Consider the following 70787-nt stretch of genomic DNA (forward strand, 5'->3'; position numbering starts at 1 on the left):
CTCGGGGAACTCGGGTACTCGGGGGACCACTGTTCATGGCCCCGAGCGCCCTCTCCCAGAACTGTGTCTTCGCGGGTTATTGGGGAACTCGGGTACTCGGGGACCACTGTTCATGGCCCTGAGCACCCTCTCCCGGAACTTGTACTTCTTGGGTCCTCGGGGAACTCGGGTACTCGGGGACCACTGTTCATGGCCCCGAGTGCACTCTCCCTGAACTTGTACTTCTCGGGCCCTCGGGGAACTCGGGTACTCGGGGACCACTGTTCATGGCCCCGAGCGCCCTCTCTCGGAACTTGGTCTTCTCGGACCTCGGGGAGATAGTCTGGCGCCACGTGGCATTCTGCTGTCCTGGCCTTGGGACTCGAGGACCCCTGGTTTCCATGTCACCGACAACAACCCTGGATGCTCGCCAACGATGCCTAACCGCCTAGGAGCTTCAAACTACAAGAGTAACAAACGCGACGACAAACTTCTTGCCGATGACTCAAGTGCTCAAGAATAGAGTTTAGCTCACTTTCACTCAATCTTCTAATCTCTCAATCAAAATCACTTTTCTTCTCAAATCTCACACTAAATCAGAGTAGGAAGGAATTCTTTTGGCTCGAGTGCTCAAGTAGCAGCACCCTCAAAAGGGATGAGGGGTATTTATACCCAACCCCTAAAAACTAGTTTTTACGCCCAAAAGTCAGTACAATCCAGAACTTTCAGATTCACCCGGAACATCCAGTTACACAAGCTAAATCCAACAGAGGACCCCAACCTGGAAGTGAGCACTCTGCCCGAAGCTCATCCGGAGGTTCCGGACAACGCGGAACTTCCGAATTCCACCCGGAACTTCCGAGTTCAAACAAATGTCACGCTGAAAAATGGTGATAACTTTTGATCTAGAAGTCTTATTTTGACAATTTTAGACTCTACGGAAAGCTTACTCGTAGGACTACATATTCTAACTAAATTCATGATCTCAAACATATTGGATCAAACTAGTAACACTCCAAAACCTGATTCGGATACTTCCACACTTTCGGCACCGAACTCATAAAGTGAACTCTCAAAGTTAGCACTACCCGATGTTCATGAGTGTTCACTTTGGGTTGGTTAGATACTCTTAAGCACTGAGACACGAGAAATAGCTCTATGTTGCATCTCTCTTAATAGTACGGTAAACCTATACTCAAATTCAAAAATAAAACTCGTTTGAACCACTTTGAGCCTTTGAATACCTTCAAGTATCGCTTATTTCCTTCATATTTGTAGTGTTGTCAACTTTTATATCATATTTACTCCATCCCTTCTTGATTCTTTATATGATTGATGTGAATCACTCGTAACTTTCCATAACCACGCACGATATTGGCGCAAAGCCTTTACTCACTCTTCACCACCACCTTGTTCCTTCAGCGCCAAATCATTTGCTTGCCCTTCACCACCAGATGATACATCGCAGTTGAGTCTTGCTTGCCCTTCACGTCTTGCCATAGAAAACAACTTTATATTCAACAATTTCAATGAATTCATTTTATCAAATATGGAGTCCAATCTCTGTTCTTCACTCTTGGCATATTGAACTTCAATTCAACTTATATCTTCTTATAGATTCTAACCCACAACTCACTCTCAAGCACAAAACAAATAAGTTAGTCCATAAGATATAATTGATAATTTTATACCTTAAGTTACTTGATCTCCACAAGTAACTTGACATTCATACTTATTGTCATTCTTCATATGGAATCTAACTCCACTCATTTTCAAGTATATAATATATATGTTAGTCCATAAAAGTCTATTGATAATAGCATACCTTAGTTATTTAATTTTCACAAGTAACTTAGCATTCATTCTTCAAGCTTCTTCTTCTTCTTATGAGCATCACTAAGATCTCAATGACTTCGATGCAATTTCTTGAACTTATGACATTTCTCAACAAATTCATACTTCATCATTTATGCATCTCCTATAAAATAACCTAATAACAATTTTCAACATAATTGTTAGTCCATAAGTATTATCATTGACTTACTTGAGCATCACTTAGAGTTCATTCTTCTTGATGCATATCTCTTCTTCATACATCACCTATGAAATAACCTACTAACAATTCTCAATATAATTGTTAGTCTATAAGTATTATTATTAATTACTAAAACTATATATAAGAACTAGATGCACTTTCAGCTTACTCGTGTAGAAATGGATAATTGAGTGTGTATTGTATTCAATCAGTGAGGGCATATAAATAGTCATTAGACCATCTCCAACGATTTCCTTTCAGAGGCCAGAATCCCTTCACGACGGGATTTTTGTTCCTTTCAGTGCTCCAACAGTTTCACTTCCTAGTTCCCGTTACGAAGAGATTCTCAAAGTCATTCCCTTCAGGACAGAGTTCTCTCTTATTTCCCTTTATGATTCCCCTCGAAGATAAGTTGTTAGAGATGAAAGAAAATAAAGAGAATGAGAACAAAAAATAAAATCAGAAAGAAAACGAAATGAAGAAAATATGATAAAAGATGGTCTTACATAAGCTCTCGAAGCGAAAGAAAATGTAAAGAGAATGAGAACGAGAAAAAAAATCAGAAAAGAAACGAAATGAAGAAAATATGATAAAAGATGGTCTCACGTAAGCTCTCGAGGCGCTGATATAAACGGTCAGTAGCTAGTCCTATGGAGAGAGTTGTTGAGTCCAGTCATGATTAAGTATGACGTTGAGTTGTTGGAGCGCCAGATGAATCAGTCAACGGGAGGACTGGGCAGCATGTGCAACCGTAGATGTAGCGTCATCTTAACAGCCCTCCTCAGCCAGAATGGGGATACACGTTCAAGCTGCGTCGAAACCAAATGAAGATCGACGAAGTGCCATCTCGACAGTAAGAGAAGTGGTATCACCTATGGCAACGGGAGGGGAAGTGTTGTCGCCCATGGCAACGGGAAAAAAAGAAGATTAGAGAAGCTCAAGATCAAGAGGCTGCTGATACCATGTAGAAGTGGATAATCTAGTGTGTATTGCATTCAATCAGTGAGGGCATCTAAATAGCCATTACATGACCGCTCGAGGCGCTGATCTAAACTGTCAGTAGCTAGTCCTACAGAGAGAGTTGTTGAGTCCAGTCGTGATCGAGTACGATATTGAGTCATTGGAGCGCCAGATGAATCGATCACCGGGAGGACTGGGCAGCATGTGCAGCTGTAGAAGTAGCATCATCTTAACAACTCAGGACTCCACTGGGACAAGTGATTCGATGTATGGTTGTTCTGTTACTGCTTATTATTATTCTTTTTACTTCTCCTTTTACATGGAAGCTTCTAGTTCAGGAAGCAGACTGCTATATCACGTTCAAGAGGTAGAACTTCAAGCCATCGCCACTATTACTTCAGAGATTATATGGTTTCTTTGGTTGTTCGCTGATTTAGAGTCTCTTATGAAGCATCAACACCTCTTCTATATGATAACACTAGCGTCATATAGATTATTAATGATCCTGCAAAGTATGAACTCACAAAACATATTAGTGTTGATGCTTTCTTTACTCAATCTCATTGTCATCAGAAAATAATTACTCCTACTTAATATTTCTAAGCCTCCTATACCACCTTGAGTTTGAGGAGGTGCTAAGTATACATCTAGGCTCATATTAGCCCAAGAGGACTCTGTATATTGACATCAAGGCTAATGGATGATCTATCTCCCCAAATCCCCAAGGTTAGTAACATTAACAACAAACCCTTTTTTCTCTCTTTTGCATAAGTTTTTGAGTAATCTGATGATCTGTACGCATGATCAGTAGAGTTACACGTGTTTGAAAGGATGAAAAATTATAGGACAAAAACTTAGCCTACTCCCATCCACATTTTATAAATTTCATTTCTAGAACAAACAGTTAGTTGCCTGTTGAAACCACTTCTGATTTCTGACCGTATGGGATATAACATTGAATCATGATATGTTACAAGCACTTAAATTGTCAACTAACTAATCCTCATGAAATTAGTGAGCCTATGGGCTATAGCATTGAATCAAGATATGTTACAAGCATTGTCTACTCATTTCCATTAAAACAATTTTGCGATCCAAAATAATGAGTGGTAGTTGATTTGCTCGCAAGCTATACAACAATGAAAATATGCGATGAGACAAAACCGTACATTTATACACAAAATTCAACATCATGTTTACCTGATGGTGCTGTTGCTCTTTTAGCTTGCCAGAATATTATCATCAAAATCTTTGGCTGTAATCTCACTGCCAACAGAAGCTTGTGCCAATTCCTTGCTCATCAAGTGCTTTCGCTTTTGAAGGCTTAGCCAAACAAAATACTGTCAGTTTGGACAATATTATATCCAGATGTCCTGTACATGTTGAATGGTACTTGGTCGATTATTCTACAATGAAGATATACACGTCTTTTGGCGTCCATCTTGATAACCAGATACTCACATGCCTTGATAAGTTGTTTTCCAATTCCTCTCCTATTGGGGAAAAACATGGCAGACTTTAGAAAAGCACTATAATCGACAAATTTAGACATATTATAGCAGGACAAGCTACTCAAGATAAAATTGGAGTATTGAACCAACATCATGCACTGATAGTTTGTGATATATAAAGTTTATTCCAATTGCTTCTATTACACATGTCACCAGAATGTTTCTTCCCATTGCATCTTACATATAAGGAAGCACCATTTGCAATCAACCCTTGCATCAAACTTATCTTCCAGAAGAAACAGCGAAGTGGTTGCTCGACCAAGAGCGTTATCCATTACCTCCTAAACGACGTCTTCACAGCACGGTTCACAAATGCGTTGGTAACCGCCCAAAAATCGTGGTTACCGAACTTCTCGGTCCGGTCCGGTTTCAGAAACCGAACGGTAACCGAAATTTGAATTCAAAAAATTCAAAAAAAATCAAAAAAATCTTTAAAAACTAGACACAATTCTAAGACCTTCTGTGAAAAAAAAATTCAAAAATAATGTCGTTTGCATCATATTCTATAGGGAGAAAGTTTGAAAAAATTGAAAAAAATTGAAGCGTACGGTTCAGTTATTAACTCACGTTAAGGAAAAGTGTAACATGCAAACACATATTTTTCTTGTGTAAAAAGTATTTTAAGAGAATCTTTAAAATTGATTTCACTTTATTTAGAGTTTTATTAAATTCTCTATGATTTTTACAAAGTTCACAAGCATAAAGTGAATATGTTAAGAAATAGCACTGCAATTAACTTTTTCATGTCTACTATTATTTTTCCTACGTAAATCGTAGTATAAATAAACTAATGAAAGTGGTTTCACTAATTTTTGAGGTGTGATGGGTCAGTTATGAATTAATCTAGTCGCAACACATTTACACAATCATGCATGTTACAATAACTAATTCAAGAGTTCATGTATTTTTAAAAGACATAGGATCCTGTAAGAAGACTAACAAAATTAGTTTCATGATTTTTGGATTAGCAAAGAGTAAACTATGCATTTAACTTGGTTTAACAAAAACAATTTCTCACAGAAAATTTTGAACTTTTTTATGAGTATAAATACTTTTATCATGTAGATCATGTTACAAGGAAACCAACAAAATTTATTTCACTTAATTTGAAGCTCAGATGAATTAGTTATTGATTTTATAAGGTTGAGCCCTTTTTTTGGTTTTTTGTTGAACTGCGCTGAAATTTGATAAAACCGCTCGATAAATCGAGAAAACCGAGCGGTTACCGACCCAAACTGCTCGGTAACCGACCAATTCAAAAATGCGAGAAAATCGCTCGGTAGCCGACCCAAACCGCTCGGTAACCGACCAAAACCGAGCGGTTATCGAACGGCTAAAATCGCGATTTTTTTTTTCAAATTTTAAATTTTGCCAAATGAATTTTCTCCCAATTTTTTTGAATTTTTAACTGGTAACCGCGGTTATCACGCATTTTCGGTTACCGCCGGAGCTCGGTTACCGAGCTCCGGTCGGTAAGGTGAACCCTGCTTCACAGTCATGTTGCAGATGTACGGGAACTCAGGCAGCGGAGTGGGCATGGGCGGGGGCCCTGGCGCGCCCATCGCGTCAAATGACACCTCCGCGGTGCAGGCCATCTCCCCCTCCCCACCTCACCCCAGTCTTCCTCCGTGGCGGCGTCGGTGTTAGCGGGGCGGTAGAACCCCACGAGCACCGCGGCGTGGGGCGCGAGCCCGCGACGCTCGTGGAGGTACCTGCGGATGACGAACGCGAGGAGCTGCGCGTACCGCTGGGCCGAGGCCCACCGGACGGTCTCGGAGAAGGAGGAGGCGAGGAGGCGCACGAGCGCCTCTGCCACGGCGTTGTCGTCGGGGCCACGGGAGAGAGATCGCACGGTGAGATGGCCGTGGGAAGGAGTGCTCGTAGCGGAAGGCCGCGAGCTCGTCGAGCTGCGTGAGCGCCCGTGGCGAGAGGAAGACCCCCCCCCCCCCCCCCGCCGTCGCCGCCGCTAGGGTCCGGGGAGGGGGAGGCAGATGCGGCAGGAGGGGCGAGGCAGAGCTGGCGCGGCGAGGGGCAGGGAGGGAAGAGGAGGTGCGGGTGCTTGGAGGCGGCGGGGCTCAGCGAGAGGAGGGCAAGCGACGCGGCCATGGCGGATGCCAGTGCCAAGCCGATCGATCCATGTACGTGTCCACTCTCTTCTTATTGGGTCAGATGATAGATGGTGTGTATAGAGTTTTACGATTTTTTATATAATCTTATAAAATTTACTTTGTAAAACGGGAGCACGAGAAGCCATCTTTTTTATTTTATATTTTTAAGCCGCTTACATGGATAAATGTCAAATGTGCGTGACCTCTTCTTTCCAGGCCACTCCTCTGAGCAGAGCACCACGCTCCTCTTTCGTTTTTCTAAAGCTGCACAAAACCTATCGACACGGCTTTCAAAGCAGGGATTTCAATTTTGTATTACAATTTTTCGTTTGAAAAAACCAAAATTTTACAGTTTCTTGTGTTATTGAAATTTTTTTACGAAATTAGATTTTTTTTTTCTGAAATTACCGAAATTCCGGTGAAAAATTAATCCCTGTTCAAAGTACCAAATGTCCAAATCAATCCCATATGAAATTCAGACTGCCTACTTGCACAAATAATTTATGGGGACTTCATTCCATGGGCGAAGGTGACTAGAGGGAATCACGAGCTCCCCATGAGCCATGAACTTTGGATTCAGTGCTAAAAACTTTGAACCTGTAAAAACCAATCCATTTTTACATCTTTGAACTCCAACTAATCGTAGCTTTGAACACATAATTATCTCCTTTTAACCTTGATATTTCAACTTTGAGCTCGAAATACTACGGACTTTGGACACACTCATCAGCTTTGAAGTCGAAAAATCAACCTAGAACCCAGGCAAATTACGACTTTGACCACGGAGTTGTGACATTTTTTCCTCAAAGTTTCAACTTTGCTGTACGAATTACCTGTACTTTCGCCTCTTTTGAGGGCAGGGCTTCAGGGGAGGAAGATGACGGCAGTGATGGTAGTGGCGATAGGAGTAGGGGAAGGGGAGGGGTGCTGGAGGAGGTCAGCTAACTTAGAGGCGCTCGTCGCATGCTGTTCAATCTAAAGACGATGTAAATGTACGTGTGATGTCATTGTTGACACGTTGGCTAATTCTCAGATATCATCCGATGTAGTTAGGTTAGAAAATCTCTTTCCAAACGAGTAGAGCTCAACATTACAGTTGGTTAGAACTCGGTGTTGATTCTGTTTGTCTCGTCGAATCCTCTGCAGCTCCGATTGCTCTACGATGGCAAATTAGATCTGGGAGCTACCAGGTTGATCACCTACTTTTGCCGCTCCTCCTGCCACCTTGAGCAACGATCACTGACGAACCAATCAATTAAACTGGACCCCTGGCACCAACTGCAAACCAGACCGTATTATTATCGCCATCTACTTTTTCAGATCAAGAATTTCAGCTATTCCACACCCTGCACGGCTGTCAGTCTCACAGTGCCACAACCACGCTGCATGTTTTTTTTAAAAAAAAGAATATATTCCAATCACGCTCCTACATGCAGGAGGTGACATGGTTCTCATTTTTCTCAATTGTCAGTCACTACGTGTGCTGATATGCTGCACCGACGCCATAAATTCGAGGCTGGACAAGGTTGTTGGATCTCGCCGGAATTCGTTTCAATGGTCAGCATCAGTAGCTCGCTAGCCATTCCTCTGAAGAACGCCATATCGGAGCCAGATCGTTAGCTAGCTCTATATAAATGCCGAAAGGTCTCACCATGGCCAGATCCAAGCACATCACCATCTCTACACTGCACAAAAGCAGCTAGAGCTTGCCTACGTTGCAGAGAGTATTAGCTAGATGGCGTCCAAGGTTGAGCTGGTGGTGGAGGTGAAGTCCCCGGCGGACAAGCTGTGGGCGGCGCTGCGCGACTCGACGGAGCTGTTCCCCAAGATCTTCCCCGAGCAGTACAAGAGCATCGAGACCGTCGAGGGCGACGGCAAGTCCGCCGGCACCGTTCGCCTCCTCAAGTACACCGAGGGTATGTAAGGCCAATGCATGATTTGATGCAGTCATGCAGATGGTAAATATCTCGGGGGTCGACGATGTTGTTGCAGGGGTGCCGATGCTGACGTTCGCCAAGGAGAAGTTGGAGCTGGCGGACGACGAGAAGAAGGTGGTGTCGTACAGCGTGGTGGACGGCGAGCTCGTCAACTACTACAAGAACTTCAAGGTGACGCTGCAGGTGACCCCCGCCAAGGACGGCGAGGCCGGCGCCGTCGTCAACTGGGCCATGGACTTCGACAAGGCCAGCGAGCAGGTGCCCGACCCGGACGTCATCAAGGAGACCGCCGCCAAGACGTTCCACGACCTCGACGACTACCTCCTCAAGAACTAGACGTACGGGAAGGATCCATCGTATCCATTGATGCATGCATCGATCACAGTTTACTAGTGCTCTGCCCGTTGATGGTGGTGTCCGTGTTAGTTTGCTAGCTACCGTGTACCGTGTCCGTGTCTCTGCCGCGCAGTGGCGTTGCCGCGCATTCAGTTGCTGTCGCTGCAGCGATCATGAGCGTCGTCTGCCTGTTCTGGTGTCAGTGTGTCACGAATGAACGAATAATAAGTGCCCGGAGTTCTGGTCTCGTCCTGTCTTTGCCTCTTTGCTTTGGTACTCCGCTCCTGTGATCGGATCCTGCCGCGCAGTTGCATAAATGTGTAAAGGTTGATGCTATTGCAGAGATTTTTTTGATTCTCCTGCCGTTCACCGGTACTCGCCAACTGTACTGATCGAAGCACACTTAGCTAGGTGATGTCCAGAACAAAGCTAAGTGTTCATGGGCCCACGAAATGTGGGAGAGAGGAAATTTCACTTGGCAAAGTGGGAAACAATTCTACAAGTGTCAAGCTACACACAACCATAAAACCATGATGCACAAAATTTGAGAGATATTGTTCAAGTTTTGAATTTGTATAGAGACGATCGCCAAAATTAAGCATACATAATTTTTTTAATTGTGCAGCTAGTGGTCAGATTTAGATAGCCAACACAATCGCAATTATCAAATCGAGTTGTGCAATCACCCGTTGCCGCCGCCTCTCCAATTGTTTAGGTAAAGGTAAGCTCTGTTACCTCTGTTGTTTTTTTTCCGTTTCATTTTATTAAACTAGTAAGATGATTTGCGTTAATAGCGTAGCTAATATTGTTGTAATATTTTATTATGATAACTTTTGATTAAAAATTAATCTCTTATTATTATTGATTTTATTATATTTAGAATTTTTATTTATATATTTTGCTTCTCAGACCATGTAGAAATACAATTGCTAATTTTTCATATTTTCCAATTCCGAATTTAGCTATTTATTAATTGTTTTTTATATGAACTCTTTTGTTTAATCTAGATCGTTAAATATTTATAATAATAAATGATCTAGATTATTTTCTTTTTTCGATTAACATGATAATTTTATAATTTTGAAAACAAATATGATGACTTTTTTTAACATTTAAATAATAATATAATAGACTTTTTTCATAATTTATAACGGTAGCCAACGAAAAAGGAATCCGATGGTAACGGAAACTGACATTGATCGTTCCGGGCTTCCGGTGAAAGTTTTATGGTTTGAGTTCTCTGACAAATATCATTTGACAGGCCCAACCCGTCACAAATAGGCAATGCTTTTGTCCATATGTACGCCATGGTAATAGTAACTAGAGTACTGCACGCTACGCCTGTCCTATGTGTCACCTATTAGACGGAAAAAAAATACAAAAATAAACAACATATCTCACATATTTATTAAAATAGATAACATACCGATATATTTATAAATTTAACAACTATATTCGGCAATTAAATTTCAAAAAACCGATTTCGGTACCTCAAACACCGAAAAAGCCGACATCACTGTTTTCAGCACTCAAATATTAAAAACAGCATGTATTCGTTACCTTAAATATCGAAAACAGTAAATAATACTATATTTAGCAATTGAGATACCGAATACACACTGACTATGACGGCCGGAAGTACGGACGAAGGCGGCGGAACGTGCATGCACTCGGAGAAAGCTAAAGCAAACTAGAAGTGCATGTTTATGTTTTTTATTTAAGTCTCGATTTTATTTAGGAGTATAAAAATAATTTAAAAAATTCTAAATATTTTTATGAGCAAATTAGAGTTCACTAGTAACCTATTTTAATTGGTTTGATAAAAAGCCTGACCCAATATTTAATTAAAATTCTCTAAATAAGCATACTTTTATAAATTCTAGCAATTTTTAATGCCTCAAATAAATTCCAAAAAATCTAGAAAAAATTCACTAATATTCTTCGCATGTGATATACTAATTTATAAAAATATTTCCAACCCTATTTTATTTGGTGAAAAAGCAAGTTCTTTTGTAATGCTCTATTTATATGTATTTTTATTATTTCATGTGATATTCTTTTTTAATTCAATTTGAATAAAAATAAATTTAAACATGTACAAAACCTACCATCAAGAGGTAAGTTAAAAAAAATCATCATGAGAAGCTGCTTTGTCTGTCCTGGGGAAAATTGGTGGTGCTGAAACCAAGACAGCGGTGAAGATGCTGCTGCAAGGCTATGAACCAAGTTCAAAGCCTTACCTGTTGATGATTCTTAAAGCCCACCGGATGAATAGGCTGACATAAGAACAAGGTGTAAGATTCATGTCCACAAAGGCCGTGTTCTTATTGGTTGTTTGGATGAAACAGGCAAGTTAGACTATGGTCAAGTTTACATCAGAATTACAAAGAATCACAAGGAGCAGAAGGACAATAAGCAACCATTCTTTTATAACAATGATGGCAAAACAGCCGTAGTTGTTGGAAAAGTTGCAGTCTCAAAAAACCCATGTCTCCATCCTGGCGATATCAGAGTACTTGAAGCTGTATATGACCCTGGATTGGATGCTAGGGGCCTTGTTGATTGTGTTGTGTTTCCTCAGAGAGGGGAAAGGTACGTTATTCTGAAGCTGAAAGATTACTATCTTAGATTGTAGAGTTTATTTTTCTTTGTCCATGGCTGTAAAGGAGTTTGTCTCTCTACCGAAACGAGTCACTGCATTTGTCTTTGCTAGCACTGTTATCCACATTATGTTGATTTCCAATTGTGTAACGTCACATTAACCATTTGGATTAATATTAATGCTTGCACTAGCCTTACTTTAAGTCTTTAAATTAATTAGGCCTCATCCAAATGAATGATCAGGGGGCGATTTGGATGGCGACCTCTTCTTTATTGCCCGGGATGACAAACTGATACCAGAGAAGGTTGATGCACCTATGGACTACACTGCAACAAGGCCACGTATAATGGACCATGTTGTTACACTTGAGGTATATTCCTGAATGTATTATCTTTTCTTCCCCCTTTTTTCTTGATTATCGTAATATTGTCGTTGATTAGCTGAAGTTTCTTTTGGCTAATGTCAGATATTTATAGTTGCAAATGTCACCAAGGTTTAAATCTTAAATGTTTTTAAATGTACGTATGCGTAAGGCACTAACTCAATGTGCATTGGAAAAACTGGTAATATCTATTAGGGCAGTATGTGTGTTAGCTAATGGGGCAATGATGAGCATATAGAACTGGCTGCTAACTTCCAAATTCTAGTCCAGCCAGAATGGTCCGAGGTTAATATTGTTTGTGCATTAGTATGTAAAAGTAATCAATCTACTTGAAAATACACCAGACAATGAACAACTTTGAGTGTTTTGAACCATGTATATGCAGACCTTGCACATTTAGCTATATTCTTTACAAATATGGAATCTTGTTTGAGAAAAGAAAAAGAAAAAGACCGATTTTTTCTGTCCTCCAGCAAAAAGTTGGTTTTATTTGAGTTTTGGCCGGGTCTTAGATTCAGAATGGCCTTTATGGAAACTAAATATGACATCTTGCTGGTTTAATAGCTTTTAACCACCGATTAGCTGCTGTTCAGAGTTGTCTCTTTGACAAATGCGCGCATATCTTGCATGATTGTGCTCACCTGAGTGAAATGTTACAAGACGAACATCTGTAACTGCAGGAAATTCAGAAGCACTTTGTTGATTACATGATAAATGATGCGCTCGGTGTTATCTCAACTGCTCGTGACCCGTTGAAAGCTCGGAGCCCCGAGTGCCTCCAGCTCGCTGCTCTGCACTCCATGGCAGTCGACTTCGCCAAGACCGGAGCTCCAGCCGAGATGCCCCGGGCGCTGAGGCCCCGGGAGTTCCCGGACTTCATGGAGCGGTGGGAGAAGCCAATGTACGTCTCCAACGGCGTCCTCGGCAAGCTCTACCGCGCAGCCGTACGCCACGCGGAGAACTCGGAGGATCTCCTGCCCGCGGCCCTGCCGAGCCGCGCGTACGACCCGGACCTCGAGGCCCCTGGCTTCCGTGAGTTCCTGGACGCCGCCGAGGAGTGCTACGAGGTGTACGCCGAGACGCTGGGCACCCTGATGAGCTACTACACGGCGGAGCGCGAGGACGAGATCCTGACGGGCAACATCCGGAACAAGCTGCTGTACCTGCGGCGGGACAACAAGCGGTACTTCGAGATGAAGGACCGGATCGTGGCCGCCGTCGACGCGCTGCACGACGAGGTGAGGGGGTGGCTCAGGGGCCGCGGGGAGGAGGAGGCGTCGAGGATGGCGTCGGTGTGGTACCACGTGACGTACCACCCGGACCACCGCGGGGGGAAGCGGTTCTGGAGCCTCCCCTGGGTCGTCTGCGACAACCTGCTGGCGATCAAGGCCGCGCGAAGGTGCCGGAGGCAGGCGGACGTGGACGGCGCCGCTCCGATGGACTGCGGCGCCTGAATTGCCACTGCGCCAGCGAAGTGAATAACTGAATATGTTCCATCAAAAATAATATATAAACTGAATATGCGAGATGCGAGCGGTATACTGGACTGTCACTGTTAGTAAGCTAATAAGATGCACTGATGCCTGCTGTAACTTGTAAGCTCCTAACAGATGTCTATGGAGGGTTCATTAATTTGCCGCTCCATTCGAGTAGCCGAGCAGAGCAGGCACGATTAGCTTCTTCTTTTTTTTTTTTTGAGAGAGAGAGAGAGAAAGCAGGCGCGATTAGCTAAGCCGTCGCTTCACCGACGGACCCCGTTTTCGGAATTCGTTGTGCAGGTGGAGCCTAGACTTGCAGCCAATCCTGGTCTCCGAAGGCCCGATGCGCCAGGAGACCAGGGCCGTGTGCCGGGTCAAACTACCTGACCGATTTTTTTTATTTTTACAGTTAAATATTCGTATGTTGTAACGGAAGTAAAAAATTGTATGAAGTAATAGTGTTGATAGGATAAAACATGTGCAAAATAGTTACAAATACACCCCTAAACAATAGTTTTTGTCATTTGATACTATCAAGCCAGTACATGAGAAAATATATGCCTAATCTAGCTCATCGTTTCACCAGTGCAAGTGGGAACAGATAATTCAGCGTCATCAATTCAAGTTTCAACAAAACATGACTGCATAAAATGAGTATACTTCATCAAGATTCACAGCAGAATCACTTGCCACCATAACTGAAATACGATCAGGAACATAATTAGCCAACTTATAGCTGTGGCTGACTCCATCATAAATCTAATACCTGCTAATTTATGGATTACAATGTTATAATCACGCTTCCAACAAGAAAGATGAATATGAGTAAAACAAGCACGCAATAGCTTCTTTGCTTCTGAATAATATTTATTTCCATAGATTGATAGGTCATATGCATCGCTCTTCGTTGCTTGCTTCACCAGGAGAGCATCAATTGCCTAAGCCAAGCTCAGTTGCAGCTTATAACATGTATGCAGCTCTCCAGTTCTACATGTATGGCATCTTGCAACATGGGGTAAATTCCCAGCACCAGCAAAAATGAATGTCTTCACAAATTCTGAAGTTGAAGCTCTAGCCCTCTGTTTTGTTTTGCTGCAGGAACCACGCATCCCAGTTGATCTTCACAAAAGGAACTATTGGTTCCCCATCTGTACACAAGTATAACTGTTTGTTTCTCAATTTTTTGCACTGCCATAACATAGACTGCACCAAGTATTGGAATTTATCTTCCGACAGCTGCACCAAGTATTGGAATTTATCTTCCAATAGCCGACGACCCCAGAGTTAATGTACGTTCCTAGTTGTCCATCATTGCCAAAGGAAAGCACATATCAAATTAGATACATGTACACCTCAACAAATTCTTCTAACTGAAATTACAAAGTATGAGCACCAGCAATTAGTTTTACTTAAGCAGATATCAGATTATAAGAGGTCACAATAAGAAAATTATGGAGCTGTGTGGACATATGCAGATGTGACATAATGGAAATTGAAAAAATTAGGTGAACATCATCACAAAAGTGTCCATATTAGAAAATACCGATGCCATTTTCTAACTTTTATGACTTTTGTGATGGTACCCAGCAAATTGCCTCATGAAAATTAGTTCCATCATGAGACTTACTACTTTCCTCTTAAATCACACTATTTTATTTTCCCCCCACGTAAATAAATTCCAGACTGCACAAATCAGACACAGATATGAATTTCAAAACCAAAATAGTATTATGTGAGTTGTGCAAGAGTACTACAGATACGGCAAGAGATAGTATGGTTAACATTCTTTCCCAGCGCTATGAGATTATATGCCTACATAGAAAAGAGCTAGCACCGCAGAAAACAAGAGAAGCAACGGGCTTCATGTTCTCTGAAAACGGCTTCCATTATAATCACCAACTTGTGTCAAGGAATTAAACCTATATAGCTACATGTGCATACAAAAGTGTGCAGACTTTTGCAGTTTCTAACATACAATTCAGTCATATTGCCACCACGAATAAATAAAATTATTAGATTCAATAATGATCAATACTGTAATTTGGATACAGCCGGTTGCAGTTTCACATTTACTAATCTATCCATCATTATCAGACGATTATTTTTTCTCAAGAAATCAACGGTGGGTTTGTCCTACCTGAGTATTCTCAAGTGCAATTACAGAGCAGTGACCTTGAGAGATTAAAGAGGAGGGAGGGAGAAAAACAAGCGACAGAAATATGATATGAATTGACTAAGAAACACACAATTTCTCACGCAAAGGAGGGAGGGAGAAAAAACAATAACAAGAAATATGATATGAGTCAACTAACATACAATTTCTCACGCAAAGTTCACAAATTGGTGATAAATTAATCAGAAATACGACGTAGGAGAGGCTTAGATCAAACCAAAACCAAGCAACTGATGTCACCTCGCAGCCGTTCAGAAACTCGAGGAGCGGAGCGCGGCGCTAGGGTTTGGGAGGCCGGAGTCCGGTGGAGCACAAGGTTTGGCTGCCACGAATTTGGGGAGGGTCGTTGCCACCGGATTCGGTTGCTGTGAGCCCGCGACCTTGGGGAGGGCTACCGCTGCCGCTGACCACCACGAGCTCGGGGAGGGCCGCACGCTTGGGGAGGGCCATCGTGTCCTCCAAATCCTGCGTAGACCGGTAGTGACGACCTCAGGAGGGGTGGGAATAAGAGGAGGTGGAGGATGAGGATGCGACTTTTTGTGCGAGGTTGTGGCGAAGCGTGCGGGATGCTGAGAAACCAAGGCCCTTGCTTCATGGAGGTTGAACCTCGTTGAGGCGAGGGCTTGAGGGAGGCAGCAGGCTAGGGAGTCAAGTGCCACCGGAGGAGATTGAGCGACATCTGCCATTTTTTTTATCGAGAGAGATGCGAATGGGATGTCACAAGAGCGAAAAACAAATTCTATAAGACTTTCGAGAGAAGGATTTTATAAGATCTCTATTTATGCCATACATTTTCGATCCAATGGCCTGTGCTTGTGCTTGCCTGCGCGGTGGAGGACACGTGTTGGACACAAGCACAGGACTACATACAAGATCCGATCTTATAGAATTTGCTTCCGAAGGGGACGAGGTGCAAGCTTGGTTGGAGGGGGCCTACATGTCAGCACCAGAAATCAGAAGAGGGGAGACCGACCACCACTATCACCACCATCAACTCGAAATTTTAAGATAGTAGAGATATTTCAAAAACCAAGAAATTATAAAAGTAGGTGTCCGTTTGAAAAATTGCAAAAATATGCTACCTTGTCAGTTGGAAGAGTGACATGTGTATGTCTCCTTTGCAACCGACGATAGGTTTAAAAAAATAAACATGTCACTAAAAACGGGCGACATGTTAAAAAAAACACTATGTTCCATTGCTATCAAAATTCAAAACAGTATTGAAATTTTCATAAATTTTTTTGAAAAAAGATATGTTGTAGATGATGCTATAATCTAGATTAAAAAAATTCACATATATGTACAATAAAATTTATTGTTTTGTTTCTCATAGTACAAATTATATTTTTGGTTGAAATTTTTTGACAGCTAGATCAAAGTATCATCTACACCATCATTTCAATATTGTTTTGAATTTTGAGAGCAATGAAATATAGTGTTTTTTATTTTTTACATATTGTGATGTTGTATAAACGATATGTTTATTTTTTTAATCTATCGTCTGTTACAAGAACAACAGTAACCTAATTTTACAATTATTTAATTTTTGAAATATAAAAATAAAAAAGCTCATTGTTTACCGTTACCTCGGCGGTAACAGTAGAAAAAAAAGGAAAGGAAACCGAGCGAAACGCCCAACGCACTCGCGGTCCGCTCGCAGGAAGAGAAAGTCATTAAGCAAAGCAAAGCTTCCACCTAAACCAAACCCGGCCGTGCGCCACCACCAACCCAAACCCGAGCACCCGACCCCCTCCTACTCTGCTCTACTCTCCCCACCACCAAACCCGGCCGCGCGCCACGCCCTCGGGCGGCCGGAGGCAGCCGATCCACCGAGCTGTCAGCAGCCAGCGAGCGGGATGCCGGGGCCTGGGGCGCACCTGCTGTACGCGATGTCCGGCGGGGCGGCGCTGTCGCGGCTCGCCGGACCGGACCGCTTCGGCCCGCACCACTGCGCCGCCTACGCCGCCAACGCCTTCCTCGGCCCGGACCTCGGCTCCTTCGCCGAGTGGCTCTGCTCCTTCCTTCCCTCCTCCGCCTCCGCCTCTGCCGCGGGAGGGCTCGCCATGGCCACCGTGCACCACCCCTTCTATTACCCGCTCCTCCTCGGCCTTCCTCTCGCCTGGGCCTACTCCTGGCTCTCCCGCCGGCTGCTCCGCATGGGCGTCCTCGACGCCCCCGCAGGGGTGGGTGGAATGTTTCCTCTCGTCAACCCCCCCCCCCCCCCACGCTTGGATTTTTTTAATTTTATTTTTCTGTACGGCTGCGGCTAGCGGCTAGCAACTCGATTGTAGCAATCTATATCAAATTATGCATTATGTTAATCCTCTAATTGCAGAGAAGGGTTAGTAGCTCCAGAGTCCAGAAGCCTCCGTATCAATCTAGTGTTTCGTGTCTGATTTGTTTAATGTTGGTGTCGTTGCAGGTTGCACTAAACAAGAGGCAGTGTTTCTTGCTTATCTCGGCTGGCTCGCTGTCCCACTTCTTCTTGGATCACTTGTTTGAGGTAAGCATGGTTCAGAATTTTTGTTAACCAAGCTTCCTCGTGAATGGGAGGAGGCATTAGCTTAAAATTGGTGCTCCAGCTTTAAGAATGTGTGCTTAACTGCTTGGGAAAAAGTTTTTTTTTCTAGATATATTTGCCTGAACCAACTGGCTTGCTATTTTTGTGCGACAAGTAAAATTTGTTCAGATCACAAATGAATACCCCCATTTGCTACTTTGGAATTAGATGGACCATTTCACCCAACTGAGTTCATGTTATACTTCTGCAGGAGAACGGCCATTCGACAATGTATACTTGGATACTGAGCACTGGTTGGTGGAAAGGCCGTGCTCCTATCAATCCAGACGCAGTGTTTGTTATAGGCCTGCTTTGCATTTGCCTCATGGGGGGATTTGTGTACATTAACAGGTGATAGCCTTGTACGTGTACTATTGCTATGCACTAGTATAAAATTGTACATGGGAACTAGATTCGGTCCATGTACAAAACAAGGAGTTCTCACTGATGCTCTACAGCAGTTATGATTTTCTCCACTCTTAAAATTTAAAAAGGAAAACCTTTTTAGCCATCAACTCTAGAATTTAGAACTTTTTGTATGGTGGTTGTGTTTTTAACTGTCTTGTTTGGTATGGAGACTGATGATGCTGTGTGGTTGGTTGGGTTTCAGTGTCGGTTGTAAGACTTGTTTCTCCATTAATGAATGGAAATGAGGAATCCCCAATCCCCAAAAAGGGGGGGAAAAAATGCTATAATCAGATTTTCAAAATCCTGTCTAAACTAAGACCCTTATTAGTGTGTTGGATTATGCTTGTTCACAGGAGTTTCACAATGTTTCTATCATGCTATCTGTTACAATACCTTTTTTAACATAGATATTATCATTTACAAATTATTTTGTAAAAAACTAGACCAACCTAGGAGGAACTAGGTGGCATGATAGAAACATTTGGGGACTCGAATAAGAAATGGGCACCCAGATTCGAGTTGAAGAGAACTCAAACCTGGGTGATGGGGGTGTAAACCCTCAGTTCCTTCTTACATACTCTTTTGTGATTCTAAACATTTGTTCTTTATTATGACAGAGTGAAGTATGGAAAGTCGGCAACTGAAAACTCAAATCAATCTTTCTTTCTCATCCTGGTGATAGCCACCCTGTACTGTATGTGGTGTGCCAGTCAGATATACCTGCGGCATCCCCCACAGCCTGCTATAGGTGAAGAGGCTGATCTTGGAGTGATAATTTTTCTCGCCATTTACCTTTTTCTCCCACATGTGTTATGCGTCTTTTCGATGAACCAAAAGGATTATACTGAAGCGTTGAATGAACTGCCACTCTGATATTGTGCATTATTGTTGTGCACTTTTCTCGCCATCTGTGCAGAAGATCACTTCGTAGTTGTCTAGTTTTGGCTTTATCTTGTAAATTTAATTGCTAGTTGGATGGTTTCTTGTGCAACTATGTATATCCCTGTAACCCTTGTGGCTGAAAACATATTTCTTGAAGGAATAAAGGGATTTAATATTGTATTATGGCTGACAATGAACTCTTGTATTCCTAAAAAAAGATAAGAAAGAGAACTGCGTGTTGATTCATTAATCGCATGGAGATGAATCATGTGGTTTGATCTTCAAACCACCCCATGTATCACAGATCTTCTTCATTTGCCAGTATTGAATACATGTTGCAAGGTGATGATATTTGCAAAGCTAACTATTGTGAATGTATTCTTATTAATGTTTCCTTTTGTAGCAAGATGAAAGAAAGCATGTTCACATGGACCACAATTGTGAGTTCAAGTATTGAATAGCCCATGGTCATCATTCATTGACCACTGTCTTCTCTAATAGGTAGCAATGTAGCATGCTTCTTTTTGTTGGTTTTCCTCTGCTTTAATTGCAGTTTTCTGTATTGTGTGACAGAGAAGATTCTGAAATATCCAATTCTGCATCATACTGTGAATCTAGGTTGCAGTACTGTTATCTAATGTCTACTTTCTATAGGCGCGAACCGTGAAGTAATTCTATCAATTTATCAGCACTGAATTGTATTTGTTCACCTTAGTGCACAAAAATGTTTAAACATGATCATGGAAACATTAAAGAGCTAGGGTCACACAGGTTAGCTATGCAAGGGACTCAACAATGCTAATGCTGTTGTGCTTCTCATCATCCTTCATGGAGATCTCTAGAGCCTTCTCTAGCCTCGACACAACTTGCTCCATGGACGGCCGCTGCTTCTTGTAGCCGGTGCATGACAGAGCAAGATTCAGACTGAGATCAAATGCCTCAGTTGAGTACTCTCCGTTCAACCTAGGATCAGCAAACTCCAACACATTGCCTTCTTGGATAAGTGCGGAAGCCTGGGAACAACAGGTACTCAAATCAGATCTAACTTAATCAGCTTCCTCATTCCAGAATTTAGTATCTTACTTTAACTGCTTAATCACATATGATCTTACCATTTTGTCCAGTGACATTGGCTTAGCTGTATTCATGATGCTGATTGCTCGCTTTCCTGACAGGAGCTGCAGGAGCACCATGCCGAAGCTGTACACATCCCCTGCAGCATTCACCTTGTGGTTGTGGCGGTATTCTGGATCGACATAGCCAAAAGTTCCTCTGACTTCAGAACTTACGTGCGATACACCTAAGTCGATGACTCTTGAGAGCCCAAAATCTGACAGCTTGGGTTCCATATCAAGCCCAAGAAGTATATTGGTTGGCTGTCATAGCAAGTATGAGTTTGACTAAATTTGAATCTGTAGATGCACTGAAAGCTTTCAGATCATGCAACCAACCTTGATGTCACGGTGAACAATGCAACCTTCAGGATATATGTGCAGGAACCAAAGGCCACAAGCACTTCCAAGTGCTATCTGAAGCCTCTGAATCCATGACAGGTTTTTATCCTTTCCTGCAATCGAATTGTTTACTTCTTCGAAGCAAAGAAAGTATAGACTTCTAGTCATCTTGTTGTTTCTTCAAAAAGGTACTCACCGAATAGCCATTCTGACAGATTACCGTTGATGCACAGCTCATACACAAGAAAGCACTCATCCTGTCCGTCACAGTAACCTCTCAATGACACAAGATTTGGGTGCCTGACATGTGATAGGCTTGTAACTTCCCTTAGGAAGGTTTCTGCATGCTCATTCTTAATGATGTGCTTCACCGCAACAGGCCAGCCATTTGCAAGCACTCCTCTATACACTTTCCCTGAAACCATGAGGAACAAGGTGGACATGACTTTCAGATGAAGAACAACACATTAAATACGGTTAATACATTCTACTTCTCGTGTTTTTGCGTCACAAATATACTTTTTATCTTTCTGATGTTGTAAAGATGTTGATCCTAAACTAGTATTGTCATGTACCTGCAATACCCTGGCCGATTACATTTGATGGACTCAAGTGTTCGGTTGCAGTGTATATATCTTTGATCGATATCTGCTTGCAGATAGTCTCCTCATACTCAAGGGATGCCACGGTGAACTCTGCAAGATAACATGCACAATCACATATTACTATCAGTGTGTAAGAGGCCATCATCAGTTAGGTATGTGCATACTGATTGCAAAATCACTAGTGAAATTACCATTATCCTTTGTTGATGGTTTGAGCTTGCGTGCTTTTTTCCTGATATGGCAGGAAACAGCGATGACCCCAACTATCACCGCCGCAGTGAGGCATCCTAGCAGCGCTTCATATCCTGCAGATAAATCTCAAGAGCAGGGTATTTGAAGGATCAGGTGGAAAGGAAGGGAATACAGAGGTAAAGATACAAAATTACAAACCTCTTTGCATTTAGCTTATGGGACGTGTAGGATAAACACAAGATTGCTTCTCATTCACCTTCTGATTGTTATAAACGAAGCAAGTTAATATCATGGGCACTCTATAAGCAGTCGTTATTACCAAGAATGAGTTGATGACACCATTGCCGGCCGAGGCGTATTCACGGAAGAAGCCAAAGCACAAAAACTATTGGATCCCAATTATTGGTTCGGGTCTAGAACAGAAATTCAGAATCCGACATCAACAGTGCAATGTCTAGTGGTCTGGAATCTGGATTGGTGAGATGTTGGGTTAGTGGGTGCCCATTAGTTGTTCACCCCTTCTATTATTTGGTCAGTGCATTTGGAGTCAAGAGAAGGTGTGGTAGACAAATGTCAAATGTGGCAACTCTATGCAGAGTGGAATAGTCTAAAATATATACTAGATTACTGGAGCACTCCTCTAGTTTGACGACTTCAAATGAGCCAAATGAGGAGTTAAAAATAATGAGAGCTTTGTTCTTTAAATAGTAACTACTGGAACAAAGCATCTAGCCATCTAGAAAGTCTGAATGTGTTTTGTACACTAATGTATCCAACTTCCAACCTGCTCTTTCCAAGCAATCTTTGTCTTCTATCAATATAGTGTGTTCGTTTTTACTGTTGTTCGACCTGTTCTTGTGTTGTTTAATTTGTTGGCTATGTAGATGCTGAGTTATTGTTATTATCAACTCAAGCTCACGAGATGTGGTAATATACAGGTCCACATAACATTGCATTGTAAATTTCTTATTCAGGTCCGTATACTTCCATACTCTCCTGTTACATTTCCTTTCAAGAAGAAATCAAGACTAAATTGCATGGCGCCATCAAACCAAGCTCCTAAGTGAAACACTATTGGTGTGGGAATTTGGTACCATATTGCATCAGCTGTAAATATGCCTTTAGATTTGATACCGTGTCGTTTCAAGTTACAAGCTCAACAGTGTCTATACCTTTAAGATTTGATACCGTGTTGTTTGAACAGTATTATTACCTTTGAGTGCACCTTAAGATAAACTCTTTCTCCAGCAAATTGCTCTTCAGATGCATCTGATTCTCAGGCAAACTATTTGTTCTACAGTAAAAGCCACCTTGAAATTGGCCTTGAGAAAGGGTCTAATTAATGAGCCAGAACATCACTTTCGTGGGCCCAGAGTGATCACAAAATAATACTGCAATCATTTTTGTTAGTACCTAGCTCAATCAGTTATAATCTCAGACGAACACATTGTTTCAGAGAACAAATGGCTGCTATGCCTCTTCCTATAAATGAATGCACCATCCTCTTCCCTCCGAAGACAACCCGAAGGGTTTGTTTTTTCCTGTTTAGCCGTCTATCTGGTGATCTCTACGCCAGAGCCGATGAATAACATCTTTGTAGATTGATTTGCCGTAAGTTAATGTTACTATTTTGGGGAAAACCTAGAGAAATCTGCAGTCTCGCAGCACTGAATTTTTTTAGACATACTGCTATTGGAAACGTCAATAGTCAACTTCTCGGAGTAACATTTATCAATCCTTCCATACATGACAAGAAATATTCACAAAATGCCATCTGAAAGACTGTACTTTAGTAAAAGGCTACTACAAAAAAAAAAGCTTTTCAGTAAGCAAATTTTTAGCGTATAATTCAAACACTCTCGATTTGGTTCCTCTGTAAAAATCACTACTAGTGAATAAGTAAAAAAATAACCGAGCACAACTCTTTCTTAAATACTTCGTTTCCGTCACTTTGTGTGGTCATGTAATTTACTTTATCCTACTGTTATTGAGGCCAGATCTTGTACTGTTTCACATCTCATGTCATGCTGACACTAATCCTTTCAATTTAGGTGGATCGCAAACAGCCCTCTCGATCAAGTCTGGAGCCTCCAGGATAAAATCGATCAACAGTCACCCCTTATCAACTAGAAAAGATGCAAATTCAGATTGCGTTACAAGCCTCAGGTTAAGTGAGCGGCAAGTGTTCACCGCAGGGGATCTAGGGCTCGACAGAAATGATACAACAGCCTCTGGCTTTTGTGATGCAACAGCACTTCTGCCAATTATGTAGTGTATCTATCGGTGTAATAGATAGAGTGCCTCATAAAGTGGGTCTCGTATCACTAAATATCAGCTCGCAGTAGATATTTTCAAGAACATAAACTATCTCGCGACCAGGTCATGGCTCGTGTGACCAGTCCCCTAGTCGGGATTGGTCACAGATGGAAATCCTGCAACCAGTTCTGATGGAAATTCTGTGACCAGCATCTTAGTCTCTATCAATTGATTTTTTGCTCTCAGAAACCCCATACGTCAAAAGTTGGTCCATAAGTGTCAACCAACAATTTGTACCTGTACCCACAAAGTGCATGGTCATAGAAAAGAAAGAAAACTATAATATTCTACTCATACCTAATAAGGAGGCAATTACATTCTACCAGATTTATAAAACTAAACAGTCTATAATTCACATTCTAGATTTTAGATTATAGATTTGGGTTGTCTGATAAAATTTATTAGGTGTGCCCCAAGTATCTATCCATTTAGAGGTATTTGTTATACAAATCTAATCTATTTTGATTTCGTTTTGACAATTGTGACCATCCATGGGAGATAACTATCAGTTACCAACCATTGGTTGTTGAAGCATCTATTTTTTTTTTCCTTCTGTAATGTGCCTGGAGAAGGATGCAGCTATTTAGAGGCTCAGAGTAGATTTATGGGCACTAAGTATTATCTATTTTCTCATACGAGCCTTGCATCAAACTAAAGATAGAGTTACACACAGATTGCTCTTTCTCACAGTGATTTTCATACGATGGGTTGTTTGGTGTATATAGAGTGAAGGGTATTTATACATAGCACTGCAAGGTGAGGTAAGATAAAGACTCTGAAACTCATACATTTACTCAGGATTTTTTTCTTCTTCTGGATTTCCATTTTTTTGCGAAGATTTGTGCTCAAAGAAGTTTGAATCAATGATTGCGTAGGCACACCAATATCACCATAGCGAAAACAACAAACCAGAGATCGAGTGACACAGATCCGATCACAAGCATCAAAGTCATTAATAATTCAAGTACCTTTCAACTCGAAGAGAGGCCTATCAGAACTTCTGAAGGGGAAGAAAGGAAAATCACCTTACTTGGCATCACCAGAAGGTAGAAGTGAGAACAGGCAAATCTCCGATGGGTGCAGCCTGAGGAGCCCACAGCAGGATCCCCTGCAGTGCCATCGCAACCACCGATGTACTCGGGTCTCTCCACCGCTGATCAATCTTGCGCCCTTTGCATCTTGACTCTACAAATGAATCTCACACTGGACGAACGTGTACATACCTCATATGGATTTATGATTTGGGGAACCACATGGATTCACACGAGTTCATATGGATTCGTGACTTGGGGAACCTGATGGAATCACTCGGGTATTCAGATGGATTCGTGACTTGGGGATGAGTAAGTAGATGGAATCACCCGACTGACTTGGGGATTTGGCGGTCGGGGGATTCGCGGGGTGTGCTTCGTGCTAGACGCGTGGGAGCAATGGGGAGGATGACGAAGTCCCGGCATGGACGCGTTACGGCGTCTCCGTCCGGCTAGGGTTGCGGTGGCTGCCCTCATTGATTGCGAGTCGCAAAGTCGTCAGATGCCGCCTAAGCGCTCCTTGGAGCTAGCGAGGTGCGCAGAGGCCGGATTTGGGATCAGAAGGCTTGAGAAGAAATCGTGAGAGCTCACGATTCGGTGGGTGTATTTGGGATGGTGACTCACAGCAGGAGGATGAGGACCTTTCTTGGCCAGCCAAGAAGCTACGATACGATTGCACGAGAGAGACGAGCCCATCATCACGGAAAAAAAAATCCAAAAATAGACAATATACACGAGTGTATTTATTAAAATAAATAATATATCGATGTATCATAATTTTAGCATCCATATTCAGTAGCTTATTTACCAGAAAAATAATTTTTGATATATGGTACCCTGAAAATATGCGGGCTCGATCATCTTCGGCACACGGTATACTGAATATGACACAGTAGCCCATATTCAGTACATCATGTGCTAAATATCAATCGTATTCGGCACACGGAATGCATATTCGGTACACTATGCCAAATATGATGCCAGCGTGTTATGATTTTATATAATTATCAACTTTCAACAAAAAATGATTATTTGCTAATGAATCCGGCAGGCATAGACCGGACTGTGGTAGGCTATGAAGAATATTGAGAGGTCAATATCCTTCATGTCATATTGCACACTAAACCTACGAGATGCAGATGTTCAATGAAAAATAAATAGCACTACAACGTATGAAGTGTATTATATAATAAATAATTATCTGACCTGAATGTACTCTTCAACTACTCCTTTGCTGGCCGTGAAATTACTAATGGGGCACCCCTGATCGGCAACCCGCTCAGCATGGTTACGTCCCTCAAAGTTACATTCATCTCGCAAAAAAAAAAATGAAACGTGTGCATCTTAGGACGTCAATGGTCGACAAGACTTGTGAGCAGTCAAACCTCAATCGGTGGGAGGAGAGTCCTGCCATCGCTCGCTATGGGAGCTCCAGCATCATGAGAGCGAACGATAGTAGTCTTGCCCGTGTGAGTGGCTCGTGGAATCGAGAGTCTAACTCTTTAATCTTGCGTACACTCCTGGCACGCAGCGACACCAACTACAAAGGTATCCAATACATGTATTAAGTAAGTAATAAGTTATCGTGATAATTTAAAAGCATGTATAATCGTTGTACCTGCTGCCATGTGAAAATTAGTTTTTCCATGTGATTCTCGTCGTACCGCAGTTGAAGAAGCTCGAAAAGATGACTGTGAGTCATGACAATGATATCAAACTTCATAGTTTAATAAAAAAACAACGTAATTGAATGAATTAAATAACGTAAGTACTAATCTAAGTATTAATAAAAAAACAATGTAAGTACTCTAATTTATAAACTTAATATTATTTACCAAATATAATTGAATACATTAAATAATCTACTTACTCTAATTACTATTACTAATCTAAATATTAATTAGATATATAATCTAAGTACTCTAATTTATCAAATCTAATTGAATGTATTAAACAATCTACTTACTCTAATTATTATTATTAATCTAAGTCTAATTACCTATATAATCTAAGTATTTATTATAACTGATCTCGCACTGCTGAGCCTCCTCTCTTCGCGCTGTTGATCTTTCTCGCCTCGCGCTACCTCTGCTGCTCCACGCCTCTGCCGCCCCTCCTCACCATGCACCTTATAGAGGGAAGCAAGCGACACACTTAGCACAAAGGACAGCAGGCAACGCACTCAACACAAAACACGATGCACTCAGCACCAACACAATTAGATGCGCCCAAAGCACCGATAACATAAAACTCGACGTGACCCCGATGAGATGTAACACGACAACAACGCGACGGCAGTCGGGTCCGTGTATTTTCGGGGTACAATGTACCAAAAATCATTTTTGATAAATGAGGTGCCGAATATGGATGCTAAAATTGTAAATACATCGATATGTTATCGATTTCGATAAATACACTCATGTATGTTGTCTATTTTTGGATTTTTGAAGATCACCGCCTGATCGCTATCCGATGGCTCTCGTTTTGCTGGTGCCGTGGATCAACCAGCAAGCGCGCTCGGTATGTGCTTTAGTATTATAATAAGATTTTTATCTTTTCCTTTTTATATGGCAAAGCACGTAAATTTAATGTTATATTCTTAATTTAATCTCCCCTCGCCCGTATATGTCGTCGCTTGCCAGCTACTTTGGAGGAGACAGCAAAAGAGGGGGAAGAAAAAAAAGGCACGCCTGCTGAGAAGTAAGCCTAACAAGAAAATACGTTGACCTGATCTAGGTATAATAGTAGGATCAATCGTTACATGCAAGTTCGAGAGCCATCGTATGTAGTTTACATCAATTTCATCTAATCAAATCATATTTCCCTTTCTTCATATATTGCTCAAGGGCTCAAGGCATATGCATGTATACGTACGCACGTACGTTGAACGTACGGATCTAAATAACGTGTGGTGCCTTTCAAACGAAAAGGTTTGGAACATATATTGCATGGGACCGAGGCAGCTATCTCATGATTGAGCAGTATCCTTTTCCCTGCAGCTTTTCAGACTAATGTGATGATACCCATAAAATGTTTAATACTGGGTAAACGACGGGCCGGAGAGATGCTATTGGAAGGTATCCCATCTTGATCACACTGTTTTATAGTGGCATGCCAATTAGCCATGCATGCATGCACGGCTCAGAATGTACGACTGAATTATTGGTAGCAAATATTGTATTGGATTGGATGTCATATGATTGCTCTTGGGCAGCCAAGTTAGAGGATCACAGCTTGCACTAAACCTTAAACAAAGTGCTACAAGCTTAGAAAAACTAGCACTAGCTAGTACCTCCATTACCTTGGAGCAACAGCTCAGGTACCTCAATTATGCTATAAAAACACTCGACCAGGAAAGAATACGTCCCTTGCTTTGTCTCAAGAGAGGAGACCAAATCCTTTAAGAAGGCACTTACACGATTTACGATTACCCGGATTCAAGCCCGTATAGATGGTTTCTCAACTAGAGCATTATTACAAAAGGACCATTCTTATCTCCTTTTACTATTAGTTCTGTAATAACCGACAATGATAAGGTGTCACTACTGATTCATAAACTAAACCGGCAGTTCTAATATTGAGCCATTAAAAACTAACAGTGATAGCCACTATCGTTATCAGTTCTAACTACGAATCGATAATAAAGTATTACTGTCGGTTCATAAGCTCACTAACAAATCAATAATTGAGCCAATACTAACCGGTAGTGATAAGGATTATCACTGCCGATTTATTTAAAACACGAACTAGTAGTGATAACCCTTCTATAAATATAGAACCACTCCCTCACTCTGCTCTCCATCTCACTTCACTCTCCTGAATGTAGATCCCAACGGGTAGTGGTGGTCGAAGTGGTGCGATAGACACCATCGCCACTTCGACTGTCGCCACCCCTCAAGTCAGTCTTCCTCGTCTCCCCATTTCCCGAGCTCGTCTCCCCATCTCTCAAGCTGTCATCGACCTCGCGGCCGTGCTGCCTCGTCTCCTCATCTCCCGAGCTCGTAGCCGACCGCGGCCGCGCTGCCCCATCTCCCCACCTCCTGGTCCGTCTGTGTCTCCCTATCTAAAGAGTAGCAATAAATTGAGTGTTCAATATTGTGGCAATAATATGATCTAAATGAATGACGAAAAACACATTCGCTTCAAGATGATTGTATTTTCACCATTCATTTAGATTTAGTATTGTAATTGTGTTTTCAATTAGCATAAAACTTGAACATGGGGATCAATATGTCTTATGGTGCAAAACCGCTTTATCAGGGGCTAGGAGCTCTGAGCAGTTTTTCATCATACGGCACATTGATCTAATACTGATTGAGTTGCTGTCGCAAATTTATATTTAAAGTACTCTACCGGTAACATTTTGTCATTCATTTAAATTTAAAATACTCTACCACAAATATTTTGACATAAGGATTTGTCTCAAACTTGAGATATATCCCTATCCTGAGGAGTTTCTAGTATAGTATTTTACATATATGGATGGATTATCACTGTCGGCTCAAAGCATGAACCGACAGTGATAGTTAGGTTATTATTATCGGTTCAATCATTAAACCGATAGTGATACTTATTATCATTGTTGGTTCTGTAGTTTGACAATGATTATCACTACAACTAATTTACTATTAATTTCAAAATTGATAGCAATACTAGTTTAAAACCAACAATAACAACCTATTGTATAGTAATGGAGGCACTACCGACCGAACTATCTCTCGGCTCTCATCAATTATGTATAAGACTGAACCTACTCTTTATTTGGCTTGGTTGTCTATTTGCCGACCATCCTCTCGCTGGGATCAAACCAAGTCAAATTAAAAGGCCATTCCAAGCTTCCACTCTAATCTCCATGCACGGATGCACCGCTCCACCGCGAACACATCCACATGATAAATGAGTGCTAGTTTTGTAGAGTAACAAATTTGCATTGACGTCGGACAACTGGTATTTTAAAATATTACTAACAATCGACCAAGTTAACAAATACATGATATTTTGTACCAGATATAATCTTCGATATATAGCTTTAACTACTATTTTTTTTATCAGGATATGTATATAAGATCCAATAAATTTATAATATTATGAAAGTATTTTTCAAAACAAACATACACATATAATTTTAATATTTTAAGATAAAATATTTTAAAAGCTATTATTAATCAAAGTTTTAGAAGTTTGATTGTACCTTGCCTAAAAGATCATATTGTCATGATCGGAATGAGTATATATTTCTTTTTTGCGAGGAAGTTGTATATACTATATAGACATACGCTTCGTGTCTATATGTAGTATGAGTCTACGGTCGGGGTTGTTCATACTATACGAAATCCCCCCAGCTCTTCATTAAGTGAGTGTGATATCCTCAAATCTGAGTGGGCTGGATGAGTTCTTTGCACCTCAGATCATGCAACCACTAGACACGTCAGAGGACCACAAGTGCGCGCATTACGTTATACTTCACGATAATTTCATACATGCTTAGCGTGTACTTACTTTGGCTATAAAGCGCCCTCAGAATATCGGGAGACAAATGATGAGGTGACTTGCAATGACCACCAACAATGTTGGGGGGTCGAGATACAGATAGATCAATCTCAAATCCGCCCTCAATGCAAAGCTGAGACTTGGAGACGAAACCGCGCTTTGCCGCTTGCTTTTCCCTTTATTTTAAAGACGGTTTCATCAACCATATAGTGCTCTACAGAACATTGATCTGCCGCGCTTTAGCATCTTATCATATCACACAGTCCCGACCGCTGGATCTTGATTTTACCGGACCACATAATCCAGCTGTCTGAGCTCGATCAGCTTTGATTATCTATCACTACTAAAAACACAGTGATAAATTGACAGTGATAATTCCGAGTATCACTGTAGAAGAGATACACTTATCATTGTTAAGTGTCAGCAGTGATACTCAGTTTCAAATTTAATATTTTTAGGGTTGAAAAAAATAAAAAAGAATTGCACCCAGGCCATCCCTCAAGATTGATACGCACGCGTGCGAGTCGTGGGAGTTGAACTTACAATCTCACCCTTTATGTGAAGCTTTCTTATCATCACACCTTATAATTGTAGCTAATGACTATAGGGTAATTTAAAATCTTTTGATTCCTCTTGTTCAAATATTTGGACGATTATTTAGGCATTTAGGTGGCTTCTAATGAAAAGTTGTCAACTACCTAGTTGTAGGTCTCATTGAGATCTACAATATTTATATATACATTTTTTCATCTAACTCCATATGAATATATTATAAATTTTTAAATAACTAGCCATAAACATACAAACCGACACTTATTTCCCACAACTTCATTATAAACTAACTTAAACATTACATATATCATTTCATCATATGATTATTACCATTAGAGTTTAACCTTTGTCTAACATATATTTTGCATCATTTCATGTTTCATCCGAGTTGGACCAACATAAAAGCGGAAGAATAGATACATATGTCAAATTATTTTAAGCTAGATTGGGCACTTATGACTTTGAATAAAAAAGTTTTTAACTACAAAATTGTAGATCTCATCGAGAACTATAATTTTTATACAAAATTGTTTCCATACGACTCCACATAGAAAAGTTGTGAATTTTCGAAGATGAAATATCCTCTATTACCACTGTTGGTTCATAACAAGAACCGACAGTGATACTCCTCCATTATTACTGTTGACCGGTTCATAATATTAACATATAGTAAAACATTTATTTCATTATCGGTTCATATCAAGAACTGACAGTAATAGTATTAGTATCGGTTTTTACTACAAACCGATAGTGATAATTATTTATATTGCTAGTTTTTAATGAAATTTTTAGTGTCGGTTGTTGACAGGAGGGCACGAAAGTGTATTTCTGTACTAGTGTATGTATCAGCTAGACCAGAAGAGCCCTAATTTGAGCTCACAACTACCAGCTCCTTGTAACCTCTACTACTCCATGGTCCTTCCACTATAAATTGAGGTGTGGCCTCGTCGATCAGTTGCCCAAGACAGCAACTCCCAAAACACACTACCTAGCTAGCTAATAGCTCTCTCTTTCTCTCTCGAAACCCCAAACCAAAAGCAGTTAAGCTTCTAAAAAGTGTAACATTTCTAGTACTAATCACACGAGGTAAGAGAGGAAGTATATGGGAGGGAGCAGGTCGTTCTTCTGCATCTTCAGCTTCTCACGGAAGTCGAGGCGGTACCACGTCGACGACGACGCCAGCGACTGGGAGGGGCCGGCGAGGCTGCCCAAGGTGCGGCCCAGCGACGAGGACTGCGGCTGGTGGGTCGGCGAGCGCGACGTCGACCAGAAGGCCTCCGACTTCATCGCCACCTTCCACCAGAAGCTCCTCGTCGTCTAGACCCAGCTGCTGGGGCCAGAAGCGAGCTAGCCAGCTACGACCTCTGGCGCGCATGCATGCATTCATAGCTATGTAAACCAAGCTCAGGGAGCGAGCATAACCAGATCCTCAGTGTAGTATTATCCGTCATGTACTTATATATGTTCTGCGGTCGATCGAATAATGTAGCCATATATGTACGAGCAAGGCATGCATGCATGAGATGATATATAATAATTAAGTGAATAATTTGATTTGATGTGTACTAATACAGTTTTATTCGAGATGTATTTCGGGGATAATCAAATATACTACCACGACAGAGCTGCGTTTTCTGGAATCAATTTCTTATTTTTAGATAAAGATGGAACCAATTTCATATTTAGTTTGGTGCATATATTAGCTACTCACACTTTTTTCAGTATTAGCTACTCACGGTGACAAAAAAGAGATGACGCATGAATGCAAAAGAGTGATCTGTTATATGAATGAAACAAAAAATTAAAGAATTCTTCGTCTCTTTCACTGCCTTCGGATCTCTCAATTTCTCTCCGAACTAATCACTCAACTAAGAGAAACTCATAAAATAAAGTGGGCATTTCTTGACCAACATCACCACCTATTTAAGAAGAAAATGCTATCGATGCATTATTATACATTTCACACTTTGTTACGAATTCTGAGTAGCTATTGCAATTAGCTAGCTGTTTTATTTTGTTCAGTGCATCCGAGAACTGCGGTAAATTGAATTAAGAAACTATATGCAAGGAAACCGATCAATAGTAGTTATAATTATCAAGTATATAACTAGATCGATAAGCACTAGACATATAAATTTAACTACATCTACGCGCAATTTTTTCCGCATAATTGAAGCAGTCTGGAATGCTGGATTGTTACTAATTAAAGGACATTAAACTTACTGTGTGCAAAATAAATAGAGGGCTTTTACAGTACACCTAAATGAGTGCATACCGTCTATTTTCTTCATCCGGTGACTTAGATTGGCCCAATGATACTCTATCGCTCATCAGTATCATGGGTATCATTAAATAGTATCATGAGTATCATAAGGGTAGGATTGGAAAAAAAACTATGATAAACTTGTAAATTATATATTTAATTAGGAAAGATCAAAATGTTACTTTATTCTTCGGATAAGCTTTCACTTATTCTGTTCATTTCATTTATTAGAGTTTCCACCCTCCGTCGATCGGTCGATGATGGGTGGCGAAGGTTCGAAGTCCGGTCAGTCAATGACGTAATTACCCCTAAGGGTATCAAGATAATTACAATAATACCTATTAAAATGGACGGTTGGATCACAACAATGATACTCTCTATCATCTAGTATCATGGCGTACTGTAAAGGTTCTCAATAAATATTGTCGATCAGCAGTTGGCCATGGGTGAGTTGGGCAACGAAGGTTGGGCTAGGGCAAGAGGGGTGAAGCCAGCCTACCAAAGTTGGAGCACTACACTCGTGGACACAGATTTTTACCATAGTATTAAGTGAAATTTTTGAGAGTGGCCTCTCCCGATGATCCATCTACAACTATATAACTATCTTGACCTTCTCATGAAAGTTTCCTAGCTCGGCGCCTCCGCCCCTGCAGCATTACCGGTGCCTGTTACATTTTTTTGAACAACCTGGTGCCTGTTATTTGACTTCAGTAAAGGTCAAGATTGGTTGAAGTTAACTACTTCCTCCGATCTTAAATATAAGTTCATTTATGTTTGTCATAAGTCAATTTTTTTAGTTTTGATCATCAATAACTAAAAGACCATATAAATTGATAACATAAGATTGATGTTATTAGATTCATCATTGAAAATATATTCATAACTTATAACTTTTTCTATTTAAAATAATATATTATTATATATATTATTAATCAAAGTGTTATATTAAAGATCATGTGATATCTAATAGACTTATACTATTTAGGATCAGTGGTAGAAGTTGGTTATGGCATGCATTACACATTGGTAGTCGCATGCAGGACCAGGACATGATGATGATTTGAAACGTCGTCCACTGGGGAATGAGCTTTTTGTCGGGAAAGCAACCCAACGAGAAGCCTAGCTAGAACTATACTCCATATTCGTATCAGAGCTCTATGTCTTTAGCAACTGAAAGTCACTCATCAGTGGACTACTTTGTTCTTTCTTTCTCTTCTTGTCTCTTAAAAATATTCTTCGTCATCTCACTTGTCTTCTTCTTCTTCAATTCTCTTGTTCTAATCGATTTCATCATCTCTGCTGCCGTAATGGTTTAATAATTACTCTGGGATATACAGTCAATTGTTTTTTTCTTATCTCTACAGACTACAGTCAATTGTTTGTTCCTATATCGATTCGCGTATCATAAGTATTTATCTGCGTATGTCTTTCTCGTTTATGTACGTTTTGAGAAAAATGAAACCTTAGTTACAAAGGTGTTGTAGTCTATTAATTGGTGTCTGGATTCCGGCCCTATCCTCAATAACCAAAGGTCTTCACTGCATTGTACCCTTAGCTATGTGGCCATCTCTAGTTTTCATCAGCTGCCCCTGGATTTTTCTCATTCCTTGAGAAAGCTGCAAAAGTGCAGTGTGCTTATCTCCCGGGTCAGCATCATATCATGTTATACATCATAGCATCCTGCATTCTCAATTCCATGGCACAGCACAACTTGAAGTGCAAAAGTGACATGACATTCATCACCTTTACATCTGTCCCCAATTGATCATCTTCACAGCGACCAGCAGGTTTGTTGTACTCGTATTTTGTTATGAGCCTCATAGCAATGCAAGATTCCCCCAAGCACTCCCAAATCCTATTCACAACAACGGGAAACATATATCCAAATAAAAATTTTATAGTTCGAGTTACCAGATTACTCTTTAACTAATCATCTTGGCAATCAGCAGACATATGACTAGCGGCCAATTGTTTCTGCAACCAACTCAGACAGTCCTTATGGTCATGAGCCATGACTTGGGCAGGCCTACAGCATCATCTTGATCTGCAAGGCAGAATAGTTTCATGATAAAATACATCACATTAAACTTAAAGGATGGCACGAGTTTCATCCAGAGTCATAGATCGCAGATGCATATATGCGCTGGATGCATCACAGCCTCTAGATCATCAGCACAAGAGCAAAGAACAAAGAGTGAAAGATACATATCAGTTTCCTTGTTTCTTTCCCCTTTCGAGCCTGCGATTTGATCTCGCAGATAAGAATGGTTACCAAGAATAAGGTCTCAGCAGCACATAGAGCCCAGAAGAAGGAATATCAAAAGCTAAGCCACAGCTCTGCCTTCATTTCTGTTCAAGAAAGGTCAGAATCTGCATGCCAAAGCTCTGCCTTATGCTCTCTTTTCTTGCTGAGGAAGAGCAGGAGAAGCTTCCTCTTTGTCAAGGGTACATGTCCTGATTCTGCAGCCCTTGCATGGCTTTCCAATTATTAAGGTCACGTCGACGTCGTCACGGTATGTGTCTCTGACAGCAGAAGGTTTTTCTGGGTCAATCAGATCGGTCGTTCTCTGACTGTCAAGGAATCTACTTAGTCATGCACCAGGGCCTATGGTGCCAAAATCTCACTCTGGAAGGCTAATGCTCAAGTGAACCATCAGAATTATCAAGTAAATACTAGAGAAAACTGCACATAGTTGCACAGCAAAAAAAATACTGCCATGATTCATATATGTTGACAGATTGAGCAATTTCACATTTGAAACTGCCAAAGCTACACAATCTGTTCTTGACTGTGATTCAGTAAATATACAGAATAAAAGTAGTGCAAGTTAACATGAAAAAAAGAAGTCGCACAATGTGAATTATGAAATATGATGCTGAGCTGAGTATTTCTGCTTGCACATCGTTGCAGATCCAACTCCAGCAGAACTTCCAGACTTCTTGTTGGTAAGAATGAGATGAATGACTGATTCGTGTACAGTAGTCGAAGTGCAACCAGTTTGCAAACTATTTTAAATTCTCTATTAACAATGCAGGCTATGTGAGAAAACCAGAGCGATGTTTCTTCAAAATTACGGAGCGACTGATCTAAGCTAGGAAATTTTTTGCAACTCTGTATTTCACAAGCTTTCCTCTTGTAATTTGTAACAACTTTCTTCTGAAAATACCTAAAGTCACTGAGTGCAACATCCTTCACAGATACTGTGGAGATGTATGTTTGCTGCTATACAACTATAGGCAACAGTTTCCCAGGTACATGGACGATTTCAGCACCACTTTTAGTCTTGCAGTTTATATCCCTTCTCGGTTCTGCAGAACAAAAGCAAAGGACCAAACACGGACCTTTCAGTTTCAAAAAGACTTAAGCAGACAAAAGGTCATGATTTTCTCTAGCTGTAATGTGTATAAAAATTGCAGATAGCAAAAGGAAGCTCGTGCAAAAGGGCATGAAACAGATTCCAAATGCTGCGATGTCCCAGAAACTTACAGGATTAAAATGTAATATATTTTGGTGACCAAAAGGGGAAGGGACCGGTGCAATGCCTCGCGAAATAATAACAGTGACATGAATTACATATTTTAAGATCCATTTTAAGAGCCATAAGTATTGTCAAGACATGGTGAACAAAAGGATGATTTGCCATCAATTTATTCTAAGAATCAATACCCTCCTCTCAAGCTGTTGGACAAAGGTGAGCGATATACTACACCTTCAATACCCTCTCATCTAGGCAGTCCCAAACCTATACAGTGTGGACCTAATGTGGCCAGGATCTGGTTACACCTGGACCTGGTCTCATTATCGGACATTCCGAGTTCCAACTACTGCCAAAAAAAAAAAAAAACTTTCAAATGCGCATGATAGATCTTGACCTTACAGTGCCTAAGCTTTTATGCTACATAGTTTTGGACAGTTTTATGTACTAATCAGATGACCTAAAAGCTGATGCTGAGGGGAAAGGTGGATAATCTATTCAAACTTCAGTTAGTCCATACAAAGGATCTATTAAGGGAAAGTTGAACAAATAGTGTAGTCTTGCCAGGAAAGGTAAGTAACTCCGAAGTCCCAACTATTTTATGTCCATTTTGTCAAGCTAAAGATGAGTACAGTTTACACCTATTCTCAAATGTATTTTTGCAAAGCAATGCTGGTCTCTGTTAAGGACTAGCTCTCAATGCTGATCAAACAAACCCAAATAAATGAGTTTAAAAAGAAACCTTTCAGTGAACAACAAGAATATGAGAGCATGTTCTTTCAAAAAAACATGGATATGAGACTGTGCTCAAATCTGAGAATACCTTGAAAAGGCTCAAGTTAGCTTAACGTATGATAACCCATCAGTCCTCGAAAATCATCAGGGCTTGATGGTTTATTTCCAGGTTTAGGTAGCCATGGAAATAATCTGGTGAGGCCTTGCCTTTCAGAATCATCATTTTCTTGTCTACCGTTGACCCCATATTTCTCCCTCTCAATTGCATCCATGATATCCTCCCGAGCCACAGTATTCCCACCTGGACAGATCAACAGCAAGAAGTTCCATATTAACATATTCTCTCTAATTTCATTAAAATTCATTCCTTTTGTATTTGGCCACCCCTAGAAGTGAATCCCTCCTTTATAAGTGCAAAAGTTTAATATGGAAAAGCATGTGGAAATATGGCTAATAGGAAAAATATCTCAGTAACATGTTTTAATCATGGACCAAAAATCGTAAGTTTTAAACCTTGTAACCCAAACCACCATTGATTTTAGAAATAATTTCACTTGCATTAACATCATATCTGATGCATAAGGAACAATTGACATGTGTTGTACCTTTCTTATCTGACATAAGATGATCTTAAGTTACCTCTTCGTGCAGCTAGTAAGGCAGACTCATTAACAATGTTTGCTAGATCTGCGCCAACCATTCCTGGGGTTACATTAGCAACCAGATCACAAATTATTTCAGGATCCTCTTCCAAAGGAATTTCCCTTAGATGAACAGCCAAAATATTTTTGCGGCCCTCCAAATCAGGCACCCCAACAACAACCTTCCTGGAGAAGCGGCCAGGCCGACAAAGAGCAGCATCAAGTGCTTTTGGCCTGTTAGTAGCAGCCATGACGATAACTTTCATGTCCGAGTCAAAACCATCCATTTCGGTAAGAAGCTGTTGATAGAGAAAATCAAGAAAACCTTCATTCTGTGATATCATTAGACAAAGAGGATACAAAAGACCATCCGAGTGCCAAAAAATCACACCTGATTTAGAGTTTGGTCCCTCTCATCGTTAAAACTTCTACCTCGACTTCCACCCACGGCATCAAGTTCATCAATAAAAATGATTGACGGAGCAGCTTCTTTGGCCTCCTTGAACAAATCTCTGACCCGGGCTGCACCTCTTCCAACAAAAACTTCAACAAATTCGCTAGCAGAAACAGAGAAAAATGGAATCCCAGCCTCTCCTGCAACTGCCCTTGCCAGCAGAGTCTTCCCGGTTCCTGGAGGGCCAACAAGCAGAACCCCCCTGGGCAATTTTGCTCCAAGCTTCTTGTAGTTCAGTGAACCATGCAAACAGCTCACTATCTACATAGGAAAAATTACCATATTTTACTAAGTCTCTTAATGAGTATCGTCCAGATTCAGTCAACAGTAATACAAAATTAATTCTTGCAGGGGCAAAAAGGACACAACTATAGACCAATGCAATTCCTGGTTATTGAAAAATTTCAGCACCCAATACTTACTAAAGGACATTAGTTGAGACCAATATAATTGCGAGATGGAAGTACAGATTAACCATCCAACAGCCTATATGTGTCCTGTTGTCCCAGACTTCCGGGACTTATCATATTTCTGTTCATTTTCAGAATGCTCCCAGCATTTTCTTCAATGAAGCTTTGTAAAACAAAAATGGAGCAAAGGCATGATTTGCTAGAAGAGCCACATCGTAAAAGTAAGCAACTACAAGACAAACAAACTTGATTCCCCTCAATAAAACTTAAAATGATCGTATTGTTATGTTCCTATATTCCAATGTTCCTTTTCATCTAATAAGAGATAAAAATAATTCAAATGTGACCAGTGAGCCAAATGGTGCGTGAAGCACCTTCAGTTTACGTCACAATGAATGACCTAGGCTCCTAGAGGATTCTAACAAATGTGAAACAGCCTTTTGCACATGGACGAAGTTATACATTATCCAATTCGTGCATAATGGAAGAGCACACAAAAGCAATATCAAATTTGACATTTCCATTTTCAAGTGAATCACCTAATAAGTAAAGCATAATTCTGTTGTGATATATGCAAAAGACTAAAGTTGAGTACCATTTGATATAAGCATAGTGATTGTGCAAGACAAACGAAAGCAACAGCACCATTAATACAGTAATACTTGATTGACATAATGACATTTGCTAAATCATTATATCAATGTGATGTACCATCTCCTTTCCTCTTCCACCCTATGCCTATTGCCTAACTTTATAAGATGAAATGTCTATTGCCTAGTGATTATTACTTCCCACATTCATCAAGCATCACAGAAAACAATCGTGAGTAAGCAGTGGAAAAGCTATGTTCACCTCGACAAGCTCCTCCTTCGCTTCATCGACGCCCTGGACATCATCAAATAACACTCTCTGCTTCCTCGGCCTACGCCTCTTCTCTGCGCCGCCCCCAGCCGACATCTGCCTCTGTATGAACCACATCATCGGCAGCAGCGAGACCCACAGCGTGAGCAGCGTGCTCAGCATGTCCACCAGCAGCCTACCCGCCGGCCGCGGCGCGGACCTGTAGTCCACCCCGCTCTCCCGCATCAGGCCTAGCAGGAACCCCTCGTCGTGCGGCACCCTCCGCGCGTAGTGCGGCCACTTCGCCGCAGCCGCCGCGGCCCTCTCACCGGCCTCGCTCGCGTCGGCGCCATCGTCCCCGGCCTTCTTGCTGAAGTAGATGCGGCGCGAGTCCTCCTCGAACGCGACGGCGGCCACGGCGCCCTCGCGGAGCCCCGCCACGAGGTCCGAGTAGGCCACCTCCCGGGCCGCGTTCTTGGGCAGCGCGAGCCGCGCAGCGAAGAGGAGAACCGCCAGGAGGACCGGCGCCGCGGCCGCGGGAGGCACGCGGCGGACGGCGCGCCGCAACGCGGCCCCGGCGTCGCCCGCGAGGTCCCGCGGCGACAGCCGCCGGAGCCGCCACCACAGCAGGCGCAACCGCGACCGCAGCCTCAAGCGCAGCTTCTTGCGGTCGGGAGGGCGGAACCCCAGACCGGCGCCCTTGTTCTTGTCCGCCTCGTCCATCTTGGCGGCGCGAACCGGGCTCCTCCACCGCGACCGTGACCTCGCGTAGCCCCTGGTGGAAAGAACCGCACAGCCACAGCCATTGCTCGCGGTCGCGGCGAAGCGGCTCCAATAATCGGGGCTCCTGAAGCAGCAGGAGTGAGAGAGCGGGAGGGAGGCGACGGATAAGGGGCAGAGAGAAGCCACGGCAGCCATTGCCACGCCCACGCGCTCTCGTGACGCTGGTCCCGTACTCCCGTTACGCCATTCGAGCGGACAAGGCCGCGGGTGCTGCGGGAGCGCGCGCGAGCGAGGTGTTCGTCGGAATTACTCCGCGGAGGAGGAGCAGAGCAAGCGTGCGGTGATTCTTGATTGGGTTGTGTAATCTGTACCCGTGTGTGATAGGCTCGGCGATCCAATGCAATGGATGGTGAGGATGATGGTCGTTGAGATTTTTCTGTCGTCGAATTGGTGGCCGTGGGCTTTCTTGGTTCGGCTCCTCCATGAGAATGGGCTGTCTGGTTGTGGGTGCAGAATCAATTTGAGCCCAGCCCAGGTAGGTGGCATGGAAATGAAATGTTTGTGCTTGGGCCAACCCCTGACCAGCCCAAGTATTCAGATTGCTTTTGGCGAGCTTTTTTATTTTTATATTTTTTAACTTAAAAATTGTAAATATATGCCTCTGTTTTAAAAAAATTATAGATCTAAACTTTTATTGCTAGGTTTAAAAATCAACAAAAATTTTGTGTGACACTTCACTTAAAATTCAAACCACTATCAAAATAGTCATAAAATTTTTTGAAAAAAATATGTGATTTAGACAATGCTACCATATAACTCTTAAAAAATTCAGATAAAAATATGACATATAAAATGAGAAATCAAAAACACAAATTCAGGATCCTGAAAGTTGCCTTTTTTTCTCATTGCACAAGTAACAGTTTGTGTTGAAATTTTTGGAGAGTTAAATGCTAGAATCCTATGCCCCACAGATTTTTTTTCAGAATTTTTCATGATTATTTTGATATTATTTTAAAATTTTAGATTATTGAAAAGCAACATTTTTTATTTTTAAAACTACCGCCCGTTGGAATGCTCTCAAAATTAAAAACACTATCAAAATTGTCATAAAAAATTATAAACAAATTCTGTAGTGTATATAATTTTATCATATAAATCTTGTTGTGGGTTAGTCTCTAACAAGATTTCGGAGTGTACCGGTCGACGGGTGCGTGAACAACTTGCGGTGTGCGTGTGTTTGTGATGAACCCAATAACACAGGTATTATCTAGGTTCAGGCCTCTCGAAAGATAACAGTCTTACGTCCTATGTATTTTGTTATCAGTGTTTGTGAACTGGTTACCTATCTGTCCCCTTACAAACTGGGTCATCATCTTTTTATATGCTAAAGAGAAGAAGAACTTACAAGTGAGCTCTTTTTCGCTGACTCATACCTTAGCTAAATCTTTCACCCTTAGGCTATTTAAATTGGGTGGCGCACGTGCCCCTTTTTGTTCTATTGAAGCTATCGAGCCTGTCCCATCCGCTGGACACCTCCATGCCTACGTCACCCCGGTCAGCCGGTCTACCATGTCCCATCACCAGTCTCTCACGCGCGCCTATAAAGCAGTCTGACACGTCTGCAAGCCCATCCCGTAACATTTAATGCTACGAGATGAGGGTATGGCACCACTGCGCCGGCCATGACTTGTCCGTTGGTGAGGAATATCGAGGGAAGGAAAACACTTGAGTGGAAATCATTTAATGAGAATAGACTGGTTTAGTAAGTACCTATCCGCGACTAGCTAAGATTGGTCGCGGAATTCTCTTATGTGGTAAGGATCCTGGTCAGGAAGGCATCGACTGGTCGCGCGGTGGGACCCTGGTCTGACAAAAACTCTTCTATCAACTGGCATTGATTGGTGGGGACCCTCAAAACAAGGGATCTCCCTATTCTATACACCGATAGTAGCCCCCAAGCTCCCTTGCATATGTGGTGGTCTGAGTGGTTCGCCGCGTGGTCACGGCTGGACTTGGTCGTACCATCTGGGCCCCAAGTCAACATGAGTTCATCCTGGGAGTGACCATCAATGCAGCCCACTTTCATGGCGGGCTCATAAAACCACATCTCGAGGGGAGGTTTTAAACTTCCAGAGAGAGACATTGATTTCCGTCGGACCTGAGCAAAACTCAGCCCCCAAAGTACGGCCTTTCTAATTTCGAGATGGCTGAGCTTCACACGACAGTTGGGATATCGCGCTGGCCCTATAAATTAGAAAGCCAAAGCTTTCCCAAGAATCCTTTCGCCATTCTCCACATCCTCCCAGCCCTTATGCTCAGAGTCCATCGTCTCCATCTTCACTCGTGTTTCCGCAGCCAACCCTGCTACTTCCAATGGCGCTGCACACCGGTAAAGAGCGAGATTTTCCCAAGTCCAAGTGCACTGCGGCGAAGCTAAAGAAGATGTACATCAACTGTCTGCTCTCTCCCTACCTTTCTTCGGGGTACCGCCCAGGGGAGGACGTGCCTGCTCCCTGCAAGGGAGAGATCGTGTTGTTTACCTCTTTCTTTTTGGCTGACCTTGTGTCGTTATTTTCCAAATTATTCACCACCGTCATCTCTTTCTATGATATTTGTTACCTCCACCTCAATCCTAATTCCATCATCATGCTGAGCATCTTTTCTCATATGTGCGAGAACTTCATTGGGCCCCCACCGGTTATTTTGACACAGCCAGGTTACAGACCGGGCCGACCACCAGGAGCCACGGATTCCGCCTTCGTGACGGCATCGCGAGCTCCTACCTTGAGATGGGCCTTAAGTCATCGTGGTTCGGCTAAAGGGAAGAATGGTTCTACCTCAAAATGGATGATTCCTTGGATAACATATGTGTGCCGAATAGACCGACACAGGTCATCGAGAGCTGGGGGAACAACCTCACGACCACTCCAGAGCTGTTGAGCCTCGCAACCCGGGTCAAAAACCTTGCGAACGCCGGGTTGACAGGGTCAGATGTTGCTTGTGGCTTCATCAAGCGTCGGTTGTGCCCTTTGCGGAAAAAAGTACATCTGGCTTATATGTATATCGAGAGTGATGACATCACCAGGGAGAGTTCTCTAGGTATATCACAACAGCTTCCATGGTGCTCTTTGTTTATTCATACAATGTCTTAAGTATCCTTTTTATGCAGATCTCTCTAACAAGACCATCGAGTCACGGGTCAAATTCCTCATGGTGGTAGTCCCGAGGAAGGATGGCCCGCCGCGAGATGCTCTTCCATTGTGTGACCTCTCCCCGTCGGAGAGGACTCGGTCTAGATTGGTATGTTTGGCCTTTCTTGGAACTTCCATCTTCAAGTCTTCTCCTGGGTCAGGGTTTCATGGTTTGCGTCAACGCATGGTCTTCACGAGGTCGATGTCTTGCGTTCGATAGTCGATGAAATCACGAAGACCACGCAGGAAGTTCATCATGCTACCAACATGCCTTCTCTACCGCCCAGTGCCTCCCCAGCCGACAACCCATCTGTTCACGATGTCGGCCCAGCTAGTCAAGGAAGCGACCAAACTGCTCAGAGTCGGGTAGCGACCGCGGGCGGCAAGTTCTGTGAGTAGCGTCAGTTTGTAGAGGGTCGACCAACCTAGTCCTGACCAGGCGCACCTCGACCAGTCTCGCTCTGACCAGGCGCGTCCCGACCAGCCTCGCCTAGACCAAACCGAGAGCAATCAGGCTGCCGCTGGTCAAGCGCCGATGCAAAGGGGGAAGAGACCGGCAGAGGGCCCGTCTACCGCGGAGGCATCCAAACGTGTTCGCAGGACGCTGAGCCCCAGCGGCTCGACTGCTGGACTATCCTCCCCGACCAGCCGACCCAGCGGCTTTACGAGGTCCAAGTTTGTGCTCAGCACTCCACCGCCATGGTAAGGTCTTCGGTTAGGCGCAGATACCTCAAGTTTCTTTCTTTTCCTGATTTCGTAAATCTGTTGTCGTTGCAGGTCCTTGATCCCGCTCATGGCCCCAGTTGTAACTCCTCCACTAATACCTCAGCAACATGTTACGGTCCCCTAGCCTGGATCAGCTCTAACCTCGGGAGCATTGATTATGGCTCTTCCTGAAAGTGCATCTAGGCCCCTAAGTGAGTTTTGATGATAAAGACAAAACAATTAAAGAACTACTGAGTTTTTTGAAGTATGGACAGGTGTAATTCAATCAAGTTAGAATTTGACGCATGGTTATCCTCCCAAAAAGGAAAAAAGAAAAGCGGCACATGGATCGTATAGTTTTAAATTCATTTATCTTTTGAAATTGAGTTTAGGATGTCATATTATTAAGGGGGATACAAAATTTACTTATTTACGTAGAAATAATGCTCAAAAGATCTAACGGCCTATGAGAGAAACCTCGAACAATACACTTGCATCTAGGTTAGCCCTTATGTTATAAAGATGTGCAAATGCGGAGTGTCTGTATTTTTACGAACAGTCCACACTTTTGCAGAGTTTGGGTTAACTAAGGGTGTGCGGAAGGTCCGCACTTTTACGGAGTCTTCGTATTTTTGCAGAGAGTCCGCATTCTGACAGTTGTAACGGCTAGTTTTTGGGAGTTGGGTATAAATACCTCATCATTCCCCCCTTTGGCTGGTTGGTGCTTTACTCGGAAAGGTGAACAACTTTAGAGCCAAAAGCACTCTCTCCCACCTTGCTTTAGCTTGATATTTGCAATGCTTTAAGAGGTTGATTGGGAGTGAGATCTAGTGCTATAGTGCTAGAGAGAACAACTCCAATCTTTGAGCACTCGTTTTCTTTGTTAAGCCAGTGATTTCGTGTTTGTTACTTTTGGTGGTTCGTCCACCTAGACGGCTAGGCGTTTCATGTCCAGCTCTCAATCTTGTGGTAAGCCTCATGACGGTTTGTTTTACCCCTACGAATTGAGTAAGTAACTCTAGGTTGATCTTTGTGATCACTTGGGTGAGTAAAGGGTTAGAAGAGACTCGTCTCTTTATGAGCTCCTCAACGGAGACGTAGGCACTTCTTTGAGGAGTGATCGAACTTTAATGAACAAATCCTTGTGTCTCACTTATCAATCTCTTGTGATTTGTTACATAATTTTTTTTTCCGTTGATTCTTAGGGCTTCGACCTGATCTATCTTTTTGTAAGGTTTGAGCTGCAGGTATCTGGAGAAAGAGGTTGGAACACATCCTCTGATGCTTGGTAACTTGTGGACTTGATTCACGTCGTTGTTGTATAAGGACGTCATCTAATATAGGGCTAAGCCCACAGGCTGGTTTTAGTTTTCCCAGAAATATTTGGAGTATCTGCAAATTTCTGCGGAATCTCCGCATATTTGCGGAGAGTCCGCATTTTGCTGATGTATTGTGTTTTAGTTTGTAAAATTTTCAGATTTCGTCTATTCACCCCCCTCTAGGTGACATCAGATTCTTTTCACCCGCGCCTGCTGAGCTGGTCGTGGAGCCCGTTTCGGCTTCCGACCTGCTCTCCCTAGCCACCCGCCTCCTGGTCTCTATCCACAAGTTGACTGATGATAAGGAAGCGGCTGCCAGGAGGTGCGCTAAACTAGAGAGGCAGCTGGCTGAAGAAAAGGAGGCGCGGCTCGTACTTCAGCAGAAGTGTGGTGAGCCCAACGAGAAAAAAGCCGCGCTCGCCACCGAACACACCCAGCTCAGGGAGAACGAGAGCACCATTCATAGCATTCTCCAAGATACTTTTAAGGCATTCAAGGAACCCATGAGGAGCCTTGAGCTGGAGATCATCAAGTCGAAGGACCCACACACAGCCCAGGCTTGGGTCTATGCTATCAAGGTTCTCTCAAAAAAGTTTTCCGATCTCCTGGGTATTCTGGCGGCGAGGGGTGCCGAGGATGTGGCGTAGGTGGTGAGAGATGTGGTGGGGTACGTCCTCTGGTGCTACCACAGCCACGATCCCAACTTCAACCTCGACCTCATTCGGGAGGGGGTTGCGGTAGCCAGGACCGTAGCCGAGGAGAGACTGTACGTGGAGTGCCAAGGGGCGGTGGACTACGTGGGATCCATCTTCTGGGTGGAGGCCGCTGATGAGTAAATATAAAACTGTAATTTAGGTTCTGTATTATATTTCGAAGAAACTTTTTGATTTCTCCGATAAGTTCTATTGATGCCGCCCTCGCAGTAGAAGCTCTGAAAAATGAATGAAACTCCCTCCTGCTCCGAGCCCCCGATCGCACCCCCTGAACCCCTAACAAGGCTTATTGAAGATTTCGTTGACCGGTGTATCAGGGAAGCGGTGGCTGAGTGTGAGCTGGGATTTACGGTCGAGCGAGAGAACCTGCAGGGTGATCTTCGAGGTGCATCGGTCCTACCACCACTTAGCCACACGTTAGTCCTAGGCTAGCTGAGTGAGATCCGATCGGCTGGCTTCTGTGTGATTTGCGACATGTTTCATTGACCAGCTTATCGGGAGGAGCTGCTTGCGACGCGGAGAGACCTGGAGCAGATGGCCAGAGAGAGCAACCAACGGCGAGAATATTTCTATGTTTTCCTCAGCTGAGCTTTTACACCTTTCGACTCGCTCCTGCGGTCGCCGGTGTTCAGGTTTGCCCAACGCCTAGAGGCACCGTGACTGGTCACGTCGACTAGTTTTTAGCGGCCTCTGAGGTGGTGAGTGGCCTTGAGGACAGGCTACACGTGACGGTAGGCGACCACTTGCTGGATGTTGGAGCTACCGGCGCCTGTCTTGCCCTATACTACATCCACGAGAACCTTCGGGATATAGACCTCATCCTGGCAGTCTCTAAAGGCTTTGCTGGCACCATGAAGACCACCAAGGAGCTCCATGAACTCATAAACTCATATTTGCCTGTTGTTCGCTCCCTTTTTTGGTCTGTCCAGTTCGATTCACTGCCATATGTTTTTGGGTCTCGCGTGTACTGAACATACTGTTTAGATCCAGCCCCCGAGAGCTACTCGGGTGGTCACTTTGTAATGAAAGGATCAGTCTTCATGTAAATATTTTCTTATGTTCGAGTGGCCAGTAGGTTCGGGGCTCTCGCTAGCAAGGTTCCTAGCGCTTAGGACGGCCCTTAGCACGACGAGCCCTTCGGGGGCGACCAGCGCTCGACCCGATCTAGAACTTGTGGTCTCGTGGTCGTCATCCCTCGGACGCCTATACCTTCGACACTGTGCGAGTAGCAATTTTGACTCTCACCCTAACAATATGATCGATCGGGTAGAATAAAACCTGTACACTATACAAAAACAAACTACATATCCTAAAAACTCTAGCCCCGATCGTCTGGTCGACCAAAAAACTATCACCAAGCAGTCAAGCCTATGAATCAGAAAAAACTTACCATTTGGTGAGACCGTTCATATCCAGGTTATCCTGCAAAATAGAGTCTGTTTTTGAATTTGAAAAACTTACAAGCCATGTTCCACGCTCGTCCGAAAGATCCTGTAAAATAGAAAAACAGGCTCGTCTTCGAGCAACCTTACACATAGAAATCGTGTTCTGCGAGTTTGTGTAATTTGTGGTTGGCCTCTATCCAAGTCGACCGTGCTAGGTCAGGAAAAGCATACCACTTTGGAGGACCCCTCCCCCTTGGAGAAGAGATTGTTATGACCTAACCTATTCCTGAACTCGTCTGAGGTCGAGGTCGCCTACAACCAGTGTCTGCTTCCGCACCCTGTGGTCGCGGTAGCACCTGAGTCTCTTTTGGTATTGGGTTGCCCAAATTTTGAGCACGTTCGTGGGACTCCTCACTCGGGTTTTGTATTATACTCCTGCCGCGCCTCCTGGTCTCCATGCGAGTAGTTGGTCGTACGAGGCAACACACATTTTTTGACTCGCAAATGGAGTCATGTTTGTTCGTAATTATGCGGTTTGGATGGCCAAATCGCAGTACCACTACTCGTGTGAACTTAATTGCTATTGTGGTGGTGAACTTCCATGCAGGCTTGGCCTCGATCCCCCTAGTGAATTTGCCGACTACCCCGAACAGGAATTCAAGACCGCCTAGGGTCGTTAGGGAACGGTTCCGTGATAATGAGCCCCACAGACAGTGAAAGAACAAGAGAATAATATGGTCAACTGTGCTTGTGTTGGTAGTTTGGTATGTCAGCCATGGTTTTGATATGACCCGCACCGTTTCACCAACTCGCAAGCAACCTGGAGGGCTGTGGGCCAATAGAATCCTTAACGGAATGCTTTCAAGACCAGAGCACGGTATGAAGCGCGACTACCACATATGCCTCCGAGGATGTCGGGGAACACTGTGCTCCCCCCTTCCTGAGTGATGTATTTCAGTAAAGAGTCGTTGCTCCTTTGGCGGTAGAGGAGTCCCCCTACCTAGGAGTACTTGTGGTACTGCCACGTGACCCTTTTTGCTGACCCATCATCGGTAAGGGCTGCTTGATTCTGAAGGTAGTCCAAGATCTGATCCATTCAGATCATACCCGAATCGAGCAGGGCGACCACATGATGGCCACTCAAGGTTGACGGCACTGAAGGAGGCGCTGCCTCAAAAGGTGTTGCCTTTGGTGCTCCGTTTCCAATCAGATCATCCCTTCCACGTTGGCCTAAGACCGTGGTGGGTGGTCATGTGAATTTTTTTCAAAGACTCCAATCATGATAGGTGCGTAAGAAGAGGCTAGATTGGCCAACTCATTGGCTAAGAAATTGTCCTTGCGAGGGATGTGCTAGACTTCAAAATAGAAGGAGCGTCGCTCTAACTTTCTCACTTCAGAGAGGTATGTCGCCATTGTTTGGTCTGATCACAGGAAATCCTCCGCATCTGGTTTACAGCCAGTAGCGAGACCCTCATCACTAGTGGGAATTTTACCCCTCGTGTGGATGCTGCTAATGTTCCAGATAAGAGGTCCTCATATTCCGCAACATTGTTTGGTGGCTCAAAAATTTAATTGAAATGCGTACCTGAAGGTGTCGTTGGCTTGTAGAGTTCAGATCACTCCAGCCCCCAGTCCATTCAACACGCACAGCCTATCGACATGTGTGGTTCTGTGCCTGTTCGCCTCTGGTCGTAGAAAACCCTCACCACTCGACGACCAGCACCGTTCCCGTGACCTGTAGGGGTAGCTGCAAAATAGGGCAACAACTCCTCATCTGGTCAAGCAGTGGTCAGAACAGGAGGAGAAAATGGTCACCTGTTGAGATCCTGGAAGGTTGCCCCCGTTCCTGGTATCCGCCGAAAGTGGTCATTCTTTCTATTAGAAACTTTAAGAGTAGAAGACCCTTTTTCATGTCCTCAAGATGACCCTGACCAAAAGGCCACACACCCCGATTAGTTTTAGGGTACCCTCTTACCTCTTTGGTATATTGTCTGTCTTATGGCTCCGGATCACGCTGTAGAGGTCGCGTTGGTGCAGAGAGTCGCACAGGTTAGAGGATTGGTTGTCCCGATAGGGTGGGGGTCTCTGAGCGCTCCCTGTCACCATGGGAGGCCAGGATCTTTCTTGCCATAGGGCCTACCGCGATTCTTGGCGATCGCGATCATCACCAGTCCTATTGATGGACGTAGTGCTTGCTGCCGCAGTTTGGCGTCGAGCGGCCTCAACCAGGAGGGCGAGGTCACACAACTATGGCGCTAACGGTAAACCCTCTGGTACTGCTACCGGTGGGCGGCTAGGAAGTATTCACATGGTTCACAGATTCTGTGCAGGCGTCATGGCCTCATAATCGAGCTGCCAAGTGCAGAGTGGTGACATGTCACGAGGGGGGAGCCCCTGGCATTCGTGCGGCACGACGGCCTTGGTGAGGACGCCGCCAAAGACCGCATCCTCTGTGGCAGCTCCTCCGGGCGACAAAATGGTAGTTGGGGCTATATCAGAGCATCCTCATGTCCTGTGCAGGTCCGGTTCGTATCTAGGCATGCGACCTGGGGATCAACGACGTCACCCGAAACATGGGAGCCTCCGCTGCCCCCCGTTGCATGAACTATCATGCAAACTTCCCATTGAGCCTCGGAGCCTTCGAACTCCTATTCGGTGTCCCATACCTAAAGGACATCAGGCTCATCTGGCTCGTATCCTGTGATGAACACCTCGAGGTGATCGGGGTCCTCGAAACAAGACTCAGCGGTTACAGTAGATCTGGCCATGGGTAACCTAATATAATCTCCAATACTTACCAAAACGTAGAAACGCGCCCCCTACCTGGTGCGCCAACTATCATGGGTTAGTCTCTGACAATGATTCCGTGGTGTTCCGGTTGACGGGCGCGTGAACAATACTTGCGGTGTGCGTGTGTTTGTGATAAACTCAAGAACAAAGGGATTATCTAGGTTTAGACCTTCCGAAGAATAACAGCCCTACACCCTGTGTATTTTGTTATCAGTATTTGTGAACTAGTTAACTATCCATTCCATTATGAATCAGGTCCTCCTTTTTATATACTAGAGAGAATGAGAACTTACAAGTGTGCCCTTTTCTGTTGACCCATACCTGAGCTAAACCTTCCACCCCTAGACTATTTAAAATGGATGGTGCACGTGCCCCATTTTGTTCTGATGAAGCTGTCAAACTCGTCCCATCCGCTGGACACCTCCACGCCTATGTCACCCCGGTTAGCCGGTCTGCCCTGTCCCATCACCGGTCTCTCACGCGCGCATGTGAAGCAGTCTAACACGCCCGCGAGCCTGTCTCGTAACATTTAATGTTACAGGATGGGAAATAGCACTACTGCATCGGCCATGACCTGTCTGCTGGGAAGGAATACCTAGGGAAGGAAAACACTTGAGTGACAAGTATTTAATGAGAATAGACTAGTTTGGTGAGTACCTATCCCGTGACTAGCGAAGGCTATTCGTGGGATTCCCTTATGTGGTAAGGATCCCGGTTGTGAAGACGCCGATTGATCGTGTTGGGACTTTGGTTCAGGAAAAAACCTTCTGCCAACTGGCATTGGCCAATGTGAGCCCTCAGAACAGGAGACCTCCCTATTCTCTACATCGACAGATCTTCAATAATTTTTGACTTAAGAAATTACTTGTGTAATGAGAAACAAAAAAGGGACATTTTTTTGTTTCTCATTGTACGAGTCATATTTTTATCTGATCGTTTAGTGAACTAGATGATGGCATCATCTATACCACATAATTTATTCTGAATTTTTATAATAATTTTGATAGCATTTTGAATTTTGAGAACATTGGATTTTAATATTTTTATTTTTAAACTTGTCGCACTTCCAACGTGCAATGGACGGGCGACAAGTAGCATGTCGCCTTTCTAACGGGCGAATAGTCTAGATCCACAATCTATACTCCTATAAAATAGACAAGTTGTGACAGATCCGAACGATCTCCACCGTACATTTTACACGATCAAATAGTCTACAATCAAAATTACCCCCGTCTCCCTCTCTCATATAATATGGAAAGTTACAATCAATTAGCCAATTAACAATCAACCTACTCCCAACATGTTGTCCTTTATCGTCTTCCTTGATTGCAGCGTGCTCACTTTACTTATGTCGCTCTATTTTCAAAACTTAAATCAAGATAAATGATCATCACATAATGAAAGGACAAAGCCAATCAACAATATATCTTTTCTTCCTCTAATTCAAAACTATGATAAGATCTCCAACGATTGTGCTTTCTTTCTTTTGTCTAGCCTATTTTTAAAATCCGGCTACAATCTTCGGTCGTTACTACCACTACACGGATCGACAGGCAACAACCTCAACTTCAGTCACACACCAATCACCTCCGCTGACGTCTCTTACCTCCGCTCATCGGCTCGTACCCACCTTATCAACACTGGTCACCTCCGTTGATTAATCTCCTCAACACCATCCATCTCCGTGTCGCACGGCTATCTAGATTCAATCATCATATATGTAACTCCCTATTTTGTTATGCTATATTCTTTTATTTCTTCAAATTATTATATCTTTTATTAATTTTATGTATATAAAACCCATGTACAGTTGCTAGTTTTTCAAAATAAACATATATATTAACAATTTTTATTAAAAAATAAAAACTTTTTTTTTAAGAGGAACCAGGTTGGTATTTCATTGATAGTGCGAGCCGGACTGACGCTTTGCACTCTTTGGAGGTTCGGATTCGGAATTCTCGTGACGACCCTGTCTCGGAGCCCGTTTCTGGGAGTAGGCCGAATGCTGGCCCACTACTGTAGTAGTCTCGAGAACTCGATAGAATTTTATTTTAGATCAGCCGCAGAAACAGGCTTTGCCAGAAATTTCAAATTCTCAGAAAAGTAACGAGGTCCCAAGCACACGACACGTTGTGCGTAGCTTTTTGACACTTTCTCTGCGTCCACAGCATCACGCCCTCGCGATGAAGTGCACACGGAGCAAAGCTGTTAGGATGATCTCTCGTCCCTTTTTAACGGTAAGTTAAAGTTTATTGGTGGTTGAACACTAACGAGTGTTGTAGTGATGTTTTAGAAAATGCATTGAAGATCATGGTGGACTTTCGGTCAGAGCCGAAGGTTGGCCTGCAACTTTTTCTATCCATGTAGGCGAAGGTCATGACGGATCTTCGGTTGGAGCTCGAAGTAGGTCTACGACCCCTGCCGTCTACATAGGCGAAGGTCATGGCGGACCTTCGGTCGGAAGCTAAAGGTGGACCGACGATTCCGCTCACCGAAACGGGCAAAGGTACTGGCGTGTCTTCGACCGGAGGCCAAAGGTCGACCTACGACGCCAGAGGGCAAGAGTGAAGGTTGTGGTGGTGAACCTTCGGTTGAAAGCTGGAGAGACCCTCAGCGTAGTCATGAGACTGATCGAAGACCACAAATAGACGTCGAGACCCACTTAACTGCCTAAGGCACAATTATAATTATGCAAATGTACTTAAATGTAATATAATACCTTCAAATATGCTGAGAATGTAACAGTTGAGATGGTTAAACTGTAAATCATAACGTTAGTTAATTAGATACGAGTTATAAATAGAATCATACTGTACTTAAAGTGAGAAAAAAAATCAAGATTATTTACTCATAACACATATCACACACCGAAGCCTTCGATTTTTTCCTAAAACTAAGGTCTTCTTTGGTTGGAGTTAGCGACAAAAGCTCTCCGGGCACCCGATCCACCGCATGCAGTGCAGCTACGGGGTACCCGGCAGAGACGTGACCGGGCGCATTCATCTTTCCATTTGTTCGGCGAGAGCTCAGGGCCGATGCTGCCCGCACGGCGAGGGGCAGAGGCTGCAGTGCCTGGTGCCGACTGGCGGGGTGCCAGGACTCTCGTTGTGGAGGCAAGGTCGGACTCCTCTTCCAGTAGTCCTGGGCCTCTCCAGGCTATTTGATTTACCGACCGTGTGGTCGGTGCTTCGATTATTGACCCCCCCCCCCCCCCCCCAGCCGTCCAATCCATATCCCGCGGTCGAGATTAAGCAGCGGAGACCCATTCAAGCGCGTTGTGGAAGGAACCGAGAGCTCCCTCTCGTCGTCGCGCCGCGCTGCCTCGCCGGTTTCACCGCCGCCCTCCGGTGAGCTCCAGAGACCCGCATGCGCCGGTGTCTGTACGATCCCAACTGCCTCTTCTGCAACAACGACGCGGGAGCTCACCAACACCCCCGGGCAAGGAGTCTGATGGCGTTTGGAGTTTAGCCTGTCTTTTGGTTGTGACTGCTCACTGGAGTACGCCTTGTTACCAGATTCATCGTACTAGAGCAATGGAGATGCAGGTGCTGAATTATACTCGTCATAGGCGTGAACCAACAGAAGATACATCTACTGCTACTTCTCTATCAATATAGGTACCAGAAATTCTCATGCTGGTGCCGTTAAAAAAGAGAAACATCTACTAAATCTCACTTTTCAAAATCGTTGCGAGTTAGCTGGTGCCGCGTCCATGGCGCAGAAGCATGTGCGAAATTTCTTCGCCATACTCGTCAGCACGCCGGCAACGCACCAAGACGGCGAAGTGCAGCTGCGCGTGCAGGCTCGTGGGCGATGGTGAAGACTGAAGACGTGCGAGAGGTCCGCAAGCTGCAGAATGCATATCATCGAGAGGGTGCGTCTGCACGACGGAGAAGACATGCGACGAATCCCAGAGGTTGCAAATCATGGAGAAACCTACACAGCTCGCGACGGCACAAACAGCTCGTCGTATTTTTCATGTCCGAACAAAAAGAAGCAAAAGGCGGTGGTTCGATTGAGTGCGTGTAATGCCTGAAAAAATCTAAATTTATTTGCGACCACGGGACCTGAGGAGTACGAATTTTGACGTTTTGAATCTTTGCTCGGATGGAAGATGGAGACAGTGGATGCGTAGATGAGTCCATAGCGAGTCCAATAAAATTCCGGTCTCGTCTACCGCCTCTAGCGTTTGTTTTTGTCGCGTAACCGCGTCGAATACGTATGCGTCCCCGGTCTCCGGCTCGCCATGTGCCCGGCCCCGTCGTGCCGTGCGTAGCCGCTGTCGCGCGCGCGCGTGCATGCACCTCTCGGCTCGGCTGTGCGCCCGGGCGGCCGGTGCCAGACGCCGAGCTTGGAAGTGCCATGCCATGGCCGGGTGGCGGCGACCGGCTTACGTGCCCGCGACGTGAGTGAAACCTGCGCGTTTACACGATCGACGACATGGTTGTCGTGGGCTCGTGGCGGGCGGTGTTGCCTGCTCTAGCCTGGCAGTCTGACAAGTTGGCCACAGCTTTGGCCAATCTAACTCGGAAAGAAAGGAGAAAACAGCTGATTTGCCGGCGTGTTTGTTATTGCTCCCAATCTTCGTATCCATACCTCTACGGTACTACTAGAAGCGAATTACAGGCGCTGGGGGTACCGGAAAAATTTCAGAGTTAAGCGAACAAAACAGCGACAAAGCACAACGACGTTAACAACAAAAAAGCTTTTCTGAATACAACTCTATATCTTACTACTGTAAGCTCATCTACTGTGCTCAGCTTGAAGTGCAAGTATTCCAGCATGTTTGATGCAATAAAAAGCTTTGAGCTATGAACCAAGCAACCAAGGAGACGAAATTCTTCTTGCTTTATTTTTTATGACTGAGTGGTGTTTCTTGACTCACTGCCACTCTGGTTTGATGAGTTCAAACGATATAGAAGAACAGTTTGTGGCTAAAAAGCATATGATCTTGCCACATAAAGCACACAATCTTAAAGAGCAAGAAGTGCTTTAACTGAATCTTTGCTTGCTGTTGCCTGTTACTCTGTTGCCCGCCTGGCAGTTTCTTCGAAGGAATTAGGTACGTTCCTATCCAATGGTCATGTTTGACATAGCTTATCATTAGTTTCTATTTCTAAGAAGCTGAAACAAACAGAGTGATTTATTGTTGGCTTTTGAAAAACCGAAAAGATAACTTCTGATAAAATGAACTAAAAACTGATAACCTGGTTGAGAGTGACTTTTTTGAAAAATTGGTACGTTAAGAATCTAAAAATTTCTCATAAAAGGCAACAACTTTTAACATAAGTTATAAACAGCTTTCAACAAAAACTGCTTTTAAATAAAAGCCTATAAATTTCAGCTATGTCAAATAGGAGTATAGGACCAATAGCAGGCATCATGGGTGCAGGTGTGCAATGCAACCGTGTGGCTCACATAGGCAGAACTGAAGAAAGATAGAGCAAGGAACACTAGGACATCCACATCATTCCTAAGAAGAAAAAGAAAACACTGTGTGGCTTACAAATGGCAATGGCACTGGGTGTCACCTTCCATCGCAAGCAGGATCGGTTCTTCTCTGGCCGAACCTGGTGCCTGAATGATGTAACTGAGCAAGTGGCCAGCGGCAGTGAGGCCTTAGTCCAATGAAATCTAATGATTGCCTGTCAAGAACATTGTCAGATTGAAGCAAAGGTCAGCAGCATGTGGTAAGCGATGGTACGATGACGGAAACACCGAAAGTTCTGAAGCTGGATGCGCTGCGGTGCGGTAGATGATGGATTCGTTGCCATGGCGCGGAAGAACTGGAGATGCTCTATCAGAAGATCGTCTGACACTACTAGGCAACAAACGGCTAGTGCATGTGCATCTCCAGTCTTTGATCAAGGCATTGGGAACAGTTCCATCCAGAGGCAGGCATCATGGCATCACGGGTGTTAGTTTGCAGCCATGTCCTGTGCATCGTTCACCAGCAGTTTTTCGCCACGGGAGATCACCAACGCCCCCCGCGCATGCAAGGAATCTGATGGCGTTCGGCGTTTAGCCTCTCCGTGGTTGTGACTGGTCACTGCAGCACGCCTAGCTTATTACTAGATCCGTCGACGTACTAGAGCATTGGAGACACAGGTGCTGAACTATACTCGTCATAGTTGTGAAGCAACTGACGATACATCTACCAAATCGCACGTCTCGAAATTGTCCATGGCGCAGAGGGATGTGCGCAAATTCTTCGCCAGACTCCTCACCACGCCGGCAACGCACCAAGATAGCGATGTGCAGCCGCGCGTGGACGATGGTGAAGACGTGCGAGAGGTCCGCGGGCTGCATAGTGCAGCGCCTGCATGCACGACGGCGCAGACGCGTGAGACGAGTCCCAGAGGTTGCAGATCACTGAGAAACTTACGGTTAGCGACGGCACCAACAGAGCGCATCGAACAAAAGGTGGTGGCTCGATGGAGTGCGAACACGGTCCGGATCGAGGCAACCCCGGTGTGCAGCGCCGTCCGGATTTACGATCTTGGCCGTCACACCGTCCGGATTTACGGTCGTCACCGTCACACCGGGTACGGATTTACGATCTTGACCGTCACACCATCCGGCGCCGTAGAGCCAGAGTTGTCGTTCCTGTCGACACTCTGCCCTGCGCCCCATCGAGCCAAGCCACCTCTGCCCCCGCTTGGGATGACATGAGCACCGCTACGTGCTCGGCAGAGCGATGGCTGCGTGCGCCTGTTTTTATGCTGCTGCTCGCGACGGGATCAAAGCGATGTGGTACTAAACCACTCCTTAAGCGTGTGCATGCCGCGCAGGACTGGTAACGAATACGTGGAACGGTCGAGGCCGAACGGGAGTCGGAGACGGAGTCGGAGTCGGGTCTCGTCTCCCGCCACTAGGGCCCGTTTTTCTCGCGTAAACCGCGTCGAATACGTACGCGTCCTCAGTCGCCGGCTCGCCCCGCGCCCGGCCCCTGCCGTGCGAAGGTGCCGTCGTGCGCATGTGCATGCCACGCTCGGCTCGGCTGCGCGCCCGGCGGAAGCTGGCACCCTCGATCGGCATGCAGTCCGATCCCCCGTGGGCGCGCAGGCCGCCAGTGCCTGACGCTGAGCTTGGAAGAGGTGCCGTGGACGGGTGGTGGCGGCCGGCTTACTCCGCTTTTAGGAGTATGCTTCGGTGGTAGTACACGATCGACGTCTCAACGACATGGGCGTCGTGGCGGGCGGTGTTGCCAGCTCGAGCAGACGCCCGCCCGTTTGACAACCTTACCACAGCTTAGGCCAAACTAACTCGGAAAGAATGGAAGAAACAGTTGATTTGCCGTTGCCGGCGTGTTTGTTATTGTTCCCAATCTTCGTATCCATTTTTTTGAACGAAACAGCATGAGGAAGTGCTGATATCTATTACATAAAGAAGAGAGTTTTGTACATGATAGCAGCCCCGGGGGAACTAGAGGAGCTAAAGAAAGAAAACAGAAAATAAGAAAGGATTAGCCTCTCGGAATGATACTCACAAGCCAGCGCGCTCCCGCTAGGGCCCATGTTCTTCCCTCCTCTTTGATCTTGGCAAAAAGCAATGTCACGGAAAGCTCTTTGTGATCGAAAATTTTTGCGTTACGTTCCTTCCAGATCTCCCAAACAACTAGCAGGATCAGAGATCGGCTAGCTCTCTTTGGGATTCCTTGTGTGAAGGCTAGCATCTTCCACCACTCATGCACTGAATTGCTTTGGCGCCAGGAGGATGGTTGGAGTTCCGGGTATGCAACCCATGCCGCAATTAGAGTACAAACCCTTCTCAAGTATCTGCAATCAGCAAGTAAATGATGTGCCGATTCTGATGTGTGCCTGCATAGAGGGCAGTAAGTGATGTTTGGCCATCCCCGCGCAGCTAGCCTGTCCGCGGTCCAAACACGGTTTTGGATGATGAGTCATGCAAAAAACTTGCATTTTGGAGGAGTCCAAACTTTCCAAATCATTGTGCTGTATAAGGTCCTTGCCGATCCGATAAATTATGCTCCATATGCCGAGGATGCCGTGTAAGTGCCTGTAGTGTTCAGCTTACAGGAGATTTCATCCTCATGATCTGGGTTGAGCTGGAGACACAATGCTTCTGCTAATCTACACTTCTGAATCTAGACTGTATTCGTTATAGAATTATAAAACAGTCCATTTTTTTCCGCTGTTGCGACTTTTGGACATGCTTGTTGATCTCATTGCTCACAACCCGCTGATGAGTCCTTTTGCCATTCAGAATCATCTTGCTTGCTTCCCCAGTTCACTGGTTTTTTCTTTTTTCTAAAAGTATTCTGTCCACAGAATTTCATCACGCTCTTCTTACCGTTCTTTTGTGAAAACAAGCCATGCTCTTTTTAGTTACTTGATGGTCATGCTAGTCACCCACGCTAATTGTCCACGAACTGTATCACTCTCGAATGAAACTCACTACATTGTTGATTTCACTGAAGTTTTGGTCTTTGGTTTGTTATATATATCCCCATGCCTTCACAGCGTGCATTTGTGAGTGTTGTCTTGCAACACAATTACACAGCGTTCAATCATGTTGAGCTCGTACCACATTTGCTATCAAGACAAACCCATGTTATGCGGACGACACGAATCACACGATCACGCTCGCCGATGAGCCGGCAGCACGGTGTGCCTGCGCCAGGTGATCAGTCGCCACGGGAGCAGCGTGGTTTATTCGACTCGGTGCGCGCTTCCCCTTCACCAGTAATCCTTTCAATCACCACCCTTTTTCCCTCGTCTTCTTCAGAATATGAACGCTCGATCCTCCCATGCAACAACCGGCAGCCACCGTCCGCCGCGCCGGCTCCAGCTAGCGCTCCTCCAATGTCAGCACCCTCGACTTCTCCGTCTACGGTCCACCACGGCGCGAACAACGCTGGCGCGGCCGTTGCAGCAGAGAAGCCTGAGGCATGAGTCGCTCCTGCTGCTCGGATTCTTGGAGCACACGCCGTGGTGGGTGTACCGCTAGCCGGTGAGTGGCGGCGTGGCGCGGAGCAGAGGCTGCGGTGCCGAGTTGCCGACGCCGCTAGCGGCAGGGCGCCAGGGCTCTCAGCGTCGGGGACATGTCGTGCTCCACTCCCTCGCCACACCCGTCGCCTCCAGGCTCTCCGGTGGGTGGCGTTGCCCGCCGTACGCCGCGGCCAGACCAGAAGGGGTCGTCGTTTTACCGATCGGTTGGTCGGTATTTCATTTACCGTACACCCACGGGGTAGCTAAGAGACGTCCGATCCATATCCTGCGGTCAAAATTAAGCAGCAAGGACCCGTTCAAACGCGTGTGGAACGAGCCGAGCGCTCCCGCTCGTCATCCCGCCGCGCTGATTCGCCCCCGCCCACCAGCGAGCTCCCGAGTCTTACATGCGCCGGTGTTCTTCGATATATCCGGCTGGAATGTCTCGTGACCTCGTCTGCTTTTGTTCGCGCGGAGATGCCCGTTTTGATGATCTTCGAAAGCCAGCAAAGCTCGGTTGATGCCAGGGACTCTCGTCGTCGAGGGGCAGCGCTATGCTCCTCTAGTCCTCTTACTCCCTTCACCGCCGCCTCCGCGTGGATAATGGATTGCAGCAGGGGCAAAGCAGTAAGACACTTAGGTGGTCTTCTTTCAGGGTTGTCATGAGAATTTGATTAGTCTTTTTTTTTTCTCTTGTCCTGAACTTTTGTGTGGTTGCTCGAGACTTAGGCATGCCTTACATGTATTTCAAGCTCTGAATCCCAGGTGTGAAGCATCACTTATTGGCTATGTTGTGAAAGATCTAATCCCATGCCTTCCATGTGTATTGATATGAAGAACACAGTCTGAAGAAGACTTGTAACCAAGTTGAGTTAGTTTACTTTACACAGCAGCCTACAATGATCTGTTGTATTTTTTTTTAATCCTTTTTGCAGATTGTGAATCCATTAAATCTGTTTACTTCACTTTTTAACTTACAAGGACACAATGTTCATGGTAATCTTGACTGCCTGAATCTAGATTGTAGCCGTTAGGCGTATGCCTTGCATTTTAGCCCATGACAATATAGGATTGTGACATTTTCTTCATGATGCTGTTGCTTATGGTCATACATTTTTTTACCAGATACTTATGGTCATACTAGTTGATGGCATTGCTCACAACCTGCTCATGAGTTACACCATTCAACATCATACGTATTGCATTGTTAGTTCAACTGAACATTTGGTCCCTAGTTCAGTGCAGTTTCTTCACATTCTTCTTCGCGAGGAACAAAAAAGAAGCCATGCCCTTCTTACTTTACAGTCATGCTAATTAATCGCATTGTGCATGAATTGTATCGCTTGCGAATGGTACCTTCTACACTGTGGATTTAACCGAAGTTTCAGTCTCTAGGTCATTATATATCTCCATCTCTGCAACGTTTGTGTGTGCTTCGTGTTGCTTAATTGCTTCCATGAGGACGTGAGATGCAACTATGTCCAGTGTCCCCAATCAACCATGCTGAGCTGCTACTTCATTTGCTCCCCAAACAAACTTACGTTGCACACACGAATTGAGATTTTAGAGGAAACTGAGAACGGGTGCCGCTAATATTTCTATGTATATAGGTAGTAGGGTTTGGCTTGAATACCATGGTAATAGGATTAGTCCACCTAGGCCAGCGGGGATCGCCGGTCAGTACAGGGAACTCTCCTACTATCTTTAAAATCTTGTGTTTGTTTCTTCGTCCTTTCAATTTATCACTGTTATTTTTTGTTTCAATTGTTGTAACCCTTATTATATCATTGTACCAGTTCCCTTCAAACCAGCTACGATGGACATTTGCGCTAGATTTATCTAGTTTTACGTCAAAATGCACTAGTGTCACATGGACATGTTCTAAAATCGACAAAAGGAAAAAAAAAACCCAAGATTTTAAGAGGAAATTACATGGCCAATTTAATCGGTTCCCTAAAAGGATGCTAATAGGGCATGTAAATATGGAGGAGTGACAGATGGATCGTTTCTTTTGTTGGACCTCCTGCAGGAGAGTTTTTTTTTTATATTTTCTAACATTAATATTTAAATAAATAGATCTCTGATGGAAAGAATTGCAGTCCACCATGGCGGTGTGATCGGGCGGTAGCGTAAACAGTGTTTTGTTAAGATCACTGTTCACAATAATATTTTTTACTCCCATGTTCTTTATGCAAAATTGTGGTCTTTTATTGCTTCTGAAAGTGCATCTAGACCCCCTAAATGGGTTTTGGCTTATTGATGACAAAACGATTAAAGAACTAACATGCTTTTCGAGTGATGAACAGGTTTAAGCATTAGTTGTGAAGATAAATGACGTTTGACGCCCGCCGAAACAAATGGAGAATCAACGAAGGGTACTAGATAGGGTTTACATTCTTTTATTTTTGAAATTGAGTCTAGGATAGACGCTTTTTTAGAAGGATAGATTTGTTTGCTTGGTTAGTGTCTCAATGCTCAAGAGATCCTTTAGAACCACCCAGTTGAGAGACACATTCACTCACAGACACAGAATTCTTTCTGAAAATCTTCACTGAGTCCGGAGTCTCCGGTGTTCACCAGATACTCTGGTACTCAGTGTTCAGCCGGAGTCTCCGAGGTAGACTCCGGCAGAGAGTCTCGGTTACGATTTATTCTTTTCGAAAAAAGGGGACCGGAGTCTCCGGTGTTCACCGGATACTCCGGTAAATGTTTAGAGTTAACCGGGACTCCGGCAGAGACTTTCGGTTAGCGTTTAATCTTTTTGATAAAAGAAAAGAAAGACCGAAGTCTCCGGTGTTCACCGGATACTCCGGTACCTGGAGAGGCCGGAGGGTCCGGCTGGTCTCCGGACTTAATCTTTTTGGAAAGACTGTTAGGACCGGAGACTCCGGTGTGCACCGGAGACTCCGGTGTGCACCGGAGACTCCGGTAATTCAACAGAACTGTAACGGCTAGTTCTGACACGTTCGGTGACCGTTCTGACACCGTTTTTGGATTTAGGATCGGACACTCCGGTATACACCGGATACTCCGGTAAGCTCTGACAAAAACAGTAACGGCTAGTTTGTGAAAGAGTGCTATAAATGTCCCCTCTCCCCATGGCATTTAGAGCTTGCTGTGGCTGGTAAACTTGAGATCTCTTGAGCACTTTAAGAGCATTCAAAGCTCCTTCAACCACCTCTAGTGCAAAGTTTGCAAAAATTTGAGAGTTTGTGTTTGGAGAGGGTTCAAGCCACTTGAGCATTGAGTTCTTCATCGAGCATCTACTGCAATCATCTCTCTTGAAGCTTTGGGCTTCTAGAAGGAAAGGAGTCGCCCGAAGAGCACCCAAAACTTGTGGTGTGCCTCGGGAAGTTTGTAAATATCTTCGAATGGAGTAAGAATTTCTAGCTTGATCTTGGTGGTCGCTAGAAGAGGATAGGGTTGGAAAAGACCCGGCTCTTTGTGAGCTCCTCAACGGAGACGTAGGCACTTCTTTGTGAGGTGACCGAACTCCGGGATAAATTCACGTGTTCTTATTTGCGCAATTTACTTTATCGTGTGAATTTGGTGACTTGTCATATAAATTGCTCTAGTGACAATCTTGCTAGTATTAAGTGTTATTTTAGCTTTGTGATATCTAGTAGACCTAGTGTAATTCTTAGACTCTAGTTGTTATCTTTAATTCACATTTTTCTGAAATTTCCTTTTAGGCCGGAGACTCCGGACTAGACCGGATACTCCGGACCATACCGGAGTATCCGGCCTTCACCGGAATATCCGGCAGTTTTAATCCGCTGTTTTTAGTTTTAATTTTCAGAAAAGCCTATTCACCCCCCCTCTAGGCACTTTCAGGTTCAAAAATAAAAAAAAATATACGTGTTTCATAATTCATATGCAACCCATTTTAATTGGATTCATCTAAAAATCATGTGTATAATTTAAACTAAAATTCTCCAACAAAGACTACTTTTATAACTTTTAACAATTGTTAGGGCCTAAAAAATTTCCAAAAATCTAGGAAAATTCACTAAAATTATTTCTAGACCTAGTCTATATGGTGAAAAAGTGAGTTCCTTTGTAATGCTCTATTTATATGTATTTTTATCATTTCATGTGAATAAAGCATTACAAAACAACTCACTTTTCTACCATATAGCCTAGGACTGGAAATAATTTTAAAACCTATTCCATCACATAATAAGAATATTAGTGAATTTTTTCAGATTTTTGAAAATTTATTTCAGGCCCTAACAATTGTTAAAAGTTATAAAAGTAGTCTATTTTGGAGAATTTTATTTTAAATTCTACATATTATTTTTAGGTGAATCCAATTAAAATAGGTTTTACATAAATTATGAAACACGTAAAAAAAGGATTTTTGGAGCAACAAAAGGCCACAGTTTTGCGTAAAGAAGATGGGAGGGAAAAATATTACTGTGATTTTGACGAAATACTGCTCACACGCCGTAACCGCCCGATCAGAGGGTTGTTAGCCCCCGCGACGGTAAGGGCCTAACCACCTGGCGGTAGGTGTCTATTCTTGAAATTCTTTCCATCAGGGATCTATTTATTTAAATATTAATGTTAGAAAATATAAAAATAAAAACTCTCCTGCAGGACCCCTTGCTCGCTTTTATTGCAGAATGTTGTGACATCTGACCCAATTTAGATTGATCCTATGAGTGGTCCATGAGTAGATGAGTGCACATATTTAGTACCACTTTGTTAGTTGAACAAGGGTGAAACTAACTTATAAATCACTAGAGTCTATACCACTAACCCTGGGTTAATCTTTTTATGTGAAGCGAGAACGAAAGCGTAAGCGGGTTGGTGCGAGTATGTGGTCCACTTAACGTGTGAGTGTGCCTAAGTTGGTATGGACTCTGGGTTGTTGCAAATGGTATTAGAGCCGACTCTCACAGTTACACAGGCGCATGTGGGTGAAGGCGCGGGCATATGGTGCATGGCGTGTGTGGGCCCTAAGTGGTCATATGGCATGCCATATGTGTTGGCACTAGAGGTACATATGTGTGCTAAGAGAGAATGTTTCTAATCATTTTCCTAGTTATGGGTATGTTAGTTTGCCAAGGACGTCGAGTCCTTTGAGGGGGTGTGTGTGACATCCAGCTTAATTTGGATTGAACTCATGAGTTGCCTATGTACACATGTTTAGTACCACCTTACTAGAGTTAAATCAATTTATAAGGTCACTATTGTCACAACCATGTTTTTCCCAGAGAAAAAAAAAGTCCTGAAAAAATCCCTCTCTCTCTCTCTCCCATCCCCGTGACCTAGCACCGCTCGCCATCGTGTGCGCCAGGGCTCTACTCTGCGCCATGCCGCCCGTCCCATAGCCATGCGTCGCAGCCATCCTCGCACCCAATGTCGCTCCCTCGAGCACCGTGTCTTGCCTCGTGCCTCGTACCACAGACGTGCCCATGTCTTCACCCCCTATAAAGATGAAAAATACCCTCTTCCTCCTCCTTCCACACCGCACCACACCACCTCTCTCTCCCTCACCTCCACCACCCCCTCACTCCTCCGAGCACCGCCGCCGCCACCACACTGGAGCCCGCCGCCGGTGAGCTCCACAGCTCTTCACCTCTCTCTCCCTTCTCGCCCGAAGCCACCCGAGAGCCATACCTTAGCCGCCTTCCCGTCGTCATCGGCCGCCACTTTCTTGTCATCACCGACCGTCGCCTGCCAGATCTTCCCTTGCCCGGGCAAGATCCGGCCACCGCTGCCCTACCTTGCCACTTGTCGGAGCACGTCGCCGTCGCCCACCACCCCCCTCATCGCCTCCTCCTCCCTCTCCCTCTTGCTCTTTCCACCCGAGTCGGTCGTCTCTCTCCCCTCACTAATAGGTGGGCCCACCCTTTTAGCCGAGCAAATCGCCCTAGCCGTGACGAGCTGATCTCGAGCCGAGCAGAGCCCAGCCCCGAGCCTAGTCGCCTCCAAAGCCAAGCTGAAATCAGAATATTCCAACAATATTCTGCTCTTTTCCTCTTTTTTGATTTTCTCTCCCGATAAAACTTCTGAAGCATGTTTCTCCTCCGTCCTAACTCTGTTTTCGACGATTCTTTCGCTAATATCATCTAAATTTGAGATCTACTGAATCATGTCAATTTCATAATTTTTGTAATTTAATTAGTTTTTAATATAATTATTTGATTGATTGTTTGTGTGTGTGCTTTTACTGTTTGTTGTGTTTGTTAGAGGAAAGCGTGTTTGAGGAAGACCCTAATGATCTGGAGTTTGAAGAAGGAGCGGACGAGGACTTCAACGAAGGCAAGTCCTACTCAGTTGATCATGTTGATCCTATATTTTCAAACACAACCCGTAGAGTCATTGTTTCAAATTATAGGGATATGTATACTTAAGTTAATAACTGTAATTTTAAAGAATATGCTAATATAGTTATGACCTAGCTTGTTTATGTCATGTCTTATTGTCACCTTTATTCCATTTAAACCCTAGAAAGTCTCCAACATCAACTATAATAATTGTTTGGATGATTGCTTTTTTACTAGCATTCTTAGGATTGATTTGCTCAAATGAAAGAACCATGATATTTACATATATTAACCATGCCTTTTCAAAAAGTGTGAAGTGTTGTACGCTTGGTGTGTGTGTAAGATGTGTTCATGGAACTCTAGTGTGTTTTTGACGGGGTGAGTAAGGTACCCCACAAGAGTGAGAATTACCTTAGAGCAGGGTTCGCCTTTGTGGTGTTTTGCTGGAAGACACTTACCTCGGTCGTATAAGGACCGGTTCGTTGTGACATCCTACCTAGTATTTAATCGTACAATCACATGACCTGAATAAGCAGGACTTGATCTAACCCCTTCAACTTAGTTCGGTACCCACTCGGAGGGCAGTAGTGGCAACAGGGACCAGGAGAAGACATGGATGTACGTAACCTAAGGTCCGACTGGTGATGTTATTAAGGCTATGTTAGTCTTAGGATTGCTAAGTGGCCCTGCTCGTGGATATTCTAAGGCCCCTGGTAACTTAGTGCCTCGTGAGTGGATATTGTGGCTATATTGTAAGGATGTTGCGTCTCGTTATGACAGTTTCACCAGTTGTTAAGGTTGGAGTCTGATCATATCTTATGAGTAAAGTGTACAACCTTTATAGAGTGTTAAACCTATTGGGGTAGTTGTGTCCTCAGTCAAGGACATGCTATGGTTCAATAAAAATGATTAGCTTTTCTGTGTCTGTATCTCTTTGGCGTGTGAGTGGGCAATGTGCCCGTGTTTTCAAGAAGTATTGACTATGCGCCTAGAGTATCCCGAACTGTCTGTCCACCGACAAAAAAAGTGTGGGAACTGGCGAGATGGAAGTATCTCCCTCAAGGCCAACAACCCCATAAACTAAACCTATGTATTCCTCAAAAATGTTTTGAGAAAGTCTTTGCAAATTGAACCTTGCATCGAAAATCAGCTTCCTGCAAAACCAAAAAACTCTACAGCCTTATCCTTGATCTACATTTATGCATCTAATGTCTCCCATTGAGGTATGACTTGCTGAGTATCTTATGTACTTACTCTTGCTATATGTTGATTTAGATGATCCAGAGGCCAACTTCGTCGAAGGTGAAGATGAAGAATAGAAAAGTTGAGTTTCATCCACACTCAAGTTGTCTGTAGGGCTTGGGTCACTTTTACATTACCTCCATTGTACTGTAAGACTTTACTTAATTATGCCACGGGTCTTTATTGTAATAAACTCTGTAATAGATATATGTGGTGTCTACTTCTATTGAAAATATGTGCGTACCAACAACTAATTTAGGGACTGACATGAGTTACAAAAGATAACCCAAAGGAGAAGTTCGATAGAGTGGTATCAGAGCTATAATTGACTGTAGGGCGAAACCTTACGTTTGGCTGAGTAAAGGAGTGACAGTTTTATAACAAAATATTTTAATAAAATTTACTATCATCCCTATTGCCTATTTACCTTGATGTTTCATTTTAATAAAAATGGCTTTTCACTCGATCCTACGAGGAACCGTTCAAATAGTATTCTAATTAATTATTAAGTCGATCATTTAAACAATCACAACTACAATGATTAACCAGAATATCATCTCAGTAGTCCCGACACTTGTTTTGTGTCCAAGATCAGAGCACATGTCTTTCCAACACATAGCATCACAACAAAGCTTAAGAAATAGCAATTAATTAAATTATATTACAATAATTTAGAAGATTATCATTTACAACAGTTTACAAAGATACTACGTAATGGAAAAGTAACATCTATGAACAACAACTACTACTACGTGAAGCTATATACCCTTAGGCTCCATCCAAAAGCACGCCACTCGAGTAGATAGCACTACTCTTGCCCGCCGCCAGTGTCGGTAGACATGAAGTAGCCGACAATTAACCTTTTCTCGCCTGCAAACCTGAAGAGCAGCGTGAGTATGAAAGTACTCGCAAGACTTAATCCATATTGGGTACATATAATAACCTGACTCCAAGGATTATGCAATTGAGATATTATCAAAGAGTATACCACAAGGTTAAGTAAATTTATATGTGTAAGCACCCTTAACACCTAGGTGTGAGCACCTATACTAAACCATAACCACCTTTCTACCTTGTAACTAACCACTTGCACATGAAAGCAAGTAGAACCACCTCATGTAAACAACTACAATCACCCATCATAACCAACATGCCATACCAAAATCCTAAAGTCGGAACTCTACGACTGATGCAGATGGGTAAAAGCTTGCTTGATAACTGAGAGTGCGAAATTTGATTTGATTTTACACCCTTCAGGGGTACTCCTGGACCCACATGACATGAGACCACCACCCACACAGCTCATCGGGTGTTAGTGATGATTCACATACCAACCGTTCACGTACCCATCCTGAACCTTTGTCCCCATGCTCGATTTATGTGGAGGCCACCGAGACCCCGAACGTACTACGATTTACCGCACTTCTCGATGCCTCTACAAGCCCTTGCTCACACCTCAAGGGTATAGGTCAAATGAACGTGACGACTTACGATACTTGGCTTACCCGTCCTATATCCGAGTGTATGGTAAGTACAGAAAAATGCTAAAGCCAACAACACCGATGATCAATGATTAACCGATGCAAGCGGTCTATGGCATCCGAGCTCCTCTCCCGACCTACCCCTAGCACCACCCACATCTCGCCTCATCCTCACATCTCATACCACCCAATATCATAATCATAATCAGTGTGAACATTAAGCAAACCCTATGCTCACGAACAACGGTTGCACCGTCGCTTGACTTCTACCGAAGACCTAAGTATTGCTAAGCATTTCAATTAACCTTTGAAGCTAGACATTAACAAAACCATACCTAGGTTACAAGGATAAGGAATCATCAATAATTCAAGGTAGAGGTAATGCATCAATATAGGTTCTATCCATATCACTCGACATCGACTCACTAAGCATGCAAGCATACATAAAGTAGGTTGAGTGTGCTTAGATGCTTGCCTTGCTGCTCTAGGTGCTTCACTCATGTTCAGAACCAATTCGACGTCGGTCTCGACCACGAAGAACGGCGGCGCATCACTATCTAAACAAAATACGAATGCATCAAATAAATAATCAAATGACAAAAACGTGTGCATATGATGCATGATTGAATAATAATAGACTGACGTGTTTCGAAAATATTTGCAAAAAAGATCGTTGAATGACTCGAGTTGGAAAAGGTTTGAACCTCGGATAAGGCGACCTAAGCTCATAAGGCTTTGAGTAACTGGCGATCAGACCGCAGGTATTGTGGTGGTCAGACCGCTAGCGTGTAGAGAGTTTTGGCATCTGGTGGTTAGACCGTAGGCGTATTAGTGATCAGACCGGCCCTAGTGGCGGTCTGACTCATGGCTATGGATTTGACATAGGTTTTAATCTCCAATATAGCGGTCAGACAGACCTGATCAGCGGTCAGATCGCGAGTCTGGCAACACCTTTGCAAGGTCACTGGTGAAGACTCCAACGAAACCTTCGACTACGAAGGGTACCAAAAAACTCTAGGAGACTAGTGCAGTACTTCTAGGGTGGTTTGGATAACTTTCACTGAGTCAAACTTGGAAAACTCCATGTATGAGATTTAAGCTAAGGTTGAACTTGAGTCTAAACAAAATGAGGATCGAGTCGAGCTCAGGAATGACAAGGAAATAGTAGGGGATGTCTCACCTTAGTGAAGGTAAGCTTGCTAGATGATCAATCCACTTCGGAGAAGCTCCGATTTGGAGATCGTGCTCCGGGGTGGCGTATGGGCTAGCGGTTGGATGATCTTTCCTCTGGCAAGGGAGAAGACAGGAGGAGCTCAGGGAAACCTCTCGGAAGCTCGAGGGAGTCCCCTCCATCGATCTCTGGTTATCGAAGTCGTCGAGGTGATCTATTCTGCTCTCTCTAAGGCTTGAGTGAGGGTGAGAGTGAGAGAGCAAAAGAAAAAGATAGAGCGAGAGAGAATGTGTGATTGATCCCCTTAATGGGCGCTCTAGGCGGTCAGACCGCGGGGAGCCCCGGTCAGACCGCGAGAGCGGTTTGGTGCGGAAAGCCTCATTCTTTTTTTCTTTTTCTTATTCTTTTTATTTTCTAATATCTATGGGGTTTCTCCTAATTAGCTTCTAAGCTATTTTCACTCTAAAATACTCACGTGTATGTGGGGGAAATACATGAAGGTTCAAAACGCATAACTTTTGGAATGCGTTTAAACTCAAATTGATAATCAATCCACAAAACATAATGCAATTATGATAAGGCATGCCTAATTACATAATTAACATTTTGGGACGTGACAGATCCTAACTCACTTTTTTTCAAAATTTTGGTAAATGGAAGGAGACGGATGGACCACCACCTACTGTTTGGATGTGCAAGGCTTCCCCCTTATCCTTTGAGAGACTCTGATAAGGTTTGGGTACACTCAGCGCCCAGAGTATCGTGGACGAGAGTATCGAGAGAATGACACCAATAAATGTGAAGTCCAAGTCCTTGTGTTCAAGACACATGAGTATACGGACTGGCAGCCATGGAGTATTATCGCCTACGGAGCTGAGTACAGCGATACCTATCAGGCAGTAGCCTGCAAGGACCTCCTTTACTTCTACCAGAGGCATGAGAAGGATATTGGATGTACCCCGATGAAGTTCTTCCCAGTTAGTGATCGCATATGCCCTGTGTGGCGTAGAATGATGAGAAGGTTGGAAGGT

General features: G+C 43.7%; 5 protein-coding genes, 1 long non-coding RNA gene and 1 pseudogene across 8 annotated transcripts; 3 read left to right on the top strand and 4 right to left on the bottom strand.

Annotated features, from left to right (window-relative positions):
• Positions 1-3974: 3974 nt before the first annotated feature.
• Positions 3975-6608, bottom strand: LOC133889246 (GCN5-related N-acetyltransferase 5, chloroplastic-like; annotated as a pseudogene).
• A 1612-nt stretch (positions 6609-8220) lies between these two features.
• LOC133887631 (MLP-like protein 423) lies at positions 8221-9224 on the top strand. The gene is made up of 2 exons (XM_062327581.1): positions 8221-8509; positions 8586-9224. The coding sequence occupies exons 1-2, from the start codon at positions 8329-8331 to the stop codon at positions 8864-8866; spliced, it is 462 nt and encodes a 153-aa protein (XP_062183565.1). The 5' UTR covers positions 8221-8328; the 3' UTR covers positions 8867-9224.
• Positions 9225-10959: 1735 nt separating this feature from the next.
• LOC133889505 (probable RNA-dependent RNA polymerase 2) lies at positions 10960-13304 on the top strand. The gene is made up of 4 exons (XM_062330002.1): positions 10960-10983; positions 11142-11458; positions 11706-11838; positions 12531-13304. The coding sequence occupies exons 1-4, from the start codon at positions 10960-10962 to the stop codon at positions 13302-13304; spliced, it is 1248 nt and encodes a 415-aa protein (XP_062185986.1).
• Positions 13305-13918: 614 nt separating this feature from the next.
• On the bottom strand, positions 13919-16153 carry LOC133887733 (uncharacterized). Of its 2 annotated transcripts, none has more exons than XR_009903643.1 (2): positions 15742-16153; positions 13919-14625 (listed from the first exon to the last, which is right to left on the bottom strand). It is a non-coding gene; the product is annotated as an uncharacterized LOC133887733 (long non-coding RNA). The 2 variants fall into 2 exon arrangements; XR_009903642.1 differs by having other exon boundaries at positions 13919-14698.
• Positions 16154-17150: 997 nt separating this feature from the next.
• Positions 17151-19534, top strand: LOC133889179 (uncharacterized). Its single transcript, XM_062329652.1, has 4 exons — positions 17151-17684; positions 17924-18004; positions 18273-18412; positions 19087-19534. Exons 1-4 carry the CDS (start codon positions 17358-17360, stop codon positions 19340-19342), a joined length of 804 nt encoding a protein of 267 aa, XP_062185636.1. The 5' UTR covers positions 17151-17357; the 3' UTR covers positions 19343-19534.
• Positions 19535-20015: 481 nt separating this feature from the next.
• On the bottom strand, positions 20016-25609 carry LOC133889178 (probable receptor-like protein kinase At2g42960). 2 transcript variants are annotated; one of them, XM_062329651.1, is made up of 8 exons: positions 24944-25609; positions 21801-21861; positions 21602-21715; positions 21381-21500; positions 21002-21220; positions 20803-20918; positions 20464-20727; positions 20016-20364 (listed from the first exon to the last, which is right to left on the bottom strand). In XM_062329651.1, exons 2-8 carry the CDS (start codon positions 21808-21810, stop codon positions 20128-20130), a joined length of 1080 nt encoding a protein of 359 aa, XP_062185635.1. In that variant the 5' UTR covers positions 21811-21861; positions 24944-25609; the 3' UTR covers positions 20016-20127. The 2 variants fall into 2 exon arrangements, with proteins under 2 accessions (XP_062185635.1, XP_062185634.1); XM_062329650.1 differs by lacking the exon at positions 24944-25609 and having other exon boundaries at positions 21801-21941.
• A 10372-nt stretch (positions 25610-35981) lies between these two features.
• On the bottom strand, positions 35982-40926 carry LOC133888567 (probable inactive ATP-dependent zinc metalloprotease FTSHI 3, chloroplastic). The gene is made up of 5 exons (XM_062328858.1): positions 39823-40926; positions 38498-38821; positions 38105-38405; positions 37554-37766; positions 35982-36563 (listed from the first exon to the last, which is right to left on the bottom strand). Exons 1-4 carry the CDS (start codon positions 40726-40728, stop codon positions 37570-37572), a joined length of 1728 nt encoding a protein of 575 aa, XP_062184842.1. The 5' UTR covers positions 40729-40926; the 3' UTR covers positions 35982-36563; positions 37554-37569.
• Between the last annotated feature and the right edge of the window lie 29861 nt (positions 40927-70787).

Source organism: Phragmites australis, chromosome 13, assembly GCF_958298935.1.
Source record: "Phragmites australis chromosome 13, lpPhrAust1.1, whole genome shotgun sequence".
Classification (NCBI taxonomy): Eukaryota; Viridiplantae; Streptophyta; class Magnoliopsida; order Poales; family Poaceae; genus Phragmites; species Phragmites australis.

Bases quoted from the DNA above. Each gene is read 5' to 3' on its own strand.
- LOC133889179 (XM_062329652.1), top strand. From the start codon at position 17,358: ATGCCGGGGCCTGGGGCGCACCTGCTGTACGCGATGTCCGGCGGGGCG. The intron at 17,685-17,923 runs GTGGGTGGAATG...GTGTCGTTGCAG, and splicing joins TCCTCGACGCCCCCGCAGGG to GTTGCACTAAACAAGAGGCA. The intron at 18,005-18,272 runs GTAAGCATGGTT...ATACTTCTGCAG, and splicing joins TCTTGGATCACTTGTTTGAG to GAGAACGGCCATTCGACAAT.
- LOC133887631 (XM_062327581.1), top strand. From the start codon at position 8,329: ATGGCGTCCAAGGTTGAGCTGGTGGTGGAGGTGAAGTCCCCGGCGGAC. The intron at 8,510-8,585 runs GTATGTAAGGCC...ATGTTGTTGCAG, and splicing joins CCTCCTCAAGTACACCGAGG to GGGTGCCGATGCTGACGTTC.
- LOC133889505 (XM_062330002.1), top strand. From the start codon at position 10,960: ATGTACAAAACCTACCATCAAGAG. The intron at 11,459-11,705 runs GTACGTTATTCT...TCCAAATGAATG, and splicing joins TTTCCTCAGAGAGGGGAAAG to ATCAGGGGGCGATTTGGATG. The intron at 11,839-12,530 runs GTATATTCCTGA...CTGTAACTGCAG, and splicing joins ACCATGTTGTTACACTTGAG to GAAATTCAGAAGCACTTTGT.
- LOC133888567 (XM_062328858.1), bottom strand. From the start codon at position 40,728: ATGGCTGCCGTGGCTTCTCTCTGCCCCTTATCCGTCGCCTCCCTCCCG. The intron at 38,822-39,822 runs GTGAACATAGCT...TTTCCTATGTAG, and splicing joins CGAAGGAGGAGCTTGTCGAG to ATAGTGAGCTGTTTGCATGG. The intron at 38,406-38,497 runs GTGTGATTTTTT...CTCTATCAACAG, and splicing joins GGGACCAAACTCTAAATCAG to CTTCTTACCGAAATGGATGG.
- LOC133889178 (XM_062329651.1), bottom strand. The intron at 21,221-21,380 runs GTACATGACAAT...TCATGGTTTCAG, and splicing joins AATCGGCCAGGGTATTGCAG to GGAAAGTGTATAGAGGAGTG. The intron at 20,919-21,001 runs GTGAGTACCTTT...ATTCGATTGCAG, and splicing joins TCTGTCAGAATGGCTATTCG to GAAAGGATAAAAACCTGTCA.